The 64892-nt window shown below is 34.5% G+C and overlaps 1 pseudogene; it reads left to right on the plus strand.

The window, feature by feature from the left end:
- The first annotated feature begins 3094 nt into the window (after positions 1-3094).
- LOC149580550 (UDP-glycosyltransferase 85A1-like) lies at positions 3095-4585 on the plus strand (annotated as a pseudogene).
- Positions 4586-64892: the final 60307 nt, after the last annotated feature.

A 64892-nucleotide genomic window follows, 5' to 3' on the forward strand; every position in this document is an offset into this window, starting at 1 on the left:
AAAGGTTTTGGAAAAAGATAATGAGATCTTGAAGTCAAAGTCATCAGTTTGTGATGTTGAATGTGGTATGAGTGAACCATGTGGATTCAATAAAAATGATATAATCAAAGCTTCTTTAGGTAAGGGGGTGGCAAATGAAGGTAAGTGCACATATCTAGGTATGGATGGAAATTTTCAAGAGGATAAAAAATGTTGTTTTAAGAAGTAATATTGGTTTGAGGATAATGAGAAAATGAGTTTTAAAGGAAGTAGATTAGGAAAGCATGGGCAAGGCATGAAGGAGCCCATCTAGCCCATTTGGAGGCCAAAATTTGAAGGCCTTGGATTTGGTAAGAGACATTGATTCAATATAGCAAATATGAAGATTTGAAAGAAATCAATTGAAAGAATGTAAATTGTTCTCATTGTCATAGGGAAGGACATTTAGTTGATAAATATTGGGATCTTCACCCTTGTCATATTTTTGGGATGAAGAGTCATAGTGAAAAGTTACGTTGGAATAGAGATTGCAATGGAAAATCTATGAAAGGTTGTATTCATGTTGATTATGGATAGATTGATGGATCATGTTAGCAGAAGGTCACAAAGATGTTAAAAAGGTTATACAAACCTTAATGTTTGCATGTCAAAAGTGATAATGGTGGATCAAGGTTTTGATGTTTTAGTGAAGTAGTTGATGACTACTTGTTCTAATTGACATATGGAAGTGTCATGAGTCTTCTCTTATTAGAGAAAGAAGGGGAAGATCGAGCCTTGCGATCTCTCATAAAAGTGAGAAATTAATAAATAACTAGTTGATTTCTATTATAAGTGTTATGTGGGTCTATAAGACTCTAGTGGTGAGAAGTTTCATTTGTGAGTTGCATTAATCAAGTTTGACTGCCTAGAGATTGAATTATGAGTTTCAACATCAAGGGGATGTGTTAAGATAAGTGATGCTTGAACTCATTATTCCAGCATAGTTATCACTGTCACATGTATTAAAGATGTTAAAGATTGTTTGTGAACTATTTGTTTAACTGTTGTTGAGATAAAGCATTATGAATGCATGGTAAATTCGTGAAATATAAAATAAGAAAGAACATTATGATTAGAGGTTGCAACCTTTATAAAAGACTCCATAATGTATTGATTTAAAATAGCCTTCCATGTGTAATCATCATGAGAGATGAATAAAAATGTTGCTAATTTGTCTCAAATCTTTTTATCTTGTGTGCTATGTTTTTCTCCTATGTTTTAGAACATACAAATATTTGAAACCCTAATATCCTACATTATAGTTCCAAATGGTGTCTTTTAGTGATTGTATAATATCATTGATTTTATCTAGATATCATTTATATTATTAAATTATTTGTAATCTTTTCGATTGTTCAAAAAATCTTTAGTTTATTTAATTTATTTTTTAATTACTACAATGCAACATTTTATCTTATAAACAATTTAAGCCAATATCAAATATTTGAATGTTGTTGGACGCAGAATGGACTTTTATCTTTTTATATCATTTTATTTTTGTTTACTACTTAATGAAAGGTTGGTATCTATAGCTCTTCCATATTATATTCAATATCTTGCATATAGGATCTAATAGTTATTTAGGTCAATATGTGCAAGGTGTTAGTTTTAGGGATGTCTTAGGCTTTGATTGTTAAAAATTATTTGTTGTTACTTATAATACTTGTCACCTATAAGCTAACACTTTGTCATTAGTTTTGTGGATGACTCAAAACTCTTAGTCTTTTGTATTTTAATTTTGGTTAAAATTTTATAGTTTATAATGATAGAAGCAAACATGTTAATATTTTGTTTCTTTTTCTGTGTTTTATATTTATGGGTAATTTTTGTTACTATTGGATGCATAGTCCTTAGATTATATTAGTTTTAAGTATGGTTTTAATGTGCTCACATATATTCTTTAAGATCAAGACCATTTTCTTTTTTACTCGATCAAAACAACTGCCTAAAATGAGGTATATATTTCAAAAAATTAAATGATGCAAACTAATTAAATTTAAAATATCTAATATATTTTTAATTTTATTTAATATCTTGATCTAGATATAATTTGTAATAAATTATACTATAGTTTGATTGTAAGAATAAGTTAATTAGAACTTAACACTATTTTAATTTTTCTCATATAGATCGTGATATTTTTATTCAAAGACAAACTATGAAATCTTATTTAAATATCTAATGATGGAGAGAGAGATCCTACTATGAAGAATTAGGCTTCCCCATGCCACTTATAGCGAAACCCATAAAAAAAAATATAGTAATTTGTGCATCATGCATGATGAAGTCTAGGACATTATGTGAATCCTTGACAAGTTAACATGTCTATATACCCAGACAACATATTCATTTATTGAAATTTTTAATATCAATATCCACAATTGCATTTTGATAGCAATAGTATACTTTGTATATTAATCCATTTATAAAATATAACATTTAAATTTATCATATTAAATTTGAGAAAGACTATTCTCAAACAAAGGTTTTCATAATGACTATGATTCATTTATCCTAATTATTTAAATTCTATTTTATAAAGAAATATTTGATATAAAATATTTGATTTCCATCAGCTGCATCATCCACGAAAGATACAGCCACATTTTTAATAAATTAAACTAAAATTGATATCCATGTAAAAATTTACAGTCCAACTTAAAAGCTAATATAATGCAGACACGTTATAGACTTTCCACCACATAAATCATCCATAACACGTATTTTTCAAACAAAATCAGTTCATGCTACCATCATATCAATCTATACCATAAATCATTTGATGGAAAGTGAGGGTGTCCCACAAAGTACTAAATTGATAATATGTACTTATTAAATGCAATAAACGCAATGTAATTCACACAATTATGCACCAATACCAAGTCTCCCCGGCGACCAAATATTCTTTGAACATAGATATGCAATCATCTACCCTACCATAGATTTAGTTTATGTTCAGCTGATTGCTCAGTTGAACCCACGCACAGCTTGTCTAGGCTGTTTTTAATTTTTATATATTCCAAAGGGACGGACTTGAAACTGATGCCAAGCACAAGCAATCACAAGGCAAGAGAATATGAATGGTCTTCACGCAGTCATGGTGCCTTTCCCTGCGCGGGGGAGCATCAATCCTATTCTGAATCTCGCCCACCTTCTCTCTTCCAGAGGAGTTTTCATCACTTTTGTCGACATGGAGAACAGCTGGTACAAACCCATGTCAAGAGCAGCTGCAGCTGCCACCTCCACGTTTAGGTTTCTCACAATTCCAGATGCATCTTCCAATCTTCGCGAGTACATACTCGCATTGGAAAATCATGGCCCCGTCTTGGAGCATTACTTACTGCGCAGCTTATCGGATGGAGCTCCTCCCATCACCTGCATTATAACAGAGAATTTCATGCCTTGCACTTATCAAGTGGCCAACAATCTGGGAGTGCCCCGAGTGATCTTCTGGACAATGTGCGCCGCCTCTTCTATTGCTCAGTGCAACGCCAACTTTCTCGTCTCCCGTGGCCACATTCCCATCAAAGGTACATATATATTGCTCTTCAATTTTAGTTTTTGATAACTCCAATATTTTTGCACTGACGTCATGCTTATAATGGCAGTGGAAGATTTGAAGAAGGCGGATAAAGAGATAACTTGTTTGCCTGGTAATCTTCCGCCTCTCTTGCCCAGCGATCTCTTATCCATCTACCGTGCTGCGGACCCATCGGACGTCGTGTACCAGACCATTCTTCGTCAGTCAGAAATTCAAAATGAGGCAGACTATGTTCTTGTCAACACGTTTGATGAGTTGGAGTCCCCCGAGTCTGTAGGCGCACTGTCCTGCAATGGCTGCCCTGCTTTGGCAGTGGGGCCCGTCTTTCTTCCCAATTTCTTGGAAGGGAGAGACGTGAACGGGCTAGCGAGTATGTTTGAGCAGGAAGAGATCTGTCTGAAATGGCTGGACGCCCAAGAGACGGCTTCGGTGATATACGTTTCATTCGGCAGCATCGCCGTGAAATCGAATGCTCAGCTGGAGGAGTTGGCAGTGGGGTTGGAAAAAAGCCAGCAACCTTTTCTGTGGGTGTTACGAACTGATGTTACAGGAGGCAAGCCCGCAAGTCTCCCCGAGGATTTTGTATAGAGGACTAAGGATCAGGGGCTGATTGTGAAATGGGCGCCGCAGGTGAAGGTGTTGGGTCACCCTTCTGTAGGAGGGTTCGTCACACACAGCGGGTGGAACTCGTGCTTGGAGAGCATGAGCATGGGCGTTCCGATGCTCGGATGGCCGTCTTTCGCTGACCAGTTTCTGGACTGCCGGTTCTGCAAAGATGTGTGGAGGATTGGCATCGACTTTGAGGGAGTTGATGTTGATGAAAATCTGCTGGTTGAGAGGGAGGAGATTGAGAAGGGCGTGAGGAAAGTGATGGAAGCGGAGGAGCTGAGAGAAAGAGGAAGGGAATTGAAGCGAGCGGCATATAAAGCGGTTGCCGACGGTGGGTCTTCTTTTCGCAACCTGAACAGGTTTATTCATGATATGACACAACTTTGCGATTCACGAGCTTCCTTTACAAAGCAGTAGCCACGGAAGCATTTCGTCGCTCAGCTATCCCTATTAGTGGCATCTCCTCATCTGATGCAATTTCTTCCCTACTCTACATTGGTCTGCTTAAATCACAATCATTAATGTTTGATTTTTAGACTACTGAAACATTTAGGATTGAGTGGCGTTCTCTATATAAGCTATTATTTCATCTTTGTAATAACAGTTGTAAGCTCGAGTATACCAAATGTTTGGCGTGCAACATTTCCTGAATAAGTACACCATTTAACTAAATATTCAGAGCCCTAAAGTCCTTTAATTTTAGTTTCAAGTAATGAGACAACGGTGGAGCCATGAAAGCATCGCGTCGCTCCTCTATCCCTAGTATTGGCATCTCCGTGTTTCATGCAATATCTTCCGTCACCTGCATTAACACTTGACAATTACTTAATCATTTATAAAAATAAAAGTGATAGCAAATGATTTACGTGCTATATTAAGATATGCTAATTTGTCTTTTAACCATCGTGACTTTGTAAAAAGAGTAAGTGCCCCAAAGCTAACTATTCGAAACCCTAATATTCCTATTTTTTGGTAGTTTCAAATAATGTTTTGTGCGAGTTTGTTTTATGGTTGCTTTTCAATATCACATGTATTATTATATTGTTCATAACCCTATTTGATTATCTAGTCGAACTTCAATTTCTATAGTTTTTCCTTGTTATATTGATTTATTTTATTTTATAATAATTTTTATTTATAATATTAAATGCTCAATATATTCTAATATAGAAGAAACTTTTATCTTAATTTATACTCGATGGAGGACCAATATCTATAACTCCTGCTTATTATATAATAGCACTTCATCCTATTAAAAAAATTCTTACTTAGACTATTAAACCAATTTCTGTCTCAAAAAGAGTCTTACATTGTGTTGAACATAAAATGTGTTTTATATTATATTATATATCATCTTTATTTATTATTAAATTAAAGGAGGTGCAAGAGATACATCAATAAGTCAAGACTTGATAGTATAATGAAGATTTTTAACCAGACATTTATGTTGAAGATGTGCCTTATTATATTTTTTTGAGGTCATATTCAACATGCATTTCAATGCCACGTTTTCTTAGGATGATGTCGAAAAATTGAATAAAGAAAATATCTATGGTTTTGATTTTGATTGCATGTATGGTTGATGCTTGTCTATCAAATGTTGTGACTTTTGTTGGAGCAAGAACAACATTCTCTTAATTCTTCTCTCTTGTGAGCATAGTACAACCAAATTATCTTACAAGACATATGAGCTTACTTTGGATGAAATATAATATAGAATCTTGCACATTTGAATCCATTGTCTAAAATCCAAAAAGAGAAAAATGAATATTAGTTAACTTTATACACAGGAGAATCAAACAAGGTTAAGAGTAACAATTCTAGAGTCCAAATAGATCTAGGTTTCAAGCAATATATTTTTTACATTGTGCAATTAACTATATAACATTATAAATGTATATTAAGCACAAATTTCTATCTAATCTATGTACATATAACTATTGATCTACACAAAATAAGATTATGTTACCATACTATTGATCATCAAAATCCCCATAAGACTACCATACTATAATCTATGTACACATACTATTGAGCACCAAGATCCCCCCAACACCCTTAGTGGACACTTCATTGGGAAATTAAGGTCACTGTATTTAGCTTGTGTCCATGCTTTCATGAATAGTTGGTGGTTTATGCTTCCTACCTGAGGCCATGTGACTCTTGCAAAGTGATCTTGTATCCTGACCTCTCTTTTTTGGTGAATATGTACTTAATATTGTAAATTAATAGAGAAGGTGTATTCAATTTTTTTATAATAATACTAAATTATAATATATTTGAAAATGCATGCATTTAAGAAGTAACAAAAGTGACAAAGTAAAATAGAAGAAGAAAAATTACTACATGAATTCTAACATACTTTGAAAAGTCAAAATAAATTGATTAAAGTACCATCAAGAAATTGGTAATCTTTAAAATTACAAACATGCATTATTTAATATAAGACTAAACATTCTTATTTATTAGTGATTTCAAATGAAAAGTACAAATTTCACCATTACAATAAAATTGAATTTAATGAATACAATCATTACAAATTGCATGTATAAGTTTTTCATAAAGTAAATTTCTATGGTAATTAGTTTCCCTTCAATATGTTTTTTATTAGAGTAAAATTTGTTTTATAGGGACTAGAAACCCAAATTTTAAACACCATGAATAGTCACTCTACCAAAAGATAAACGAAAACATGACAAGAGAAGAATGAGATGTCAAAAGATGGATAAAAATTTGGGTACAAACACCCCTAACTAGAATACAAAACCTAAACTAATTTTTTGTTTTTCGTAATGACTTCAACACTATTATGATCAACCTTCCTAACAACATTGTCTAGAGTGGTAATACCCATACATTTTCTTCATATTCGCGTGGAAGATCCCAACAAGTTTGAATGGGTGTTAGTTTCAATGTACACATCCTTAAAATATAAAATGAAGAGTTGTTGTTAACAAGAGACTAAATTAATCAAAAACTAAAATAATTAATAAGAAAATAATTTGAACTAAGTTAGCAAAAACTAAACTAAAACTACAACTAAATACTTAAATTAATTAATAGAAAACTAACCAAAATACCAAAATTGTATAACAAAAAAAACAAATCTTATAATTGAACCCCATGTTGGTTATGTTTCTCCTTAGAAGAAATTAATTTCTCAATTAATTCAAACTATATCAAAGAGCATGATTTTCTTGTAACTTAAATTCATCAAAAAGAATGATTTCACAATAAATGAATATAAAAATATGACTCTTCCCCTTTGCAAGAAGCAAGATAAGATAGAAAGCCATAGTTGATAGTATATTGAAAAATAATTATCTATAATATTTTATGTATCCATATTACGGAGATTTATATATAATTATGTGTCATTACATATACAAAAATAATTTCTTATATTTAACTGAAAAATAACCAATCGTGTTGAAATTCTAGACCATGGAATTTATAAAAATATCAAACTATAAGTAAATGCCTTCAATTTATGGAGAGGCATCTTGAATTCACTTTGTAAAAACACTTGAAACCTAGTCCATATGCTATAGTTCTCAATATAGAAAATTCCCATATTATTTCCCATGCATTAGACATAAATAGTTATAAAATATATGTCTTTATATGTACTTAATATTGCACCACCCTTAAATAATGCACCAAAGAAATATACAAGGTACCAAAAAGGAACAAAGCTCAATAAATTTTAAAAATGACTTCTTTAGGAAGAGATCAATTGCCACTTGCTAGATCATATCTTTGATTAAAAAAATATGTGCAACATGAAGATTTTAAAGTCTTAGTTTATGAATTTAAATTTTCCTCAATCCAATGTACTATTGATACAGAAGAACAAAAAAATAGAAAAAAATGAGCAAAACCCTGAGAGAATATGATACTTATATTTAGCATGGTTTACCATAAATGTGGTTGTACATGTATATTATTTAATCAAAAGTGACTCTATAATGGTAGAAGAACAACATTATAAAGACAACCCATAACATAGAAAGATGATGAGTAATCAGTTGGAGGAAACAAAGAGGTATTTGTTGGACTTCAACCCAACAAAGGCTACCAAAATTGATTGATATCCTTAGGATTCAAAAAAAGGCAACAACTAAAAAAATTAATAATATAATTTAAAAATATTTATCTATTTTGAAAGCATGATTGCCTTCTCTATTACCTATGCTTGCATAATTAATATTTTATTATTATTTACCAAATCTCCATTGGAAAAGTTGTTTTTTTTTTCCTATATGACAAAATTTATCTTATGTAAAACAAAAAATTCTTACTGATGATGCAATGCTTGCACTAACCAAATCTCATCGTCCTCATTTGAATAGGCAATCAAAAGGATTTTCAACATTATACACCTTGTGACCTAGTAACCAAGAACAACCTCTCAACATAAAACCTTGGAAAATAATAGAAAGAAGGAAAAAAAAATCATCTTTTGAATTTAAATAATAGATCCTTTTTATAAAACATACATAAGCTAGATTTTTTGAAAAGAGTGCATCGACCAAATCATAAGAAAGAGCATCACACAAACTCTCTTTCCATATTCATATGATCACAAACTATTGTTTTTATCTTTTCCTCACTATGTATCTTCGTTAAAAATTTACATGCATGATGAAAATGGGAAAATTTCCTTATAAGTACCACACTTGAAATAGTAAAATTCATGAATTGGGTCAATTTCTTGAGAAGTATTGCACTTCAAATTATGGTGGAATTTCTTTGTTTTGTAAACATGAAGCTAACACTTCACCTAATCATCTCTTTAAATTTTGTCCATTTTCATGTGTATGCTCATTTGTAACTAGAAACTTTTTATTAACAGCTATGCAATTATTCAATTTATATGCTAGTGGGAGTGAAAGTGGAAATTTTAATGCATGGTATTACATTAATTGCTTATAAAATCAATGAAGTGGAAATGTTTTTTGTTAAAGGTTATTGAATTCTATGTTTTAATTATATGTTAATTTTATTTCATTAGATATGCTAATGACTCTCAAGTTTTTACAAAAAAGCTATTTTTTAGAAGCAAAGTTGATGCCACTGTAAGAAACCTCTTAGATTAATGTAAAATATTGTGTTATCTCATGCATAAAGAATATATATTAGACAACAAAATATGAAAAATAAATAATAAGATGAAGAATAGTTATTCTGGTTTGAATTATATTGTGCATTTTTATCCAAAGAGAATAGCGAAGAGGAGATAAATAGAGGAATGCCTAAGTATGTTACAACTTGCAAATCAAAATTGTCTTTTAAAACTTTATTAGCATATCTACCATATATGATATCTTGTAATCCTCTAGTGTTGACTTGTTTTCTTGAAGTAAGCTCCTCTTAATCATTTTCTTTTTCCTTTACTTATGTTAGAGATGTTTGCACAATGTAAATTTAATATTATCCTTTGTATTTTAATAGTCATTCATTGAATTTTTTGAGTTAGCTTTTACTTTATGATAATTGATCATAGAGTTTGATATAAAATATAGAAGAAAGACTTGACATAGGCAAATGCAAAAGAAATTTATTCAAAAATTATGAATCATGAAAACCATACATCTACCATAAATGAAATTTAAAGTGATTGATATTTTTTATTACTTTTAATGCATTAACCTTCCATAATTAAATTTTGTAAGAAGAACATAAATAAAAGATATATGCTAGAATTTGACTCTATAAAAAGATATAACTAATTTTTTATATCCATACATCTACCATAACTTATTCTAGTTTAAGCTAATTAACCTATATATTATCATTTCTTAGTAGTAAAGATATTTATTTGGACATATTGTTGTCACTAAATGATAATATTATAACTATGAATATTCTATGGTAGTGATGATACCTCCATGCTCATTAAATTTAATACTAATATCATAACATTGCTTGTTGGCAACGTGGTGAGCACAAGACATGAAATTTACTATTATAATGCATGTAATGGGAGGAGTTCCTTCTGTTAAGCTGCAGAGCAAATGATGTTCCAAGACAAGGCTAAGGTCTTCCATTGCAAGACTATTTGTATCTAATTGCGTCCATTTTATATGAATTATTATACATTATATCAACTTTTAAATAAACCATATTTACTATTTTATTGAAACACATGAAGTCCTTGAATAATATATGTTATTGATTGGTATGATGGGTATCAATTATTGATTGATAAATATAAAGAATGGTTTAAGTGGTGATGTCCAAAAGTTAACAAGTGCCACGTAATAGCATGTACTTGCCATAAATGTATTGTAATAGAAATAGTTATTCAATATTAGTATTATAATTAATTAATATAGTAGATGAAAGATTTAGAAATAGATAAATAAATAAATCATTCTTTATAATTATGTAGTATAGTATTATAAAAAATATTCTAAAATAAAATAATACAGATTAATGTTAGTTCATTTTTAAAAATGAGAGGACTATTTTGTTAATATTTTTGACCATGCACTATTTATAATAAAATATTAAACAAAATATAATATATAACATGTTATTTAATCAATAGACAAATTGGGATAAAATTAATAAAAGATAAATTTGAAATAGTAATGTTATATATGATTTTGAAATGAGAGAAAGTAAGTATCAACTAATAAAAAGGTAGATAAAATTAATTATCAAAAAATTATAAATAATTTCATGAGAATAACAAATTAGGTGAAAATATAACAAAAAAAAATTAAGCAAAAATATAGCCAAAAATATAGCAATATGGTGGAGACCTCCGCAAAAAGGGGTCTTATAAGACAAAATCAAATGAGCCAATCATGATTGAGAGAAATAATTTTAATAATAAATTATATTAATAAATTGTTATTAAACTGTATGAATATTTGATCAATCAAAAAATAATTCACAATGATTGGTGTACAATTTTTAAACTAATTGAGCAAAAGTGCAAACTAAATACAATAGTACTAGCTTACAACAAGTACAATAATGTTATCTTATTTTAAGATAATTTAATTATATAAATCAGTTTTATAAATGTTTTGTTTTTCAAAATCTTAGTAAAATACCTTTTTTTTATAAATGAAATGCTAAATGTGGTTACCATTATCATGAATGATTCATTTGTTTAATATTAATCATCTAGTTTGTGATTCATTTGTGTATCATTAATTCTCTTAAATACATAAAAATTTAGTAGTTTCTAAATTGATTTTGTCCTGAGCGAGTTTGACATTTCTAATTCTTTAATGTTCAATAAGAATTATATTATTATTTAGTATTTTATGAAACTTCTCTTTTTACTAATGGAGTTGTTATTCTTATATAATTGTGTGCTTTTTATAAAATTAATTCACATCATATCACATTTTAATATACTATATTATTATTTAGTATTTGGTGGAAAGTCAATAATGTTATGATATTTTAAGATAATTTAACTAAATAAATTAGTAGATGTAAAGTTCGATTGAATTTTATTATTATTTTTTATCAAATATTTATTTTAAATATGAAATAGAAAATATCATTATCATTATTATTATCAGTGATTCATTTGTTTAATAACAAACATTTATTATGTGATGAATTTGTTTAATATCAATTATTGTACATATATTAATGATATACATAATTAATAATTAATTTTGCTTAAATATTCCTTGATCTTAGCTAACTAGAGATCTCTAATTCTTTAATTTTTAATTAAAATTTGATTAACAATAAATTACATTATTGTTTAGTACTTTATTAAACACACTTTTTTATTGATGAAATCACTTATTTTTATTTCCATATAATTGTGCACATTTTTTTAATAAAAATTACGTCACATTGTATCACATTTTAATATACCATGTTATTAGTTAGTATTTTACGCACATACTTCTTTTTTATCGTTAATTTAAAAACATAAAAAATTGAGCGATAAGTGTTGGAATTCTTTAGAATAACTGAGAGAAGGGGGGGGGGGATTGTGTGGTGGGGGGGGAGTGAATCAGTTATCTAAGGTCTAGATGTACAATTAATTTTTTTCACAACTTGGTGAACCCATATCCATAAAACATTTTCATCATGCATGTATCCATTAGATTATGCAATTACTTAAACTTGTAGGTTACCATCAAATCAATTTGTAGAAATGTAAACCTAAAACTGAACAAATTCAATAACACATTTGACATAATGATTTAATTTGGAAACCCGATTTGGGAAAAACCACCCGTAACATGCTACCCATTCTCACTCTTCTGAAGTGATGCCCTATGAAAGGCCAACCCTATTAAAGGTTACAATGCACACTGTTAAATGTAACCTGGTCAAAGGATTTCAATCACCCATTTAGGAGTGAGCCTTGTTAGAGGACTTCAGATCATTCATTTGGAATGTCACCTAGTTAAATGATTTACAAATGACTATTAGGTCAACCTTAATCCAAAGGATTTACCCTAGACTAATACAATTATTAGAGAGTAATAGTAAGGCTTGATCTAATAACAACTTACAACACACTTGCAAATTATAGATCTCTGTTTCAATCCTCCATTCTACTTGGCTTTCATACACTTCAGCTCTATAGCTTGTTTACCCTGCAAGAATTCATACCCTTAAGCCTTCTTGCTTTGTTTGCCAATGTAGACTCTTCTCTTTGGTCACTGAATGAAGCAATACCCTAGACTCCTTATCTTCCTTAGGTTCTCACACATGACAACCCTTGCTTCTGACCAACCATCTCTATAAATAGAGAATTAGGATCTTTTGTCATTCATCTTCCATCATCCATTTTAGGGTTAGGTCAGATTAGATAGGATTCAATGAATCTACCCCTCATTTCATTTCATTCCCTTCTAGAAACTTCTCCTTCAATTATCTTTGAATTCACCCTTAAAATAGTTCACCATGAATTCTGTGCCACCAGCTCATTAACCTTATCTTCCACACGGTTCACATAATCTAATAAACTAAACTTGTCAGATTATATTCATTAAATTCTCAGTCTTTCTCATAATGCTAACACTCGACATTAACTAGCTTTTGATGCTTGGCACATACTGCATTTCTCGGTATCCATTGTCAAAACACTCAGCATGAATTAAAGTTTACTGGTGCTCAGCGTTAACTAAACTTTATTCAGCTTACACTATTTCACTCAGCTCACACTATTTCACTCGGCTTACACTGTTGGCCTAGTTTTTCACCCTGTATAATTTTAATACACTCTATAGTTAAAAACCCATTAGTCCCATGTTAAAGTTGTGAGATATGTTAAAACCCTAGGTGAAATTATTAAAATTTCATAAAACCCTTATTATTGTGCCCTAGTTTCCAAAACCATGGAAACTAGTATTTTACAAAAAATTACACGTGAAGCTTTTATCCTAAGGTTTTATTTGTACATTTTCCCATATTTATTTTTAAGTTACTTTTCTGAAATTTAAAAATCCTTTGTTGTAAACCTTTTCCTAATTGTGGTTTTACTTTCATTATTTCCTCAGTACTTTACAAAGTATTTTAACCACTATGGTTTACTTCTACCAACTGTTGATCTTTTGAAGATCAATGATCAACTCATGCCCTCATTGAGAATTTTCTCGACCTTTAGCAAATGCGGGAAAGTGCCTATTTTCCATGTATCACTTCCTGATGCTAAGCTCTTTAATACACTGCAAAAAATTAGAGGTATCAAAATATTCTCAGAGTTGTCAGGGGTTGTCAGAGCACATTGGAATTTTGAGAAATTTCATTGGTCAAGTTGAGTAGTGGGGTCACTTTTTGGTATTATAACATTGCGCCATTAATCTTGGGAAGATCTGTGATAGGTGTATTACTGCTTCATGGAAATGTGCAAACTTTACTAATGTAGTAAAGCACCCTAATGACACATGTACTCAGTGATGTCCTACATCCCTAGTTTGAAAAGGTTTGCAGTATGATCTGTATAGTTGGAAAGTGTCAGACACCCTAGAGAAAATACATAATTCTATTGGTTGACCTTGCTGACTAGGTTGTGAAAAAGGTAAGATGTTTGACATCGTTGATCTTTGAAAGATTAACGAAAGGAACTTCATCAAAACATGAAAATGACTAAACTTTAACTAATGCAGGGAAGCACCTATTTGTTGCATGGGCAAGTAGGGCTAGTCACTCAAAGGGTCGCCTAGTCACGACCACCCTTAAAGATCACACACTAAGCTTTGACTGCTTAGGAGTGATGTGGGGCCTTCTTTTCGCACTGTTGTGGAGCCCTCAGACGTTTCCATTTCTGTTCTCTTCTCTGTAGTAGTTCTGTGACTCCTCACTGACTCTAAACAGTTCGAGTAACAGTCACCGCTACACTTTAATTTGAATTCAATTTTTGAACTCTCCCGCCCAATACTCTACCAATGCATGGGTTCATGTCCAGACTAGTATAAAACAAGACATGGCACGTAGAAAAATATTCACATTGCTCAGTGCTCACAAAGTCAATCCGCTCCTCATAAGTCCATTTTTTTTCCCACAGCGATGCAAATTTTATATAAATTACATTTTTGAAATTAAATACTTGAAAAATAATTTTATTTTCAATTATTTGTATGTAACATGGAAAATCAGAAATAAACTAATCAAGGCCCGTTCCTTGAAACTAAATGCTACTATTGATGAAACCCAAATGAAGAACATGCACACTAAGATACAAGAATGAGACAAGATTTGAAAGGGAATTATTTCTTACGTATTATTCTCTATTTTTTGATTGCTTGCATTACATGCTAAAAAGGTTTCATTCTTTTGGAGAAAATTGTTATAAAAATGGTCTTGCTTCATGAGAAATCACCTAAGTTATAGAAGCAAACATCTTCTTATACATCCCTGGTTTTGTATGTACAACAAAATTTGAAAATTATAAATATAATAATTATTATAAAAATATTTATATCTATTATCATTATTATTTTTACTATATAATTTTGTAATTTATTAAATATTTGTATGTTCTAGACTGCTCTTTCACTATATTGTTCAGTTTTTTTAAATATTCAATATAGATGATATCGAATAGTTTGTTTCTTATCTTATCTTTTCATATAGAATTCAATATATATGTGGCTAATTCATTTTGTTTAGGTATTTCTTTATTAGAGAATATTTAAACTTTTAGAAAAATAATTGTGTCTAATTGAAAACATAAAGTTATTGTGGCCTAATCATGGTGGATAATGAGATGGAAAGAGAAAAAATGGCAATAAAAGCAGTAGTTGGAAAAAATATTATTTTCAAATTGCATGTTTTATGTCAACTAGAAGAATGAAATGTGATAACATTAAATTATTTATGATTTTATTTCTAATATAAAAGTATGTGACAATATTTTTTTTTTACAACTTATAAAGAACATGTGCAACTTGTAATCATATTCTAGATTATTTTCTTAAATAGCTAGGTAGATTATTCTCGTTGAAGAATTATTTTTATGCAAGAAATAAATAGATAATGAGATGTATTAAACAAATCCTTAGACTTGTGTAATGAATGTAATGTTTTATATAGATTGCTACATGTGTTTTACATATTTATATCACATATTTGATAGATGTGTTGTCATTGATGTCATCATATTTCTTTGTTTGTGATAGTATCCATGGTGTTTCTAGTGAAATGTTTTATTTGGTATGACCATTATATTAAGGATTAGATGCAAGAAATAGACAAATTTTTTTAGAGGTATCTATAATCGGCTCATGTCAATTTATTTATGTCAGCATGATAATTTGAGGGAGTTATGGGCTATTGATCAGAGGCCAATATAGGAGGTTTGGGAGGAGATAGTGTTTATATCTTTTCGATCACTATGAATCATGGATGAAATATTTTTTCTATCACTAATCTATTGGCCTATTTGGGATATGAATTTATGACCTTAGGTCAACTATTTCATGATTTGGATGCTGCCAACATATATTTCTTCAGTGATAGAGGTTTACATTAGTATTTTTTGTGAACAATCTAGAGATGGTGGCGACTTATGAGACAAAGTTCTAGTTAGATAAATTGAGACAGGGCTTGAACTGATACAAATAAGAACCATCAAGATCATAAATTAATATCAAGTTGAAAGAACATGTAGGAATAAATTTATGAGAAGTGAATTCAAATGGCTTTTGAATGGAGCCACAATTTAAGGTACGCAAAAAAAGGGAGCAAAGAAACCAAAAAACACCAAGATGTATTGGAAGAAGAAAGAACCAATACAAACCCAAAAATAAGTGCTTGAGGAGAGAAGGAAACAAACAACCTCAAATAAGAAACCAGAAAAGCCATAGAACCAACCATAAAAAGTCTAGGAGGGTAGAAGTACTAGAAAAGATAGAGAAACAAAACCAACAACACCCTCACATGTAGGAGGGGAAGAAACCATATAGTTAAGATGGATAGAAAATAACCACCAAAAAGAACCACCGTAGAATACCAAAAACTCCATCTATGTGAGGTATAGCACAACAGAATAAGGAATTGTAAATACCTCCCCAAAAGCCAAGGAGAAGATCAAACAAAGAAGCTAGAAATAGGCTTGCAAAAAAGAACCAAATCCACTAGCCATGAAAGGTCAAAGTATTAGGAGAAGATAGAGAAAACAATAATACATCAACACAACCATTGAGAAGAATGAGCACCCACTAGCCATTAATGAGAAAGATGGAAATCCAACACACAAAAACACACACAAACATATTGAGCTAGCAAAAAATCCAATGCTAATCAACCCAAAAGGTAAGACTCCTAGTCTTGCCTTCCAACACACCACTATAAGATGAAGAAGAACACCTATGAAAAAAAATACTTGCCACCAGCAATAGGCCATCTAAAAAAGATGAACCATCACCTCAATAGGACTTCTAACTCAACAAAGTTATGAGACAAAGTTGTTTTGGTTATTGCTATGTAATTTCATGGTGCCTATTCATATCTACAAATCATGTTTATATTTTTGTTAAAAAAGAACATTTATTGGTGTAATCACATTTGAGGATTTTCCTGTTGTGTGTTGTTGTTCTCCATGCTTTGGTCAACCTAATGGTGTATCATGTTGCAAACATCAAGATATGATTTACAAAGTCATTTACATTTAGTATTTGCACTTATTTAGTTAGCTTTAGGTTAATTAAATATTGCATGACATTGTATTCTAAAGTTAAAGTAGACATTTAATTTACCCAACATGATATGACTCATCTGTTAGATTTGATTTTATGAGTTAGTCATATTAATCAAATACCCTTCTCATGAATATATGTTATACCAATACTATGTATGTGTATAAAGTTTATAAATTTATATTAAAAAATTCTTTTTTTTTTCATCACATCTTTTGAAAATGATTCAATAAAATTAAATACATATATAGAATTGAAATTTATACCCATCTTATGGTGTTTGGTAAAAATGAGTTCTAAAACACATCTCTTCTCCTAGTATCTATAATATTTTATTTTAAAAAAAGTTCACCTCAAACAAAATTCTTGAAACTTTAACCTAAAACTATCCTATCAAAAAAGATTGACATGGTAGCCTTAAAAATTATATGGGTGAAATGTCATTACTACCATGGCCATTCACATATCTAAAATGGAAGATTTGAGGGATATTTGGTCTTTTCATATGGAGTTATCAAAATTTACCATGTTGAAAAGAATTTGAATAATATTAATTTTAAAGTTTGTAGACCATATTTGAAAGTGATTTAAACACACTAGAGAGAATTGATGGAGAATCTCATAAAATAAACATAGAGATATAGAGAGTTATCACGGTGCCAAGGAAGATGACCATGCAGAAAATAGGAATACCCTTCTTGCCATTCTTACATTTCAAATTTGTGAATTTACCTCTCTTTTTCTTTATTTTCACTTTGATTCTCTAGAGCTATACTATGTTGTCTACAAGATGGAAAAGGGTTTGGACATCCATTAGAGGACAATCAAGTCAAATTTAAGAAATAATTGTCACCAACATGCTATTGTGGTCTATTTTATTATTGTTGACTATAGTGATATAAGATATATAAGAAACCATTTGTGTGATATGAGATTCTTGGTTATAAATTTTTTCATCCTTGAGGATATGTACATTGTGTTCTATGGTTAGCATTTCCCATTCTCAACCATACTTATAATGAAGATAAAACTAATATCATCTTTCCTTTTATCCTCTCTCTAAAACACTATTGAGAGATGTGTTATCCCCCCCCAATACTAGAGATTAGTGTCTATCCTCTACTAACATGTCTTTAATCATGCCCTTCTACTAGTAGGAGCTTTACCAACCCCTAACTTTCTTGTAATTCTAAAATCTATGTTCATATCAAGCTTATTAGTAGTAAACTACTTAAAGAAGCTAAAACCGCTACCCACAAGAATGAGGGTAAATATGAGAGAAAGACAATTAAATAAAACATGAAGTTTTTGCATAAGAATTTGTTTGACACTACTTGCACCAAGTGGAAAGCCCCAAATATAATTTCCTCTACCACTAAAGCTAGAAAACCCATCTTTAAGGGGAAATGTTTCACTTAGCTTGATTGGGGGTTGGGGGGGGGGATAATGAGGGAATATCCAAGGAATGTAGGTCATCTAGAATTAAAATTCAAAAGGGAAAGGATAAGTTAGCTAAGGAGGAACAAGTTCTAGAGGATGACTAGAAGTATGCCTCTAAAGATTGTGAAGAGACCAATGACAACAAGGATGAGGATTACAACATTAAGAAAGAAGTGATGGGAGATTATGAAGAAGAAATGTCCATATAAATAGGTTCAATTTAGAAGATAGTCAAGTGGTTTCTACAAACATGTTTGAATTTAAGACACATATTAAAAGCTGTTATAGTACACTTTTTATTGTTGATGAGGAAAGTGATGTAGTGATTGAGTAATGTTATACTATCGATCGACAAAGTGTTGATGTTCACACCATGGACAGTCATATGTTCGGCATGGATGCAACATTGTCTTATAAAAATCTATTATTTGAGTTTGGAGTTGATCACTCACCTAAGTGGAGTTGGGCTCATCTTTCACCATCTATAAAGATTTAGTTTGATGTTACTGCAGTTGGTAATGTTCCCGTGTCCATGGATTTTGATGTGGCTACACTTATTATGGATAAAGTTAGCATGAGTGCATATGGTTCTCATGTAGGTACATCTCTTCAAGGGAATTTTTATTAGTATTCTAGTGCAGTATATATTATATGGGTAAGGATGAAGATATTTCTTGTGAGGTTTTCTTCTAAAGATATTCTAACTCCTACATCATGAGCATAGGTTTTGAATGCTACACTACAAGTTATGTTGTTGGTCCTGATGATGTTAGTGGTATGAATTTGGTTGAATAATGATAGGGATGTCACATACAACTTCATTCAGGGTCTAGGTGAAGTTTGGAGTTCATTGTGTTGCTGGATTGTGTAAGGGCAATAAATCTCGAGGAGGGAGGACTATAATGTCCCTATTTTTGTGAGCATGACGTGATGTAGTGATTGAGTAATGTTATACTATCGATCGACAAAGTGTTGATGTTCACATCATGGACAGTCATATGTTCGGCATGGATGCAACATTGTCTTATAAAAATCTATTATTTGAGTTTGGAGTTGATCACTCACCTAAGTGGAGTTGGGCTCATCTTTCACCATCTATAAAGATTTAGTTTGATGTTACTGCAGTTGGTAATGTTCCCGTGTCCATGGATTTTGACGTGGCTACACTTATTATGGATAAAGTGTTGGGTGATGCGACGCGCTCCCTTGCCCATAGGTGGTTAATTATGTGGTGTTCCATGTTCACTAATAGTCATGGCTTTTGGTGCAACGGTAAATGGGCCCTACAATTGGTATCAGAGCCTGGTTTTGGCCTGGTCATGGGTTCAAATCTCCCCGGTGCCATCCTGACCCGCGTAAGCACCTGGTATGCGCGTCGAGGGGGAGATTTTTGGGTGATGCGACCCGCTCCCCTGCCCACAGGTGGTTAATTATGTGGTGTTCCATGTTCACTAACAGTCATGGCTTTTGGTGCAACGGTAAATGGGCCCTACATAAAGTTAGCATGAGTGCATATGGTTCTCATGTAGGTACATCTCTTCAAGGGAATTTTTATTAGTATTCTAGTGCAGTATATATTATATGGGTAAGGATGAAGATATTTCTTGTGAGGTTTTCTTCTAAAGATATTCTAACTCCTAAATCATGAGCATAGGTTTTGAATGCTACACTACAAGTTATGTTGTTGGTCCTGATGATGTTAGTGGTATGAAGTTGGTTGAATAATGATAGGGATGTCACATACAACTTCATTCAGGGTCTAGGTGAAGGTTGGAGTTCATTGTGTTGCTGGATTGTGTAAGGGAAATAAATCTCAAGGAGGGAGGACTATAATGTCCCTATTTTTGTGAGCATGAGAATTTTAGGGATTAACCTATTATTGCGATACTATTTTTGGAAATGTAAGATAGGCTAGGTGATTGAGAGGGGGAAGGGATGAATCAGGAACCAATAAAAATTATATTTTTATTCACTAACTAAACATTCACTGATCTAATTACATGCATAAAATATTAAAAGCAATAAAAAATTCATAACACTTGACATAATATTTGTTAACCCAAAAACCTTCCAAATAGAAAGTAAAACTGGGGTAGGGATTATATGCAAAAGCTTTATTACTGCAATATAAAGTTAGCTTGTTAAAGCTTACAATTGGTCACTTCTGGTGATCTTCCCTATTAGGAGTAATAAAGAATATTAGGTCCACCTTGTGGAAGCATTTACCACATACAATAAATTATACACTTTGTTAGGAGATTTGGAAAAGACTATTAAGTCTACCTTGCTAAAGGATTTCACTGATACACCTATTAGGATGAAGCAATTGATGATCTTAGATCTATAACTTGGTTTTCTGAATGAGATTCATTTGAATCAATGATCACCTAACTATGATAGATAAGTCTTTGTGGTTTCCCTTATACTACTTGTAACCTTCTTTAATACACACTCATGCTTCTTGTGCTTTGTCTCATACTCTCATTTTTTGGATATGATACAATGCATTACATATATACCAATCCATTTATTTCTCTCTATATTTAGCTACAATACCTAATTCAAAGAATCTTCATACTCTCATTTTTTGGATATGATACAATGCATTACATATATACCAATCCATTTATTTCTCTCTAGATTTAGCTACAATACCTAATTCAAACAATCTTCACAAATAAGATTCCTTTGAATCAATGATCACCTGACTATGATAGATAAGTCTTTGTGGTTTCCCTTATACTACTTGTAACCTTCTTTAATACACACTCATGCTTCTTGTGCTTTGTCTCATACTCTCATTTTTTGGATATGATACAATGCATTACATATCTACCAACCCATTTATTTCTCTCTAGATTTAGCTACAATACCTAATTCAAACAATCTTCACAAATTTGACTAGCTATTGAAACTTGGGTTCTAAAGACAACTCTCTGATGTTCTAATACTCAAAAAACATTGTCAACACTTGACAAACTTTGGTGCTCAGTTGACATTGAAGCTCAGTCCATACTAATCACTTTGAGTAGGAGGAACTTGGTTAGCACTTGATCTTTTAATGAACATTGAAGAGCTCGGTAGATACTGGATCACTCGGTTGACACTACAAGGCTCGGTCAACAGTACATTCTTCATCACTTATGCTAAAAGACTCGGTAGAATCTGCTATGCTTGGGTGACACTACACTTTTCCATTGTAGTTTGGTAGACATTGCAATGCTCAAAAAACACTGGAATCCATCTTCAATATTTGATAGACACTATGAAGCTTGTCATGAATTGTAATTTGCCTGATTGACTTGAAATCAGCTGAAACACTTGGTTTTCACTACTAATAGTATGATAAGCTTGATAGCAATTGTAGAGCTTGGTAGCCGTGTAACCAATTGATTAAGTGTTAAGTCACTTATAGACAAATGAAATGACCATGAGGTCAACAGTCTCCCCTTTAGCATTAGTGACAAAAAACACTTAACATACAAAAAATTTGAATACTCTAAATACAAGTCAAAACTCCCCCTATTAACAATTTGTGATTTTAACTTGGTTTTGACTGGTGTTTGCTGATGTAGCTCAGTAGCTTCTTATTTTTATTTTTATTTTTCAAAATTTCTTTTGTAAACACATTTACATCTTTGTACATCTTTCATACATATTGTACATGGGTTTCCTTCCTTATTACAACTCCCCCAGACATATATCTATGGAGTATGATAATAAAACTCCCCCTTTTTGACACAAATGGCAAAAACTACAAAAAAATAATAATTTACAAGCTTACACCAAAATGTGAAAGAAAATCATTGTGTACCTTCAAAATTATGGATATTTTCTTGTCCCAACTTTCTTGTAGTACCTTTAAACTAAGCAATGCAATTTGTACTTTAGCTAATAGCTCCATCATATGATTTGCTATAGAAAAGTTGTTCTCATGGATCAATGTTTTTGCATGTGCTATATTTTTCTACATTGCATCCATGTCAAACTATAGAAGTAATGGGGGAAACCAAATTCTTGGAGAATATTAAGAAAAAAGGGTTTCTTCGTCCTTCCATATGCTTTTCCAAAGTCAAGTAGTACAATGGAAAAAAAATTCACATTAGCTTTAGCCTAGTGGATTTCTTCTTGAATAGTAATGATATTCTCTAAAATATATCTTCCTCTAATGAATCTCATTTCGATGACTGAAACAATATTCTTTAGAATGTTATTCATCCTTATGACCAAGAGTTTTTCAATCATCTTATAGGAAATATTCACTAAGGTGATCTAGTCTCCAATTCTTAACTTAAAACTTGTCTCCATTTTTGTCAATTAATGTAATTACTCCTATATTAATCTTTTATCCAAGAGAATCCTTCTTGAATATGTCCTCACAAAATTTAGAAGTCTTAAAAAATTGATCCATTTTTCTTCTATTTGTAGAATCCAATAGGAAGGTTGTATAACTTTATGGATTTCGTATTTTCCATTAAGTCAATATATTCTTTGATTTTTATTAGTTCAATATTTTGAGTTAACAATTTCTCTTCATCCATAGATACTTTCTTAGGGATTAGATTATATCATTGTAGATGTGTTATTTTATTCTCAAACCTATGTTTTGTGGAAAATCAAGCTTTATCGAAATTATTATTGGGTGAGTTGAAAGAGGAACTAGAGATCTTAGTAAATGTTTGTAGGACTTCAAATTTTGTGGATAGTCTTATTAAAGCATTAACTAAAAAAATTCCAAAGAAAAGGTGGATATTTCTAATTTTAAAGGTGAGTTAGATCCAAGTGTTAGAGAACTACTTTGAGGTGGAAGACACGGACGAAGATAATTGAAAAAGAGTAAAAGTTTTCGCCTCCAACTTGAAGTCACATGCAATGCTATGATTAGAAATGTGCAAATTTTGAGAAGACGGGGAAAAGAAATGCTAAAGAAATGTTTAACAAGGTAGATGTCCTTGAAGCCAAATCATTATTTTATGAGTCAAAAGATGAACTACTGAACTTACTAGGTGTTACTAGGGCTTCAAACCCTTTAGATAGGCTTTTTGAAGCATTAACTAAACAAAAAAACAAAAATCTATGTTAAAGATGAGCTCAATCTTGATATATTCCTAAATTAGATCCAAGAGTTTGATAAGTACTTTGAGATCAATGAGATGAACAAAGATTATCCAAATAGAGAAAAAAATTGTCTCCAAGTTGAATTTGCATGCAATATTATGGTGGGAAATGTGCAAATTTTGAGAACATAGAGAAAAGTAGAACTTCGGCTTAAGATGTTAAGATATCTAAGAGCTTAATTCTTATCCTTGCATAATGATTATGTGTTGAATGGGTGAGATCTTTAAAGAATAGATGTGAAGATGATGTGGAAAAATGAAGAAATAAAAGTATAAAAACTTAGGCCTTGGTATTAATGAGTAGGATTTTAAAAATCCTATTCATAATTCTAGCCTCTTGAAGATTATCTTTTTTTATATTCATGTCCTTTCCACTATGACGATTCTCACAATATTATCAATTTTTTTCATTTTTCTTATACCCTTGAGATGTTAAAATTTCTACATAATTTCACTTAGTCTCACTTATTCTTTTCTTACTCATAGATCCTTTCTTATTCCGATACATGAGCATTTTTTGAAATATTATGTGGGAAGCATATTTTATTGTCTCTTCTTGATTTAATCTTGTATTCTCTTATTTCATGATGTTTTATCTCTATAGTTATCTCTATATGTTGCATCTCTTTGCATTTCATGAGTATTTATTTCTTTCTTCTTCATGTTGCTTATGTTTATAAGATGTTTAGATGTTATAATGTCTCTTTCCCTTTATAATGTCTCTTTCCATGTAAAAAATAGATGTCGAGCACGTTTAGGTTTAGAGCCAATCTAAATTTTAGTAGTGCTGAGCATCAGTATCAACAAGTGCCGTGTAACACAGAATTGATCATATCTGGTGTTAAGTGTTTTTCATGCATGTTTTTACTTTTCATGTTATTTTAATATCTCTCATTGATGTAGAGGTGGTGGATGGTAACCTCCTTGATCATATCAGAAAACAATCTACTTCAAAATGTAACAACTTCTTCTTTACAAAATTCCCCTCAAGGCCTCCTTTCTAGGCTACCCAAGTACACCTAGTGCCTTCCAAACATCATATCTTTACACAAGACTTCAACCTTAATTTTAAATTCATAAAAAATCTTCTCATGCCCTACTTACCATTTCCCAAAAACCCATTTGATCAGCACAATCAATCTTCAACCTAAGACTCTCATTCAACCTTTACAGCTAGAAGCCTTTTCACATGGATCAACTTCCTTGAACCCGACCTTAGATCACAACTAGACATTGGTTCCCCTATCACTCTTAGTGTTTTGAGACAACCTTACCTTCTCCCTAATACCCTATTCAACCTCTCTAGAAACTATCCAAGCATACCATACTCCTTTCATCCATTAAACACAACCTTGAAAAAAATTCTCATACCTTCTTGCTGTCTCCTGGATAGACCCGCAAACAGATATGTATAAATTTTGAACCAGACACTATTTTATCAATCTAACCCTTGATATTTGGAATAATTTGGTCCCACACAACATATAACAATATGAGAGAAATCCAACAGTGGGGTTGGGAGATATGACCCCCGCAACAACACCCAATTTTTTGTGACAAAATCTCTCTCTCTGTGACTATCATAGACCCCTTTTCCACACTCAATCCTTCTCTAGACCACTCCAATTGATCAAATGCATCATTATGGATCCATAAAAAAACAATCCATCACCACATATCCCCAATATTAAGGGAAGTCACTCCATGGTGACTGGTTCCAAATCAGAGCATGTTCTCTGTCAGCAAACTTCACTACAACCGTTTGTAGTTCTTCAACCACTTCTTCTCAAATCCCCTACATAAGGTAAGTATGAACCAAGAATATATTACATATTCATCCTTTCCCACCAATCATAGGAATTACAGAGGGTGGGAGAGATTCAACATTCTAAGAACTTCAAAACAATAAAAGGTTGACTGTGTCTAATCAGTCACTGGTTTTGATACACCAATCTAATATTCTTCAACAAAAACTCAATGAAATGATAAGAAGAATGAAAGGGAGTGTGGAATACCACTAATTCCACGTTCTACATCATTCCTACATTAAGATCACATTGCAAACAATTACTACAACTTGCTGTCTCATACTTGTACCATGAATAAAGAGTAAATTGTAGAGAATAGACTTAGTTTTATTGATTAAAACTTCACTACAATACTTTTCTCGGTATCCACCATCTCTCCATACTATCTAATCATGCCTAAATTCCCTCTATAAATCCTTTCAAGGCTAGATACTCTCTACCCAACAGTAATAGTCAGTTAAATGACTGTTATAAGTTGGTTACAATTCAGCCCTTTAGGTACATTTTGACCATTTAATACCCTTAACCACTATGACAAGCCAAATATGCCAACTACAAAATGTTGTTCAAGACCATTTGTTGTTCATCAATCTATATGACTCTCCTTTCATGCTTTTGCCAAGGTGCCCTGCACCATACTCCCAAGGATCAAATCAATCCAAGTCTCTTTGGATTGGGTAATTTTCTTCCTCTTCCTCTAGTCTTTGTCCACCTCTTGTTGAGGATCATCTATGTCAATGTACCCCCTATAACTACAAATAAGTATCATGTGCCAAGCACACACTCTTGCATTCTCCATCTCATAGATGTCTGTAACCTTAGTACTTGCATGGAGAACAATACAGAATTCCTGCAAACGTGTCATAACAATGTTAGAAACAAAACCAATCAAATCTTTAACCAAAACAAATGCTTGGTGCCGCACTCCTTCATCTATTGCTGTCAGCACAAATAGAGGTAAAGAATACAGTTGCTGATGAAGACTTGAAAAGAAGAAGATTTGAAGATGAAGGTATGATATTGATTGGTGATATATTGTGCCTACTGAAAACAGGGCAGAAAATGGGTCAAACTTTTTTCTCAAAGGACCAGGTGAATGAAGTTGATAAAATAACCACCAAGGATAAGGTGGAATGCAAAGGAAAAAGGAAAGATGATGATGATAAATTTCAAAAAATAACAGAGGTTTTCAAGCATGAAGAAGGTAGCATATTGATGACGAATGAAGAGAAGATGCATCAAGGAATGTGTACTCTAAATATGGAGATGAAATATTTCAATCTAATGGATTGTTTTTGTATTCTTATTCTGATTTTGTTGCAAGTACATGGGGCTATGGTGGAAATGCCTAACATGGTGATATTGTTGGAGTTTGGTAAAGGTTACATGCTAGAAAGCATATGCTACTGTTTGTTGTTTCTATTGATTTTGCTTATGGGTACTACACCTAAAAGAAAGAGAAGAAGATCTAGGAAGAAATCCAAGGATGTAGACCTCAATAAGATGTATCAGAACATGAAAAAAAAGTCTAAAAAGGTGGATTCAAACATCGATCAACACATGAAGAAGGATAGGACAATCATGAAGAGTTTCAAGGGAAAAGAGGATACAAGGTGTCTACAAGACAAGTACAAATGCATAGGAAAGAAGCATACATATCCAAAAAATGGAGATACATTTTCTAATGCTTTTTTTTAGGTGCACAGTTCCTCAGGGACTGGAAAAAATTTGAAGTTAGGGAGTATGGTGCAGGAGCACCAGGGCTGAGGACAAAGGCCTGATAGGAATTGGGATTACTGAATAGATTCTAAGAGGAAGCAAAGGATGAACATGACCTTGAAGGGTCATTTGATGTAATAAGACCATATAATGGTCCTTTAATAATGTTTTGATAGTGCTTTGATAATTTTGTATTAAGATCAATTCTGTAAGCCTTAATGGCATTTGGGGGGATAGTATAGGTCTAAATATGAGGATTGAATTCCTAAGAGGATATTTAGAAGGCATTTAAATAATAAATGCAAATATACCATGTATGGGTTGAGTTGACAAGGGTAGTCAGCAACTTGGCAACTTTTATAAATTTACAAATTGTAAACAGACAATTTTAGACTATTGTAGGGAGTTGGGAGTTGGCTATTTGGGTTGTTATCGGTTTGTGGGAGTGTAGAGGATCCATATAATGAGGATCCACGTGAGTGTGAGGGTAGGGAAAGTGGAAGGGAGTTTAAGAGGTTTTTTTGTATTGAAGAGGCAATATAATGCAGTTTTTAATTCAATAAACTTTAATTTTCTGCAAACTTGATAGTTGCTGTTGTGAGGGTATAGTCAGCCCTTTTGTGGTTGAAAATTATTCATTTCAATGTGAATTTGATTAGAAATGGAGTAATACATTTTTGGTTTAAAGAATTATTCATTTCCTGTGTTATTTTCATTGTTTTGTGAAGATTTAAAGGCAAAGAACGTCAATTTGTTTTGACTATCTTAAATAGAGTATCAAGTGCAATCAACATTTTTCTTTGAACACACCATGAATGGATAGGGCCTCTTCACTTACTGTGATTAATGTGACTTTGGGGAGAGCCCATTGCATGTATTATATGTTTCATTGAGTCTTTTATGCAAGGATGACAAGAGGATTGAGAAATGGATCAGTCACTGAAGAGAATGCTGATTGAAGGGATGACTGTCATTGAAAATTTCAGTCCTAGTGCAAGGGACATATCTCTAAATTGAACTGTTGGATTAGACCAAGATTTGGATGTGTTGGAGAGGACCAAGTTAAAGATCAAATATTTTAGTTATAACTGCAAGTTTAAGGAATTCATAAGAAAGTATACAAAAATTGAAATGAAGCACTCAGATTTCCATGTTTAGTCCAATGTTTAGACAAACAAATTTCAGTTCAAAGAGCCATGTACCATGCATCCAATGTACCCTACAACCAAATATTGAAACTTTAGATTTATAAGTTACTACTTCCATTTAGACAAACAAATCACAAAAAACCACACATATTCTCTCTACAAGATATTCAAAATTTTGTCTACATCTTTTTCATGAAACAGGGTTTCCCAAAAAGAAAAAAGCATATATGACAGCTGAATAAAATATTCAACAGAAAGGATTGAAATATTATTAGAGACAGATGCACACACTAGATATTCAACAAAAAAGATTAAATATTATTAAAAACGCTTCCCAAGTATGGGAAAATTGAAATTCAGATAGGTATCCCATGTAGCTCACAACCGAACTATGAAAATAGTATCATGTACCCCACATATCATGTACAGACCTAAATAGTTTTTTTTATGAAAATTGGGCATTTTCAAAAATTGGTTTAAAATCAGAACTGAGATTTGTCAAGACCATCAAAATAAGGATGTTGCATTGCCTTTTTGGCTGAGATTCTCTTGGATGGTTCATAAATTGACATTTTTTGCAAGAAGATACCAATTATTTTTCATTATTTTACTTGCACGTATACAAAGTTGATTTAAATGGAATGAAAATAGGACAAAAATAGGTGATATTGAAATAAAAATGGATGGAAATAAAATATTGTGTTCTTATAATAGTATCTTGGACAATTTCAAACATGTGTGTAACCATATCAAAATCATGTTCATTGATCTACATTTGTTCCTCATCTCATTCATTTTCCCTATCAAGATCATCAAACCAATTTTGACGCTTGCGATTTTGTGGCAATGGTGGAAACATAGGCGTTCTCCTTGAAATACTCGATCTTCTCCTTACATTCATGCACTCAATCAAGTCTCTTTGTCAATGAATAGTGTGACCAAACCCATCTTGTACAACATGAAATGGATTTGCTCTTGGATGGTCTAATCCAAGTTGGGATGAGACATGTCTACTCTCAAGCTTATTTGACAAGTCCTTTAAACTCTTATTAATGAAAGTAAGTGTTGCCAAATTAGACACGTGAGTTGAAATTTCTTGTAACTTGTCCAACTCTTGTGTTATTTGTAGCCTCTTTTCTTTTAGTGCAGTTTCACCTCTATTTCCAGCAGTCTACAAAAATAATGCAAACATATTTTAGAAATTATATAACCAAATAATCAAAATTGGAACAGAAAAGATATGGTTATAAATTCACTTGTATGGGCATAGAAGAATCCTCCAAGGGTTGGCAATTTTCATTATTTACAATCTCTTCAAATGCATTGGTTACCTATATTCACATTGCAACACATTTAAAAAATTTAAAACACGCAGTTTGTAAATAATTGTATATCAATATAATAAAATACTCAATGTTTTTTAAGTGCCAAATAATTAGAGAGATTTTTGGAGCATCCTTCTTCTATAGAACCAATTGTATTGGAAATATTATCAATGTCTACACCCAAGTTGTTAGACAAATGTTGCCTCTGTCTCTCTCTCATCAAGTTAACCTTCATCACATGCTTACACATGTATCCTTGTATCGAAAATTTGCAAGAGCACATAGATAGACTAGGTGAGGAGCTATACACTTCATATCGAAAATTGGGATTGATTTCACTTGTCACCCATGCTATGTGATCATTAATGTCATTGAATATAACATGCTCATCCAGAATTTTCATAGCCTGAACCCAAGATGTACTTTCAATTTTTTCAATATCAAAGTTCCTATAGAAACCATGTTTTTTACTAACTTGCACCCACCAATAATAAACATAAACACGTGTTGAAATTTGATATACCAACCAATCAACACGACGATTTGTAGCACGCTCAATTGTTTTCAAGAATTGTTTCTTTAAGTGTGAATGGTAAGACTCTATGGCACCATTTATCTCTTGTCCTGCATGTTTAAGTGTATGGAAACATCTAGCCCACATACTCAATCTATTAGACCATCATCCCTTAAAATATTCAATGAATGAGGGTTGTGCATCTTTAAAGTCGTCAATAAAATTGTGAATCTCATTCTTTGCTAAATCCTCACCTTTTGAATGATGCATGATAAATCCAAGTCTATCAAACATCTCTTGTCTAATTGCATTATCTTTGACCTTTGCAATCAAGTTCTTTAGCCACACACATCTAACATGCCAAGTCCACAGATATACATCACACTAAAACACTTCTCTACATCATAAATACTTTCACTCAGTGTCAAATTTTATATTATAGGAGGCATTGAAATATTTTAGAAAATTAAAAAGGGATAAATGATTAAAAAAAAATACCTAATAGCTTTGATCTCAGCAGCTGCATCATCCACCATGAATGCATTTAGTTTCCAATTAATATTCTTCAAGTGAGCTCGTTGAAGAAGAATTTGCATCCAATATTTGATATCATGTGCACAAGATCTGGACATAATAATCCATGCCATAGGTACCCCCATATGCTTTGAGTCAAATGCAAGCATTGTATACAATTGAAACTATCATAAGACATCAACATAATGTATCAATACTATACTTTAAGTGTAAATATTTCGAAATTAAATCTACAAAGCAATACACTATATACATTCATCTCATTGGTACCAAATGTAGAATCCATGGCCAATATATTGTTATGGCCATATTGAAGCATCCAATCAAGTTGCTCTAGCAATTGAATCCCTAGCACAAATGAGACCTCTCCATCTCCATCAATAGTGCCACTATACTCTTGATATGCAAACCATTTGTCAAGATTTTCCAAAACCATTGTTGCATTGAAAGAGCATCACTACTATCATACATGTATTTTAATGACTTAATTTTGTGATCAATATTTGCAATATCATCCATCGTAAGAAAATCATCCCTAGAAGATTGACCCTTAAATATTGTCATCTTTTCATGCACCATTTGCTTATGTTTTTTATGCACTACATCTATAGGCATGCCAAGTAATAGCAATGACTCGACCCATTGATGTAATTGTTTACTAATAAATGGTGAAAAGGAGCTTGATCCAAAAAATGCATTGTTCATTTGACCATGACAAGGTATGCCACTCTTGTTCACATGTTGAACTTGATTGTACCATATCAATACATGGTTTGGCCTATGAACCATGATTCGGGTGCTAAAATGATAGGTACAACCACATCGTGTATGTTTGCGACTAGGTCTACTACCTTTCCCTGATTTGGGAGTAGAGGAAGGATCAAATGGTGTTGCATCTTATTTCTTTATAGTCCTCTGGTCCAAATGTACACCAATACCTATGGAAATCATGAAGAATCTTCATATTAATAATATGCATAATTAACAAATGATTATAGACACTCTTTACTTTACAATTGAAAGTATAAATAATCTTAGCTAGAATATTACTCTTACATGTTGTATTCCAGATAGCTATTAATCCTATTTTTTGTATTGGGACTTTGATAGGTCTTCCTTGAATGACTTTTGTAAAAGCATGTTGGATATGAGTCCCTTGAACATTCTCCCTTGATAAAATCTTTCAATCTATCAGTTTCAATCCAAGCTGAAAATAGTTCTGAATCTTTAAATACATATTTTTTCCATGAAAGATCCACATAAGAATATTTTCCACTACATGGGCATTGAACTGCTTCATCCATGATGCAAGACCAATCAACATCCATCTAATATACAACAAAAAAAATTAGAATCCAATAACTCATGGTATGTATGTCAGTTTGTCTTTTGCACCTCCTCTGCAAATTTAAACTATCACAACTCTCATGGCAGCTGATTGAGTTTCATGTTTGCCTTAACAATGGTGGGTGGGTTTTACTTTTGGTTTCTTATTGATTTGGTATTTTGTTATAGCACAAGACAAAGATTCTAGATAGGGTGGATGTTTATATGGGAGAGTGTATTAATTAGCATTGGGGGCATTATATTGGTCTCTGTTTGATTTGTGTGATATGCATTCATGGCGGAATACTAATTTTGAATGTTGATGATAAGAATTTGATCATAGTTCGTATGGATAATCAAATTTGGGTTATATTTGAATTGGGTACTTGCAGGTTAGAAGGATGCTGAGTTTGGAAGAGAATGAAATTGGGCCTCCTTGGTTGAAGCCATTGTTGTAGACAAGTTTCTTCATTCCTTGCAGAATTCATGGAGATTCCAACCGTAGCGAGTGCAACATGTATTGCCTTGATTGTATGTCTGGTGGATTATGCACCTATTGCCTTGAACATCATAGTGATCATCACATTGTTCAGGTATAGCAGTCCCTACAGTGAAAAGAATTAAAGTTTGAGCTTACATGATCTGATTGTTGCTATAGGAACTTATCAACATTGTATGATTGTCTTCTTGAGAGTTGAAACAATATCGATCATGGATTATGTTTGAAATGGTCTCGGCTCTTTTCCAATTATAGCCTATCAATTTCGGTGATTAAGCCAATCTTCAAGGATTCATAGTGCTCCCCAATACCTCTTTTGAGAAACTGATTAATAATGAAAAATCCATCAAGCCTAGTGCATAAAGAATTTTCAAGGATTCATAGAGCACTGCCTATGTCTATTTTGAGAAAATAGTTAAGATTGAAAAACCCTTCAAGCTCAAAGTTTAAGCCAATCTTCAGCTACAAATACTCTCTTCTCACCTTTAAAAGTCACTTGAACTAGAGGCTTGTCATTCTTCCCTGGAACAATGGTGAATGGCCACAATTGTTTGTCAGACCACACAGAGGGATCATTATATCTTCTTCCAATGAGTCTCTTGACATATAGCGGTTCTTGGGTTCCAGCTGCTCTGTGCGAGTCAATGATGTATTAAAGAATAAAATTTTTCTTTTACAGTCATAGTGAGACATAATTTGTATTGTTCCAGTCTCAAATAACAATCTGTGGATTGCACTTCACAGTTTACTAATATTTTCTTGTGTCTATCTTGCAGGCATCCTCTCATGATGGAAGGATCTTGCTCCAAACAAAGGTATAAATTATTATTTCATTGGTTTCTGTTTAGATTTATTGTAAAGGATTTTGTTTAATCGTGGTTTTGTTTATTCACTGATGCAGAGGAAGCACAAGCAGAGTGGATTCACAGAAGGATGTACTCCATAAAGAGACTATCTAAGTATTTTGGCAAAAGATTTTTTTATCATTATTTTAGATCGCACTGTATGATCTATTATCAGAATAAAGAATGTTAAAAGAATCATATATCTCTTCGGTCTTTAACGCAATTGAATTAAAAAACAGAATTCTCAATATTCAATGAATTAAATGTCTTATATAATTGTTCACAAGGAGGTAAGCTCCATGATGATCACTGGTTTTGGTGTGCAGAGTGTCCAAGAGCATGTTCTTCTGCTTCAAATGTATGCAAGTCAATGTAATATCTAGTGCAGAGTGTCCAGATTTGGGTGTGATGATGATTGTCTTCAACAAATATGTTCGCACTCTTGCTGTTGCTCGCAAGCTGTATGTTGCCCTTTTAATTTTTCTTCTTCCTCTGAATGAATTAGGGTCGTACTGCTTTAAATTGGGTGTTCACGGATTGTTTTGGAATCTATTTTTCTGAAATCTTGATATAATATCACAAATGATCTCTTCCATGCCTTGAATTTTGAAGGTAAAGACATAGTAACAGTGAAAGACAATGACTCTAAACTCGGTGAGCCATAATTTTGCAAACTTTTAGTTTTCCATCCCTTGTCTCTCTTTTATTTAAAAATATTCCTTGTTTTGATTTTCAGTTTTATTCGATATGCTTGGTTCATGGTTAAAGGGCTTGACAACTTCTTTAAGAATTTATCACGTCTGATGTCTCCAGACATCTTGTTTTTAGAATTTAGGCTTCTCAACCACAAATTGCTCATCACAAATAAATGTTAATGTTCACAATAACCTTAATTTATTGTCTTCCCCCATCTAATGGTTGCAGAATGAGGAATTGGAATTAGGATTGCAGTGTTGTGTCTAGACTGTAAACGTTGGTTAATCATAATTTTGCAGATTTTTAGTTTTCCATCCCCTCTCTTTTATTTAAAAATATTCCTTATTTTGATTTACGGTGCTATTCGATATTCTTGGTTCAATGTTGTCAGAATTTATGCTTTATCACACCAATTGCATTCATGTGGTAATGTGCACCTTCCCTTCATTCTCTAAATGTTGCTGCTAGCCATTATTTTGAGGATTGTAAGATAAGATAAACGAAAGTTCCAATTTTTACTAGAAAACACATAAATGAGACTGCAATTCATTTGCGATACAAGAATTTTAAATGGAGAATATGATTTAAAATTACATACCTTGAATTGCCCAGAAATAACTTGAACAGTGCCCTTGTGAAACGAATTGAAATCATGGTAAAAGAAATAAGAAATCTAGACATGGAGTGGAGCGCGCGGGACACAGAAGCGATTAAATGGTTTAATGATAGTGGCTGGAAGTAGGTGGATTAAAAATGAAACAGTCATGGCAAGAGTATGTTGGATTTTATGGTTTACTTTCACCATTACTGAGTAACAGCGTTACAAAGGAACTTGGAACATTATGGAGGAGATGGGGGATGGACCTAGGGAGTGGACCCCATAGTACCACACTAAGCGGTCAACGCTTAGTGTGCGATGTTTAAGCTGTGCACCTGGTCACACCAAGTTGGAGCATATACTAACATGGTATATGATAATTGGTAGAATAGTTTGTGTTAGCTAAGGTGGAAAGTGATTGTACTAGTTGGCCCATAACTTTGAAGGCAGAATTATAAAGTTATAAGGAATTTTAGGATCATTGATCTTTAGAAGATGGATGATCTGCACTTTACTGCTTTGTGAAAGTGATCAAAAATTATGAAATGTGGGAATGCACCCTATTGACACATGGAAATTTCCAAAAAGGGTTGGTGCAACCATTTTGATTTCAAATAGAGACGTCTGATTCTGGATGATTGATGGTGGAATTTTAAACTTCACAGCGTGACAAAGAAAGTGACTATTGAAGCACTAACTTTGATCAATGCTATTTCATGTGAGTTTAAGGCTGTAATAAAATTTCCAATTTTCCGTTATTGAGCCATAAGATTGCAGAATTCTTGCAGCAAAAATATTTCTAGAGCTAAAGGAAATATTTTCCAAGATTTTCAACACATTGCTAAGCAATTTCTAGAGAAGAAAAGACAAGGAAAAGTGGGTAATTCATCTCAACTTATGGAAAATATAGAAATTGTAATTCCATCAAGGTAAATTGTAAAAATTCCTCCACAAAAGGATTTTTTAGGAGAGGTTGATTATCTAAAGAGGGTAGTTCATGATGATTTCCTAGAACAAATGTCATAATCAATGAATGAATTAGCTAGGGGAAGAGAGTTGATTCCAAAGAGCCCTAGGTTACTGGTTAGTGAAGGTTTCTATGATAAGGAAAAATGGTTAAGGGATGTAGAAGTGTTTGTTGGAGGATTATCGATTTTTCAAAAATGGTTTGTAGAAAGCAACTTAGACACTCCAGTAACTAATGTGTGGGAATTCAACATAGGAAAATTGGTTGTTCTAGGAGAATATGTTGATGATGATCTATTGGTAGAAATAGCAAAAATTTTTGATCTAATTACTAGGATTGTGAAGAACCATGTGGGTGATAATATGTTTAGGGTTTCACCAAAATTAATCAGAGATGTTTTTAAGTTAAACCCTAACCATGTGGTTCATCAAAAAATAGATATGGAAGAACTCCAAGGTAGATATGATGCACAAAAGATATATCCAAGGGGAGGACCTATTAGAAATGCTTTAGAATAATTGAGCAGGGGGCTGAATCAATTATTCAAGGTCCAAATGTCCTGATAAAACTTTTTCACTAAGTATAATGAGCCCAATTAAACTAATCATTCATCCAAGCTAGAATTTCTACTTAGCAAGTCATTGAAAATCAACATGCAAGAATAACACATGCAGAATCAACACATAGCATAGTGATTTATGTGAAAACCCAATTTGGGAAAAACCACCAACCACCAGTAACATGCTACTCAATTCTTACTCTTTTGAAGTGATGCCCTGTGAAAGGCCTTCCTTGTTAAAGGCTACAACACACTATTAAATATGACCTAGTTAAAAGATTTAACCACCTTGTTAGAAGTGGGCCTGGTTAGAGGACTTTAGAACATTCACTTGGAATGCCACCCTGTTAAAGGATTTACAAATGGCTGCTAAACCAACCTAAATCCATAAGATTTTACCCTAACTGATACAATTATTAGAGAGTAACAAAAAGGGATTTTGATGTGATACAACTCACAACTTAACTTGTATATCTCAAATCTTAGTTTAGCTCTCAAATTTGCCTGGCTTTCAATCTCTACAACTCTGATAGCTTGTCCTCCTTTCAAGCTTCATCTCCTTGAGTCTCCATGCTCAATGTACCAGTGCAATCTCCTCTATGGCCACTTATTGAAGTAGAGTCTCTATGCTCTGTTTCTTCCTCTCGATGTCTTCACCTTGACACCCTTCAACAACTTTAACCTAGCAACTCTTGCCTCTTGACATATGACTCCTTAAATAGAAGTTTGGAATACTTTTCCCACTCTTAATCTTCCCATTTTAATTTCAGATCGAATGGATTAGGTAGGATTCAATGAATCTACCCCATATCCTATTCCTTCTAGAAACATCATGAAAAATCCTCCTAAATTAGCCTAAAAATGATTTACCTAAAATTTTGTGTCTCCAACTCATCATCCTTATCCTCCATCTAGTTTACAAAATTCAAGGTAACAAACTTGTCGGCTTAGATCTAGTCAATCTTTGATTTTTCAAATAATGTAGTAGCTTGGCATTATTGAAATTCTAGTGCTTGACACACACGATGTTACTCGGCATCATGTTTTACTCATGCTCGACACCTATTGTGGATTCAATGGGCAAAGTTTAATGACACTTGGCACCTATTACTTTGCTTGGCACCTAAATTTGCTCGGCTCCTTCTGTTCCACTTGGCACACACTAGATTTTACATTTTCTTGGCACTAACTAAAAATTTGCTCGGCATGAACTAGCTTGCTCGGCACCCATTAATGAACTTAGTCAAGATTTGCAGATAGCTTTGTTACAACTTATCCTTCTAGAGTTTCTATGTGTAGCAAACATCATTTTATCATTGTCTTGACTGATCCTTGTACTTCATTACAAAACCATAACTCAACCTTTCCCTTTGGTGCTTTTGTTACATCTTATTGATTAAATTCTCTTCATCAATCAACTAAGTGATAGTACTTGGATCTTATAGGCAATTCTCATTCTAGCAAATAGCAGGTTTGACATCAGTGACAAAACAATAATTGGAAACATTCTTTATCAACAATCTCCCTCTTTGCAAACAATCTTCCTTCTTCAATAATGATCTTTTCAATTAGTCTTCAACAATCTCCCTCTTTGGCATTGGTGGCAAACCAAACTGATCAACCAAGTTATCAAAATGCTAACTATTATCATTTGTCGCCCCACTAAGATTCAATTTTTAAATGTCCAGCCCATCCAACGGCTAATTCTCAAAGTTAATATTATTTTAATGCCTAAGCCTTATAACATGGTTTCTATGGCCTGCAGGTTCTCCATCGTCAGATCTGAGGAAGATCGATGGCAGGTGATGTCTCGCCATTTTAAGTTACACAGTTAATACGTTAGCGACATGGCACCCGGAGGACACGTGTCCAGTGGGTCTAGCTTGCAGGGTAGACATGTTTCGACGGGTCAAAAAAGTTCCACGATATCGTAGACGTTATGTCACTATCATGTGTTGGCCGAAAAATCTTCATAGTGACATAATGCCCGACAAAAATGTCTTACAGCGAGCGATCAGTTTCATGGGCTGAAAATTTCAATAGACAGCAAGGCACCATGTCGCCATCAGAAAACTCACAAGTTTTTTGATAGCAACATGGAGCCCGGGCGGCCAGAAGGTGTTTCTACGGTGAGTCCCAATGTTCGGCGGGCAAAGTTCGCGGCAACACAAAAGTCACCACGGCGAGAGCTTCAGGCAAGTGGTTGGGTCCCATTTTGTACCTCATCTACCCAGTTGGTGGAGTCCGGTGCCATGGTGGTGAATCATTGGAAGACATGTGCAAATTAGAAGACATGTCATCGTTGGGTGCCATGGTGCTATGGGAAGTTGGCCTCAATTTTCACATAGCGACATAGCGTCTAGGCGCCACGTGTCCCCTTAGTAAGGTCAAAGCAGTACAGACCCTTCAGGTTGGTGCCTTGTCAAACCAAGGTAGTGCTTCGTTAGGGCAATGGGGAACAACCACGTATACTAGGTCTGAATACAAATAGATCATGGGACCGGATCTTCAACGCGGCTAGTGCAGTAAAGGGTTAAGTTCTCCACCGTCATATCTGTAGAGATCAACGGCAGGTGCCATCGCGCTATGGAAAAGCTGCACGAGAATTACGATAGCAAGTTGGCGCCTGGAGGACACGTGTCCTCGTGGGTCCAGGTTTGGAGGCATAGGAAATACAAACAATGATACGTGGCCAGTTTCCATTGATTGATACACTAAGGAGTAGTATCTATCGCTTGCCGTTAGATCAAGGAGAATCGACGGAAGATGTCATGTCGCTATGGTGACGTTGCGTGATCTTTACCATAGTGACATAGTGCCCTTTCACCACGTGGATTAGCAGGGCCAGGTCTCACCAAGGTACGTCTGTCAGGTATTGCCAGATGTCATTCGAGCATGGTGCGGTTGCTGAGGTGGCACAAGGTATGATGGGCCTAGGGTAAGGACAACATAGTGATACGATGAGTTTTCATGATCGTCCAATTTTAAGGCCGATCAATGCTTGGTGCTATCTCGCCATCGAAGCTACACGATGGATACCATGGTGACATAGCATCTTGCTGACCCATGTCTCGCTGGTAGACCAAGGTTGGCAGTTAGCGGCTGGCGGTTAGTGTGATCGTTATAGTTAATGATAATAGTTTGAAGGGTGGCGCAGTTAGTTCAATAAAAGGAGGTCAACCATAGAGGACTTCCCAGGTGGCAAAACAAAAGGAAGCGATTGGCCTATGTGGCCCAGTTGGTTTGTGAAATTAGGTTGACTTTCTGATCCTGCTAATTCATGTACCAAGAAATGAAGGTAATCGATTTGGTTGTGTGATTTGATCTTCATGATCAATCCCGACCTACCCGAAATGAATGTAGAATGGGGAAGAACACTCCACCATCTCAGTCGGTCCATCTACCCAGTCAGAACATCGATGGTGCCATTTTTAGTCCTCTCAGGACACCTGTTGCAACAAAGATCAAATCTTCCTCAGATTTCCATGATTGTCCTCTGTAGGACTTAATGGTAGGCAGCTACAGGGTCACTTCAACAGGAAAAGATCTCAGTTATGCCTGAACTATAAAGGCAGATTTTGTAGTTTTTTGTGAGAGGACTCCTTTTCTGATTTCTCTACTACTGCTTGCAGGTCTGCAGTGTAAAATTCCCCTTGTCTTTGAGCTGTATAACATTCTGTATCATCTCCTTCGGCCATCAATGTATATGTGCATCCATCTTGCCTCTCATTGGTGTATTGTTGAGATCTGTGGCCTGCATACTATATCTATTTTTGACCTATTGGATAATATATAAGTGAAATCCTTTTCCTTGTGTTATTCAGTTTGGTTTCCTGATCTGTATGTGGTTGTTGATTGACATAAGTCTGGGTGTGTATGTCTTTTGAATGTTATCTTGGTTTTGTAGTGCATATATGGGCAAAAATGAGTCTGAACACTCTATTTTGGTGCATCACCTCCTTAGATTAGACTAGGTAGATTTGCTATTGTGCTCTCCTTCTCCCTTTTCCTCTCCAAGAAATAGATAGGTGTGCCCTGATAGTAAGAGCAAGCCGGCCTTCTCCGGAGACTCAACCTCGTAGTTCAAGTCCCATAGCTTGGAGGTTGTTTCCATGTTTCACTAGGTTGTCCTCGCACATAGGCCTTGGACTAGGGTGCAAACCTAAGTGACAACAGTTTTTGGCATGCCTAGTGGGACATTTTTTCAAAATTTAAAGTCTACTGGTGTCAAGAAGAAAGAGTTTTAGAGATTAATGCTGAAGAGGTAGTGCTAGCTTTAGTATCCAAGCCTTCAAGAGGCTGATTCTTCAAAGTACTTGGTGACTCTGAACATCAACAAATCTGGTTCTAGGCCAAAGTTGCAGTGATTCATGCCTAGAGCTGAAACAAGGGCATCTTCTAGAGGTAAATTCCAATATCAAGAGCTTTCTCTTTCAAATCCTAGAAGAAGGAGGACTAGAACTTCATTATCACCAGTTAGGGGTGTAATAACAGTTAATATACCTGTAAGATCTGTCTCTACTCCTCCTGTTGCTCAAACTCAGCCTAGATTGCCATCAACACTCATCAATAGAACACTTGTTTACATGGCATAGCCAAGAGTCCATGCTTTTTCCACCTTTAATGGTGGAAGTCCTCTATTGTTAGCCCAAAGACATGATATACCAGTATCTGCACTCAAAAGTATACGTGATTTTACTGGTGAAACTTCCATCTCCCCTTTAGAGCATATCCAAGAGGTAGCAAATGTTTGTAATATGCATGGTATCACAAAGGATGATGTCACTGTTAGAATTCTAGCCTCATCTTTAAAAGGAAAAGAATTACAGTGGTATAGAGGCTTAGCTCATGGTTCTATAACTGATTGGGATGGACTAGGAGCAAGGTTATGCAAACATTTTGAGGATAGAAGTGACCATCTGTCACTTTTAGAGCAACTGACTACTATAAAAATAGCCCCCCATGAATGTATGACTAATTTTAACTATAGATTTCAAAAGACATGGGATAGAATACCTACTTCGGTGAAACCTACCCCTGGTAATGCCTTCTTGCATTACCTTAGAGCTTTTAATAGTGATATTGCCACTACAATCCAAACTATGAGAGGAGATACCTTGCCTAATGCCTATGAGATAGCCATAAAAACTGAGAACATCCTGATACAAGGAGGAAAGTTGGCTCCAAGGCCCCCTATGCCTTTCTTTCCTGATGTTCCCAACCATCAACCAGCAATGGCCCCTCTTCCTACAACTTCTACATCACAAGCCCTTCCTCCAGTCCCTCAAGCTTCCACATCCTCAAACGGGATAGATGAACTCAAAGAGATGCTCCAAGGTCTAGTGTTGAATACAGATAAAAGAGAGAAGACCCTGGATAAAAAATTGCAAGAGCAGGGGAGGGAGTTGAAGGACCAAGGGAAGAGATTAGAGGATAGTTTTTCTATAATACAAAAAATGAGTAACAAGGTGGTGGCCTTAGAAAGGCAGCAAGCTCAAGGTGGCAAGCCTCCCCAATTGCAATATCAAGGTCCAAATGGTGGTAGGCCTCCTAATCAGTGGAATAGCTCTTTTGATCAGGGTAGGCAAAATAGTCATGCTTCTGCTTGAAGCTCAAATTAGAAAAGAGCTATAGTCCTTCAAAATAACTTGGCCCAAGATCAAGATTTTTGTCCTTCCTGCAACTATTCTTATACCTATTGCATGTGCCAGAAGGTAGAATCTTATTTGGCCCTGACTGACCAAGAACGTGTAGCAAAGCAATCGTATAAGGAGGATCATCCCAAGGAGGCCTCATATATTCAAGGACGTGATGATTGTTCTTTCATGAATCATCAGATTGGGGAGCATTGTAATGTAAACTAGGATTCCGTTGCTCATAACACAAGAAGTAAGAGGAGAGCTATGGAACATGCTGCCCCTCCTTCTCCTAAGCGGGCCTCAACTTCAAGTGCTGCACCTCATGGACATGCAACAAATGAACAAACAAGTACTTCACAGCAACAAAAGCAAGATTCTAGAAAGAAATATGCAAGTGATCCTTATGTTGTCCCATCTCAACCTCTTATAACCAAAATTTCTACCAAAGTTCCTAACACACCATTCAGTGTGGTAGAGCAAATGAAGAAGACCAATGTGAATATCTCCATGTGGGATGCAATTGCTACTATACCAATGCAGAAGAGGATGCTGCAGTAGGAGTTGGAGAAGATTGAACCCAAGGATCAACCATCTACCATGGAGAGTGCCACAAGTCTAGCACAACCAGCAGGGGATGTGGAGACAAATAACAAGGTTAGACCTCCTCCATTCTATGTTTCTCTGATTATAGGGGGCAAATTAGTCCACAATTGCATGATAGATTCAAGGGCTAGTAGCTTAGTAATGCCTAGGTGTGTTGCTGATGCTTTAGGAATGAAATATGAGCCCATCGTTAGGGATGTGTTACAATTAGATGGTAGTACTATCAAAACTGTAGGTATCCTTAGGAATGTGGAGATGGCCCTACATGCATGCCCTGGTTGCACTGTGATTCAAGACATATCTGTTGCTGAAGTCAAACCCTATTTTGCTATTTGTCTTTCAAGAGACTTCACTGCTCAAATTGGTGGATTCATATCTGCTAATTGATCATATATGTCATTTAAGACCAGATATGGAGCCAATGCCTCAATTAGGCCAGAACCTCAAGCCCTTCATCACACTGAATCTTACACCCCCAATCCCATCAACATGAATTGCCCTATTCTAGATATGGATGAAAATGACATGGTAAATGAGTCTGCCACTTCCATAGCAGAGATTCCTGATTTCTTCTTGGATGAGTGGGCTAGTACATATCGATTTGAGCCTATGTCAGAGACTCTTGAGACAGGTCTTAGTACATATTGCATAATAGAGAAAGATGCTCAAGTTCCTAACCTTGTTAGGATTAATGATGATATAAATGGAACATGGAGTATGTACTTTGATGGCTCAAGGAATATAAATGGATCAGGGGCTGGTGTAATGTTGATCTCTCCTAGACAAATAAGATACTACTTCTCCTTTAGGCTCCAATTCAGTTGCACCAATAATGTGGCCGAGTATGAGTCTTTGATTCAAGGCCTCTTACTTGCCCAAAAGAGAGGAATTCAAGCCTTGAGAGTATATGGGGATAGTGAGTTGGTAGTTAACCAAGTGAGAAACCATAAAATCACCAAAAATGGCCTGCTTAAGTCTTACAAACCTAGAGTCTGGGATTTTCTTGAGGGCTTCAATGCATTTAATATTCAGAGCATTCCTAGGAAAGAAGATAGACATGCTGATAGACTTGCAATAGTGGGTGCAGCTTATGATGTACTAGGGAATATTGAGGAGAAGAGGAAGCAACAAATAAGGGTGGTAGTGAGGCCTGTCATCCTTGAAAACAACACTCATTGGTAGGTGTTTGATTCTGATGAGAAAATTGTGAGTTTCTTGCAGAATGAGGGAGAATTCTCAGATAGAAACTAGTCAAGACTGCAAGATCAGTATGGTGATCAGATCATTCATCTCAGTTCTAACAAGTTTCCCAAGGGTCTCATTACCTTGGAGAGTGTCTTTAATCCTGATTATCAAACAAGAGGCAAAGGAATGAATCTAGCTGTAGAAAAGGATGATCATGCCCCAGTTACAATTGCTGATGGAATATCTCTGAATATGGGGAAGGTATGTTCTGAAACTAAGCAAGAAAACTTCATTCATTTATGTCAACAATTTAATGATGTATTTGCTTGGACATATGATGACTTAAAAGGGTTTGACCCTAGTTTGTTTCAACATACCATAGATTTAATTGATAAGGCCAAACCAGTAAGGCAAAAACAAAGGCTAGTGAATCCTAAGATTGAGCCTCTCATGAGGAAAGAACTATCCAAGTTGATAGAGGCTAATATAATATTTTCTATCAAACACTCATCATGGGTAGCTAACCTTGTCCCTGTAAGAAAAAAAAATGGAGAAATCAGATTGTGTGTGGACTTTAGGGATCTTAATCAGGCTTCTCTTAAAGATCACCATCCTCTCCCTTCCATGGAGAAAATTTTTTCCAGAGTCAGTGGGTCAAGGAGATTCTCTTTTCTTGATGGGTTTTCTGGTTATAACCAAGTGTTAGTTAAAGAATCTGACAGACATAAGACAACATTTACTACTAAATGGGGCACCTATGCTTATTGCAAGATGCCATTTGGACTAACAAATGTAGGTGCCACATTTCAAAAGGCAATGGAGATGGCCTTTAAAAAATTAATTGACAAGTTTGTCTTAGTACACCTTGATGATATAACTATATATTCAAAGAATGTAGAAGATCATTTTGATCATCTAAGATAGGTATTTCTAAGATGTAGAGAGTTTGGGGTTTCCCTTAACCCAGCCAAGTGTGTCTTTGCTACAAGCCAAGGAAAATTATTGGGACACATTGTATCTAAGGATGGGTTGACCATTGATCCAGAAAGAACAAAGGAAATACTTGCCCTTCCTCTTCCTAAACACAAGAAGGGGCTGCAAAGTTTCCTTGGTAGAATAAATTTTGTAAGAAGGTTTATTCCTAATCTTGCTACCATGGTGAAACCTCTTACAACTATTCTTAAGAAAGGTATGGTCTTCTCATGGAACAAGGAAGGGAAGAAGAGTTTTGAAGAGATCAAGACAACCATAGCCTCAGCCCCTACTCTCATGAACCCAAATTTTGAAAAATATTTCATCCTCTACACTCTAGGTGGTGAGTCAAGTATCTCTGCTGTCTTGACTCAAACAAATGACAAGGATGAGGAGCAGCCCATAGCCTTTTTTAGTGAAGGGCTCAAGGAATATGAAGATAAGTACAACTTTGTTGAGAAGCAGGCCCTTGCGGTCATCAGAGCCTTGAAGAAATTTAAACACCTCTTATCCCACAATAGGATCCATTTGTTGGTACCCCATGCCAGTGTAAAGGATTTCCTGTTAAGCAAGGATATCAGTGAAAAGAGAGCTAGATGGATCACTAAGGAAATGGAATATGATGTTGATATTCAGATTACCAAGCTAGTAAGAGGGAGGGGATTATGCAAAGAAATGTTATCAAGCCAGGATCCTGATGAAGAGGCTGCTATGGTATTAACAGAGCAACAGGAGGAAGGAAATGTTAATGGTCCAAGGAGCTAGATAAATGACATGAAGAACTTCTTATCAGGGAATGGATACCCTCAGGGATTGGAAAGAGCTAAAATAAGACAATATAGACTACAGTCCATTCCCTATGTTGTAATTGATGGTATCCTGTTCAGGAGGGATTTTAATGGGACCCTGTTGACATGCATTGAAGAGGCTCAGGTTGAGAGGATGATTAAGGAACTTCATGATGGCCCGGATGGTGGCCATTTCTTTGCAAGAACAACTGCCATGAAGATCATGAGGGCTGGTTATTATTGGTCATCTCTGTTCCATGATTGTTATGGATATGTGAGGAAATGTGAGAAATGTGCTTTCTTCTCAGGAAAACAGAGGCTTGTAGCTCTCCCCCTTTGTCCTATCTAGGTGGATCAGCCCTTTACCTAGTGGGGGTTGGATTTTATAGGCCCCATTAATCCTCCATCTAGTGTAGGTCATAAATGGATTTTGGCTGCTACTAATTATTTCACTAGATGGACAGAAGCAGTTTCCTTGAAGGATGCCACAGAACCATCAGTTGTTGAATTCCTTGATGGAATTGTATCTAGATTTGGTGTTCCTTCTACTATCATCTCGGACAATGCTAAGTCTTTTGTTGGAACCCAGATTTGTGCATGGGCAATGAATCACAATATCTGCCTAAGCACATCATCAAATTACTATCCCTAGGGTAATGATTTGGCTGAGTCTTCCAACAAGAATCTGATTAGAATCATGAAGAGGACAATAGAAGACAATCAGAGGGCTTGGCATAAGAAATTAAGAACTGCTCTGTGGGCTGATAGGATAACACCCAAGAGATCTGTTGGGAATTCACCTTTTGTGCTGGTATATGGTAGGGAGGCTAGACTCCCAATTTCATTGGAATTCCCATCCTTGGAGTTGGCTCATCCGCTGGAATTGATTGAAGATAATGCCATGTCAGTAAGAATGGAAGAGCTGATTGAACTAGAAGAGAAAAGAAATAAAGCTATGCAAACCCTAGAGATGCATTAACAGCAGATGAAAAGGAGTTTTGATAAGAAGGCTAGGGTTAGGACCTTCAAAGAAGGAGATTTAGTTCTAAAGTGGGATTCAGACAGAGAAAAATCAGGAAGACATTCCAAGTTTGACCCACTATGGAGTGGCCCCTATTTGATTGCCAGTTGTAAACAAGCTAATGCATTCCAGCTAAGCCGGCCCAATGGAGAGATTTTGACCATTCTAGTCAATGGGATCTATCTAAAGCTTTGTTTTTGAAAATTTGGGAATCCATGTACATAAGTAGTTTAGTTTCTTTTCTGTTGTTTCCTACTTTTCAAGAAGTGCGTGGGCACAAGCATCTCCCAGTGAGGTAGCAAATCTTGAGGTGTCTCAGGTTGCAGAGGAAGTTTTGTTTTTTGTTTCCAATTGCAGTTGCAGAGCTAGGGTTTTCAATGTTTTGATCTCCTCATAGAAGGATTAGGATTTTTTAGTTCTCAGATTCATACTTTTTGACTCCATAGCCCAATGGATACATGAGGCCACTGGTCATACACATAGCAGGCTTGTGTCCCCCGTGAGTCGCCAGAAATGTTATCATTTGTCGCCCTGCCAAGATTCAATTTTTAAATGTCCAGCCTGTCCAACGACTAATTCCCAAATTTAATATTATTTTAATGCCTAAGCCTTATAACATGGTTTCTATGGCCCGCAGGTTCTCCATCGTCAGATCTAAGGAAGATCGATGGCAGGCGTTGTCTTGTCATTGTAAGTTGCATAGTTAATACGTTAGCGACATGGCGCCCGGAGGACACGTGTCCGGTGGGTCTAGCTTGCAGGGAAAACATGTTTTGGTAGGTCGAAAAAGTTCCATGGTACCATAGGCGTTATGTTGCTATCATGTGTTGGCCAAAAAATCTTCATAGCGACATAGCGCCCGACGAAAATGTCTTACGGCGAATGGTCAGTTTCATGGGCCAGAAAGTTCAAAAGGTGGCAAGGCTCCATGTCGCCATCAGAAAACTCATGAGTTTTTTGATAGCGACATGGCATCTAGCCGATTGAAAGGTGTTTCTACGGTGAGTCCCAATGTTTGGCAGGAAAAGTTTGCGGCAACAAAAAAGTCACCACAGCGAGAGCTTCAGGCAAGTGGTTGGGTCCCATTTTGTACCTCATCTGCCCAATTGGTGGAGTCTAGTGCCATGGTGGCGAATCATTGAAAGACACGTGCAAATCAGAAGACATGTAATCATTGGGCGCCATGGTGCTATGGGAAGTTGGCCTCAATTTTCCCATAGCGACATAGCGCCTGGGTGCCACGTGTCCCCTCAGTAAGGTCAAAGCAGTATGGACCCTCCAGGTTGGTGCCTTGTCAGACCAAGGTGGTGCTTTTTTAGGGCAATGGGGAACAACCACGTATGCTAGGTCAGAATACAGATAGATCGTGGGACCGGATCTTCAATGCGGCCAGTGTAGTAAAGGGTTAAGTTCTCCACCATCAGATCTGCAGAGATCAACGGTAGGCGCCATCGCGCTATGGAAAAGCCACACGAGAATTATGATAGCGAGTTGGTACCTAGAGGACATGTGTCCTCGTGGGTCCAGGTTTGGAGGCGTAGGAAATACAAACAGCGATACATGGCCGATTTCCATTGATTGATACACTGAGGAGCAGTATTTATCGCTTGCCGTCAAATCAAGGAGAATCGACGAAAGACGCCATGTCGCTATGGTGAAGTTGCACGATCTTTACCATAGCGACATAGCGCCCTTTCGCCATGTGGATCAGTTGGGCGAGGTCTCACCAAGGTACATTTGTCAAGTATTGCCAGATGTCATTCTGGCATGGTGCAGTTTCTGAGGTGGCACCAGGTATGATGGGCCTAGGGTAAGGACAGCACAGTGATATGACGAGTCTTCATGATCATCCAATTTTAAGGCCGATCAACAGTTGGCCCTATCTCGCCATGGAAGCTACACAACAGATACCATGGCGACATAGCGTCTTGCTGACACGTGTCTCGCTGGCAGACCAAGGTTGGCGGTTAGCAACTGGTGGTTAGTGTGATCGTTACAGTTAATGATAACAGTTTGAAGGGTGGCGCGGTTAGTTCAATAAAAGGAGGTCAACCGTAGAGGACTTCCCAGGTGGCCGAATGAAAAGAAGGGATTGGCCTGCATGGCCTAGTTGGTTTGTGAAATTAGGTTGACTTTCTGATCCTGCTAATTCATGTACCAAGAAATGAAGGTAATCGATTTGGTTGTGCGAACTGATCTTCATGATCAATCTCGACCTACTCGAAATGAATGCAGAATGGGGAAGAACGCTCCACCGTCTCAGTCAGTCCATCTACCTAGTCAGAACATTGATGGCGCCATTTTCAGTCCTCTCAGGACACCTATTGCAACAAAGATCAGATTTTCCTCAGATTTCCATGATTGTCCTCTGCAGGACTTAATGGCAGGTAGCTGCAGGGTTACTTCAGTAAGAAAAGATCTCAGTTATGCTTGAACTATAAAGGAAAATTTTGTAGTTTTTTGTGAGAGGACTCTTTTTCTGATTTCTCTGCTACTGCTTGCAGGTCTGCAGTGTAAAATTCCCCTTTTCTCTGAGCTGTATAACATTTTGTATCATCTCTTTCAGCCATCAATGTATATGTGCATCCATCTTGCCTCTCATTGGTGTATTTTTGGGATCTGTGGCCTGCATACTGTATCCATTTTCGACCTATTGGATAATATATAAATGAAATTCTTTTCCTTGTGTTATCTAGTTTGGTTTCCTGATCTGTATGTGGTTGTTGATTGACATAAGTCTGGGTGTGTATGTCTTTTGAATGTTATCTTGGTTTTGTAGTGCATATATGGGCAGAAATGAGTCTGAACACTCTATTTTTGTGCATCACCTCCTTAGATTAGACTAGGTAAATTTTCTGTCATGCTCTCCTTCTCCCTTTTCCTCTCCAAGAAGTAGATAGGTGCGCCCTGATAGTAAGAGGAAGCTGGCCTTCTCCGGAGACTCAACCTCGCAGTTCAAGTCCCATAGCTTGGAGGTTGTTTCCATGTTTCACTAGGTTGTCCTTGCGCATAGGCCTTGGATGAGGGTGCAAACCTAAGTGACAACACTAACTAGGTTAAAATAGTAAATCAAATGCCAAAAATAATTTTTGTTACCATTGCTAGTTTTCATCAGCTTTCATATCTCCCTCTTAGCTGCTATTTTCTTCTCTTTCCTTTCTGCTATTTCTCCCTCTTGCATTTTATTCCTTTAAATGTGCCATTTATCTCTCTGCATATTATTTCTCCCTCTATATGCATTGATTAGTTTTCTACTATTCTCCCTCTTTGAAAACAATGCTAAAGATACATTATTCCAACATCTTACCAGGCAAGTATAGCATTTGCAGGAACTCCAATTTCTCCCTCTATCACCTTGCTTGTGACTAATTTGGAACTTTAACACTTTTAGTTACTTTAGGAAAAAACCTAAAGTAACTATTCTCTGCATCAATTTGTAACATTTCAACAATAATTTCATTTGATGTAGGGAAGTTTTGTTGTTTCTCAAATAGCCTTTGATAGGGGTATCACCCCTAACTTACCTTTAAGATATCCAAATGCATCTTTAGGTAGTGCTTTTGTGAAGATATCAGTAATTTTTTCCTTTGAACTGACATATTTCATCCTCACTTGCTTGTCTTCCACCAATTCTCTTACATAGTGATACTTAATTACAATGTGCTTTGTTTTGGCATGCATCACATGGTTCTTTGATATGTTGATGGAACTAGTGTTATCACAATAGAGTATCACAGGTTCATCTACCTCTTCTTTCATACCTTTCAATAGGTGTTTGATCTATATAATATTGGTGCAGTTGATAGCAACAACAACATATTCAACTTTTTTTGTGGATTGCAAGGTACAACTTTGCTTTTTGCTAGTCTAAGTGGCTAATCTTTTACCTAAGAAAAGTGCTCCTCCACTGGTGTTTTTTCTGTCATCAATATTACCTCCCCAGTCTACATTGGTGTAGGCTTTCAATTCAATTTTTTCAGACCTCTTATAATATAATCCAAAGTCATCAGTTCCTTTTAGGTACCTCAATATTCTTTTTATTGCCATAAGATGATTTTCTCTTGGGTTTGCAAAAAATCTTGCCACTATTCCAATAACTAATACAATGTCTAGTCTACTATGCACAACATACTACAATTTCCCAATCATTGATCTATACATTCTCTAATTTACTTTAGCTGACTCATCATTCTTGGAGAGCTTATGTCCTATTACCATTGGTGTCCTGACTAGTTTTGAATCTTCTAGGCCAAATGTTTTGAGTATCTCCTTGATATATTTTGATTGGATTAAAAATATGCCATGCTTTAATTGATGTACTTGCAATCCAACAAAAAAATTGATTTCTCCAAACATTGACATCTCAAACTCATGTTTCATCTTTTTAGCAAAATCTTTGCATAGGGCATCTTTTCCTCCAAATATTATATCATCAACAAAGATCTCAGATATCAAAATGTCTTTACCTTTTTCTGCCTTGATACACAGGTTGCTATTGTGATCTATTCTTTCAAATCCTATCTCCACAAGATATTTGTGTAGTCTCTCATACCATGCTCTAGGTGTGTGCTTCAAACCATAGAGTGCTTTATGCAGTTTGAAAACCATATACTTGTTTTTATCATCAAAAAATCCCTCTAGTTGTTCTATGTAGACTTCCTCTTCCAGTATGCCATTCAGAAAAGTAGACTTTACATCCATTTAGTAGACTTTGAAACCTTTGTAGGCAACATATGCAAGTAGTGTTCTCACTCCTTCCATCCTTGCAACAAGGGAAAATGTTTCTCCACAGTTTAGTCCTTCCTCTTGTGCATAACCTTTGCAGACTAGTCTGGCCTTATTTCTTGTGATCTCACCATTCTCATCTAGCTTTTTCCTAAATACCCACTTAGTATCGATCACATTCTTATCAGCTAGTCTAGGAACTAAATTCCAAGTTTTGTTTTTCCTTAATAGCTTTATGACAATTATCATCTTGCAGTGCATCTTTCACTATTTTGGGCTCAATCTTGCTCAGCAAACATGATTCATTTCTTAGTTTGTTCCTTGTCATTGGTCTAGCTTCATTGTCTCCAATAATTTGTTCTATAGGGTGATGTCTTCATACATACTTGGATATCCTTGGTTTTGTCCTTCTTTCCATGTTTGATCGTTTAGCTTCAAAGTCACTATGCACATCTCTTTCTCGTATTTCATCATCTCTCTCATGTGTACAAATTTTAGAATTATAATGTGTATTATCTTCATTCTGCAACTCGACTTTTGAATGAAGCTCGACATTCACTGGCTATGACTTGAATGATACTAAAACTTGTTGTTGATTCCCAACTTGAATGACAACTTCTTTAGTAGGCATTCCTTCATAGAAATATACAAAGGATCTATACTCTTCTAGTTTCTTAGTTTCACCAACCTGAGCTTCTGCATGCTCATCAAAATTTACACTTGCACTCTCCACAATCTTGTTAGTGTTAGTATTCAAACACTTATATGCTTTACTTCTAGTAGAGTATCCAAGGAATATGCCTTCATCACTCTTTGAATCAAACTTATCATTATTAGAATCTTTAAGAATATAGCAATTACAATCAAACACTTTGAAATATTTTACACTGGGTGAGTGACCATACCATCATTCAAAAGGAGTTGCATTTGTACCTTTCTTGACTTGAACTCGATTTAGGGTGTAGGCAACAATACTTACAACTTCTCTCCAATACTTAAGAGCAACATTTTGCTCCATCATTAGGGTAAAAGCATAGATCTGTGTCACCATTTGTGATACAAAAACTTGTTTTGGTCAAATCTCATTTCTCTATCAAAATACAATTTTTTTTAAAAACTAAAAATACCCTTTTATAGATTTCAGATTCAATATCATCATTATATAAATTTTTGAGTGTTTTGATTAGTTATAATATGTTATAATCTAAAAATATTATAAGTCGATATTTCAACATTTCAAAAGATGCTCTCTCAAAAAATGAAAAAAAATAGTAAATCATATCAAAAAAATAAAAAAATAAATTTATCACTAGAGGAGAGAATCCTCTTCATGAATATGTAATTTTTTTTCAAGAGGGTATAGATTTGATAGGGAAGTTTTGACGGGAGGTAAAAACTGTTGGATTCTGACAAGGTTGAAATTGAGTACTTATAACAAAGAAAATATACATCAAAAATAATTATTTCTTTTTTTGTGCACTAGCTATACATGTCATCTATAAAATATTTTCAAATCATAACAAAAAAAGATGATTTGCACATACTTTTTTGATGGGAACTACATCCTATATTTTTTACAGTTAAAAAAGGGACTTCAAAATAAAATAAAATAAATAAATTCTTAGTCAAAAAAATAATAAAAATTATAGGCATAAAATTCATACAATTCTACACATTTCATCAGTTTACATCATCTTCATATTTTAAACACAAATACCATTTTTTTTGTCATTAATGTTGAACTGTTACATTCTGATATCACTTTTCTTTATAAAAGGTGACACAGGTTTGTGCTTTTACCCATTAATGTTCTGGCACAGTCTACCACTGATCTATTCCTTCTCTTTACAATGCCATTCTATGAGAGAGTTCTTGGTACTAATGTTTGTCTATTAATTCTTTTGTCATTGTAAATTGTCTCAAACTCTTTTGATGTGAACTCTCCTCCTCTGCCTGATCTTAGGCACTTCAAACTCTTTCCTATTTCTTTCTCAACCCTAGCCAAATGCCACTTAAACATTTGAAATGCACCAGATTTTTGTTTTAAGAACATGGCAATCATCATCCTAGAGTAGTCATCCACAAAGAAAATTATGTATCTGTCTCCTTGGTAGCTTTGCACTTCTATTGGGGCACATAGATTAGTATGTACTCACATAAATTAGTATGCACTAACTCTAGTACTTCTTTGGAAGTGTAGGTTTTTCTTTTGAAATTTGACTTGGTCATCTTTTCTAGCTGACATAGTTTGCACATTATATTTTTAGGCTTCTTTAGCTTAGGAAAACCTCTAACTTTCTTAATTTTTCTGATGCTAATCAGATTATCAAAGTTGACATGACATAGCCTTTTGTGTCATAGCCACACATAATCAAATCTAACAATAATATAGGTTTCATCTTCCATATCTAGGTAAAACAGATTACTCCTAGTTTGGTCTCCTTTTTCTATCAGATTTCCATCAGTGTCATAGAAATTGGTAGTTTTGTTTTCAAACATTACTTTGCAACCTACATTACTTAATTGTGACACACTTAGCAGATTGTAGTTTAATCCTTCAACATAATATGCATTATCACATGAAATTTTCTCTATAAGTTTAATAGAACCTTTTTCTTTGATTAGACATGGAGCATCATTTCCAAATCTAACACTATTTCCATCATACTGAGTAAAGGTAATAAACTTACTTTTGTCTCTTGTCATGTGATGTGAGCATCCACTATCTATGATCCACTTATCATTTTTGTTCACACAGGTTGCTAGTGTAGTTACCTCATCTTCATCTAACTCATCCTTCATGGCTACATAGACTACCTCATCATTATTTTCATCAGAATCCTCTTCTTCAACAATGTAGCACTTTTTGCCTTTGTCTTTATAATCTCACCTATCATCTTCTCTTCTATTCTTGCTCTTGTTACCTTCTCTGAAGTTCTTTTTCTGAGTGCATCTTATAGTAATATGTTCTATTCCATTGCAATTAAGACATATGATAGGTAGCTTACCTTTAAATTTACCTTTGCCTTTGTGAAATCTTCTAGCTAGCAATGCTTCCAATTGTTCCACATCTTCTTCATTTGTGCTATTGTCACTAGATGCATATTTTGTATTTTTCTTCTTCATCTTTCGTTTCATTTCCTTAGTGCCTTTCATTGATAGTTTGGCCTTGAAAGTAGATTTAAGATTCTCATGTCTATAGTTATCAAAGTTGGACAACTCAAATAGAGTGAGTCTTCTTACTATACCTTCAAGAGTTAGTGTGTTTCTTGGTATACATCTTAATTCTTGTATGGCTGAAACTCTAATAGATTAGATGAGGAGCAAGGTTCTTAAGAATTTTCTATTAATAGTGTCATCCTCTAAATAACCACCCAAACTTCTTATTGCACTTACTACTTCTTTCATTCTAGAGGCATATTGAGCAATAATCTCACCTTCCTCCGTTTTCATGTCATCAAACTTTCCTCTGAGGCTTTCTCTTTTTGCTCTTTGAATATTCTGATCTCCTCCATAAATATTAGTTAATGCTTTCCACATCTTGAATATAGAGTCACATCCCTTGATGTCATCAAATTCAACATAGTTGAAGGTAGAGACAATCTCCAGCATTTCTTGATTATGCTCCTTTTTCTTCATATCTTCTATAGTGGGTATAGCTGGATCAACATGTTATACTTCAATTGAGTTTTGTGCATGGTCACTTATTGATTAGTGAAGTTATCTCTATTGAGCTTGGGAACTTCTCTCTTGGAAATCTTGATCTTCCTGCTTCTAGTACCTTTAAACCAAATCAACAGATGACTTTGATACCAATTTCTAGAAAATGCTTTAGAATAATTGAGAAGAGGGGGGGCGGGGGGGGGGGGTGTGAATTAGTTATTCAAGGTCCAAGTGTCTTGATAAAATTTTTTCACTAAGTATAGTGAGTCCAATTAAACTAATCATGCATCCAAGCTAGGCTTTCTACTTAGCAAGTCACTAAAAATCAACATGCAAGAATAACACATGGAGAATCAACACATAACACAATGATTTACATGGAAACCCAATTTGGGAAAAAATACCAAAAAAATGCTACTCAATTCTCACTCTTCTAAAGTGGTGCCATGTGAAAGGCCTGCCCTATTAAAGGCTACAACACATTGTTAAATGTGACCTGGTTAAAGGATTTAACCACCCTATTAGAAGTGGGCTTGGTTAGAGGACTTTAGAACATTCACTTGGAATGCCATCCTGTTAAAGGATTTACAAATGGTTGTTAAACCAATCTAAGTCCATAGGATTTTACCCTAACTAATACAATTATTAGAGAGTAACAACAAGGGCTTTTGACCTAATACAACTCACAACTTAACTTCTAGATCTCAGATCTTAGTTTAGCTCTCAAATTTTCCTAGCTTTCATTCTCTGCAGCTCTGACAACTTGTCTTCCTTTTAACCTTTGTCTCCGTGAGTCTCCATGCTTGATGTACTAGTGCAATCTCCTATATGGCCACTTATTGAAGAAGAGTCTTTGTGCTTTGTTTATTCCTCTCGATGTCTTCACCTTGACACCCTTCAACAACTTCAACCCAACAACTCTTGCCTCTTGACCTATGACTCCTTAAATAGAAGTCTGGAATACTTTTCCCGCTCTTAATCTTCCCGCTTTTAATTTTATATTGAACGGATTAGGTAAGATTCATTGAATCTACCCCATGTCTTTTTCCTTCTAGAAACATCATGAAAAATCCTCCTAAATTTGCCTAAAAGCAGTTTACCTAAAATTCTATGTCTCGAGCTCATCATCCTTATCCTCCATCTAGTTCACAAAATTCAAGGTAACAAACTTGTTGGCTCAAATCTAGTGAATCTTTGACTTTCCAAATAATGTAGCAGCTCAGCATTATTGAAATTCTAGTGTTTGACACATATTGTGTTACTCGGCACCAACTATGTTTTGGGTGATCCCACAATAATGGGTTCTACTTTTTGACCAATTTTGACACTGAAATCAATATTTTTGCAACAAACGTCACGTTCATGTGACTATATCTCCAAAACTATAAATAATTTCAACATGACATAAACTAGTGATTTTGAGTACTTTGTTCCTTCTTTGTAACCATATTTTTCAATCTAAAAAAAAATTTATTTATGTCAATTTTATTTATCTCCTCCGAAAAGTGGTACATAATAAAATTCAATATTTTTAAAGAGTGACAGTCTATTTGACACACAAATTTTTCTCTAGAAATGATAATGAAGTAATTCTTTCGGCATTAGATTTGTAACATCAATATCCAGAGGATGCATTTGGCTTGATTTATTTTGGTTGAATATTGTATAGTTTATGAAGTTTTGAAGTGACATGAACCGTAATTCAGACATACGTTCCATTTGACACAGATAATTTGAAGTCAATTTATCATAAACCTTTTTTTTTTTTTTTTTGAATAGAAAGGTATCTCAATAAGCTAGTTCCTACATATTTTTCAAAATTTTTTGACCTAATTTACTAATTTTCCTGAGGTTTCAAAGTCGGTTGATGTTCAATCGGTAATGAACCTATAATGAGTTAAACTCATATTTGAAAGTCTTAACAACTAAAATATGTATTACAATTATAGTCATTGGAAAGCTTTCTCTGAGTAACACATTTTGAAATTTTTAATTTTATAGTAGGAGATCATTCTCCTGCAATTATGGGAGTCAAAAGAGCAAAAAAAAAAAAAAAAAAGGGTTAAAATTTTCTTAATTTTACTTGTTTGCGCAAACATAACGTTTGCGCGAACATAACGTTTACGCGAACATAACATTCACGCAAACATATGTTCGCACAAACATGTCCCCTAAATTTTCACAGCCACTGAAAAATTTTAAGGGTATGTTCGGGTGAACATACTTATATTTAACGTGTTCATGTGAACAATCAAAAAACCTGGAAAAGTCCAATTTGTAAAGCTATTTACCATTTGTAAAACTATTTTCCATCCATCGAAAACGTGCTTCATATGTTCGCATGAACATATGTAGCTAATATGTTCATGCGAACATATGAATTTATGCACTCATATGTTCACACGAACATACCCAACGTATATGTTCGCGCGAACCTTACATATACATTCGCATGAATTTGTCAAACTAAATTCAAACATCCTAAGTTGCGATTTGGAAAACTTTTTGAACTTTCTTCATTCCACTAAAGTGGAACCCATTAGTGTGGGTTCACCCAATATAATATTAGAGAATTTATATTAATTAGAACATTATACAATTTTGGAAAATATAATATTTTCATATTAATACACATTATAACATTATTAACTATTATTAAATATTATATTATTTAAAGTTATCAATATGTTCTATTTAAAATAAAAGCTAAAAGGTAAGCTAAAAATTTATTTAAAATAAGAGGGATAAGTTAGGGTATAAGATGGAAAAACTAAAATTTTGAATTCATGCACAACAAATAGGTACTTGATATGTGTCAAGTACTCTTTTACTAATGCTTGACACCTACTGTGGATTCACTCGGCATCAACTAAGTTTTCTGACACTTGACACCTATTACTTTGCTTGGCACCTAAACTTGCTCGACTCCTTCTATTTCACTCAGCACACACTATATTTTACATTTTCTTGGCACTAACTAAAAATCTTCTCGGCATGAACTAGCTTGTTCAACACCCACTAATGAACTTAGTCAAGCTTTGTAGACAACTTTGTTACAACTTCTCCTTCTAGAGTTTCTAAGTGTAGTCAACATCATTTTGTCATTGCCTTAACTAATCCTTGTACTTTATTACAAAACTATAACTCAACTTTTCTCTTTAGTGCTTTTGTTACATCTTATTGATTAAATTATCTTCATCAATCAACTAAGTGATAGTACTTGGATCTTATAAGCAATTCTCATTCCAGCAAATAGAAGGTTTGACATCAGTGACAAAACAATGATTGAAAATATTCTTTATCAACAATCTCCCTCTTTGCAAATAATCTTCCTTCTTCAATAATGATCTTTTCAATTAGTTTTCAATAGGACAATTGTAGAAACATTTTATAAAAATTGGATCATTGCCCTTGGTTACACATGTAAGAATTTTCCTTAGGAAAAAATCACCCAAGACAAAGAAGCTCAATAACTAGCACAAAATAAACCAATAGAGTATGATCAAAATAACAATATAATATTCAATTCATTGTATTGATTGATTTACTACACTAGAGGTGCCTGTATATAAAGGCCTCTTAGATGCATTTAGAATGTCTAGGAGTTAGCAATATGATAAAGCTTACAACTAAGCACATGTCCACTAGGAATGAGTTCTCCTCCATCAATCACATGAGTTAGTGTGATGATGAGAGGATAAGCCTACAAAGGTGTGTCACTTAAAATTATGTTGTAGACACCATGTGCTAAATTGAGAGTGTGAACAACTATGTTGTCAACATGACAAATCATATGAGAACACAAACTCCTAGGTGTCTAACCTAATAAATAATAAAATAAGGCATTTATCCTAAGTAAACTTAAGTAAAGTGTAAATAATAATTATTTACACTAACACCCCCTTGAGTGCAACTTAGGGGAATGCACTTAAGCGCACAAAAGCTATGATGAAATGCATAATGGGTCCAAGCTACTAGGACATGTTAGGTACCCATGTACAAATGCAATGCTGAACATAATGCAATGAAATCTTTTTGGAAATAGAGAAAGAGGGAAAATCTCATGGGAAAAACCTTGCCCCAAAAAGAGAGATAAGTACGATAAAGAAAGATGCATGAATGGATGGAGTAATCAAGACCCCCCCATTATGGCATACATCATACATATATAATAATGAATCCCATGATGAAATCCCCCCTTAATGAAGGATCTCATGATGATACGTGTTTGAAGATAGAAGAAAATCCAATATTGACAAACAACATTTCTCCCTTTAGGAAGAAGATACACTAGATATAGGTGCAAGTATGCTTCCCACTGTTGATAGGAAGATGGAAGAGGAATCCATATGTAATATGCTATGGATGTTGCCTCTGAAGTCTACTTCTATGTTGACAAGTCCTTGATGATTGTAGATGCCATGAACCAATCTGGTGGATGCCCAAAATAAGGTGGAAAACAAGGTAACATGTCCATGTATGAAACATAATCAACCTCCAAAGATGATGAAGCATCCTAATAGGAAGATGGAGGAAGAGAAGCAATGTCACCTCCCCTTGATAATGTAGGCAGACCTATGAAAGAAGTTCCTTGATGACTAAAGAAGCTACACCATGAAATCTGAATGATGATCTTCCATGTGGGAAGAAATGGTGCTATAGGTGTAGTAGAGAATGCTCCCCAACTAATAGGAAGAATCCTTAGAAAATAGGATGTCTGAGGAAACTAGAATACAATATCCATAGACTGAAATGATTCATCATAAGTGAAAGATTCCTTCTCCTTCTACTATAAAGAATCCATAATCATGTTAGAGTAATCAAGTGGTTGAGGGTCAGAGTGTGCCCTCGCAATGAGTGAAGAAGTCTCCTCAACAAAGAGAAGATTGATGTCATTGATGATGTCTCCCACATCTTCAATGTGAGACTACACAAATAGCCTGTAATGTCTAGAAGGAAGTCATCCCACAAAGCTGAAGTAGGAAGAAATTGTAATACCTATTGTGCTAAATCAGGAGTATCTAAGGCTAGAACTGGATCAATAGAAGCAACAAGAGTAGCAGGAGGTGGGATCTCATCTAGAGTTGGAGGTACCATAACTAGAGTGACTGAAGATAGAATATATCCTCTAAAAATGGAGGGATTCAAGGATCTCCATATGCTTCCCAAAGAGCCATCCAAACATCATAAGGAAAAATTTCCATACTAAGAGGAGCAAAAGTTTCCTCACTCATACTCCAATATAGAAAGTGAAGAAATGTAGAAAGATGTCTCCAAGTAGGATTACATGGCAATATCTGTGAGGAGAGATAAGGAAACTCTTCTTGATGTTCTCTTAGATGATCAAGCATCAAAGCACTCCATTTGAGATAGTTCCTCATTGTCAACTTCGATCGTAAACTAGACTGACATATGTGACAAGACTCCATGAGATCAATCAATGAAACCCCCAAAATGCAAAAACAATCAATCAACCCCCTCTAATGTATGATTTAGCACTTTATAGGTAGTGCATTTACAATAGGCTAGTTTGTCAATTTTGACCTTAGTAGACTTTTGATTTTGTGTTTACAACCTCCTTGGATAGTTCAAATCTAGAACTTTACAATGTGGCTCATAAATACAATAATTTTGAAGCAATACAATGCAAAAAAGGACCAATTTCTAAAAATGATATTTTCACCCACACAAGCCTATAATTTTATTGCAGATTTGGAAAGTAGACAAAAAATTATTCACTTTAAAAAAAATGAAACCTGATTATGTGTCTAGATGAGCCCGTACAAGGCCTTTGAGGTTGCAAAAAATTGGGATTTGCAACTTGAAAATAAATTTAGGAATAAAGATCTTAAACATCATGCACCAATGTGTAGATCATGAAATTCTACTCCAAAACAAAAAAAATTACTCACAAAAAGGAGTCCGTATGAGGGAGATATCATTGTTTGAAAATCACCTCTGTAATTATTTTTCCTGAATCGCCACCATCTCACCTCCAAAAATCAATTGACTCTAGATTTCACCTTAGATGTCTAATTTTGATGAAAAAAAAGTTGATTTGGGGTTTTTTGACCTTCTGAATATGATGCCAATATTTGATTGCAGATTTGAAAATCAATTACATAGATTTGAAGAGATCATACCAATTTCGCAAATTAGGCCTTCGAGTCCCAGTTTGCAAAAAAAATTTGCCTCAATTTTGACTATGGTCTAGGGTAAGAAAATTTATAGTCAAAATTCATCAAATTGACACTTTGGATGCAATGGTGAGGTCCGTTTTGGCTCTAAACACTGCCAATAACTGCTAATACTTCAGATCTGAATCAAGGTCTTCAGAGAGGTGAAACAAGAATGATCTTCAATGGCTATGAAATGATGCTTCTATGGCTCTGATACCATGTAAGAATTTACCTTAGGGAAAAATCACCCAAGACCAAGAAGCTCAATAACTAGCACAAAATAGACCAGCAGAGTATGATCAAAATAACAATATAATATTCAATTCATTGTATTGATTGATTTAGTACACTAGAGATGCCTATATATAAAGGCCTCTAAGATGCATCTAGAATGTCTAGGAGTTAGCAATGTGATAAAACTCACAAGTAAGCACATGTCTATGAGGAATGGGTTATCCTCCATTAAGCATAGGAGTTAGTGCGATGATGAGAGAATAAGCCTACAATGGTGTGTCACGTAAAATTATATTGTAGACACCATGTGCTAAATTGAGAGTATGAACAACTGTGTTGTCAACATGACAACTCAGTTGATTATGCAAACTCCAGTGATGTAGACACCATGTGGTGAATTAGAGTTTCTTACTCCTGTGTTGTCAACATGACAACTCATATTAGTATGCAAACTCCTAGGTGTCTAACCTAATAAATAATAAAATAATGCATTATCCTAAGTAAACTTAGGTAAAGTGTAAATAATAATAATTTACACTAACAACACAAAACAAGCCTGAGCTCTTATTGAAAAAATATTTTAACCCTAGGGTACAGGCCTTATATTTTTCTCTTTGTAAGATCTTTGGTGTTGATGAACAAGATCATATTCTAGGCTCCATTGTCTTGATTATTGTTCAGATTTTTCAATATGGAATGAGTTCAATTCTTGATTTTGTTACTTACTTAGTAGAGGAGTTTCATACTAGTTTAATAGGGATTCTAAAGACTAAGGTTGATAATCCCTTCTACTGGTACTCCATGTTGATGTATATATGTTTATATAAAGGAGTTACATTTTTCTCTAAAGAGATGAAATTTGAATTGGAAAGAGATGGAGAGAAAATCCCTATTCAATTATGGAGTGTAGACATGACATGGGAGATAATTGATGCTAGCTTTATCCGATTTGACAAATATTTTGCTTCTAGGCTCAGAATGTTATTAGTAGGGAACAACCCTAGGGTACCACAATCCCTATTAGAGTTGATAAGACATAAAGACCATGCTAAAGGATTGTTGGTAAGCCATAATTGGGAGATATTATTCCATGTGATGTGTCCACTATTTTTAGTTTACAGATTTTTGGGAAAACCACATGTGTTACAATACCAAGTACCTTTAAAAGTAGGGATTGCTAAGTTATTGTGGAAAATTGGATCAATTGAAGAGAGAGATTTACTAGGTAAATCTAAAGGTACATTCTTTCCACAAATTATTGTTGTTCATAATTTTGTTTTTGTTAAAAAGGGATGGAGAAACTTGGGGAAATTCTTAGATAAATATCTGATGGCTCAGTCTCATGCCCATTTTGTAGACTCAGAGGGATTTTATGACCTCCTTAGAGAAAGGAGTAAGGCTAAGGTTTAGATGCAACCTGCATACTTTCTTGAGGACATAATCAGAAATAAGTTCTCATTACAAGAATAAGAGATTAGAAAGGAAAAATGGATAGTTTATAGTAAAGTCTTGGACTTTATAAATTCTTTGGAGCCAAAGTATGATCCCTTAGTAGATAAAAAATATTGGGGCATGAAGATAGATATGTTAATGAATAATTTTGCTAGGATCATGCAAACATTGAATGAGAAGAAAGAAATTATAACACAAGCATACCCAGATAAGGCCATTGAGGTTGAGAGGAGGTTGGCAAGAAGAATGATTGTGACCCCGGGGTAGTATACATTGTAGAAAAGACCTGAGTATATAGTGGCCAAGAATATACAATATATCCCTCCATAAAAAAAGGCCAAGGCCTAAGAGCCCCTTTGACAAACATGCTCCCAAGAAATAGAGATTAGAGCAAGGATCATCTTCTCATGTTGAAGAATACTCACCTACCTAGACCCCACTCAGGATAGATGATGAAGCATCCTTGAGAGAAAAATTGAGACAGATTGGAGGGGAGAGGGATGTTGTGGTTACAATTGTAGAAATTAAAGAAGAAGTGCCTAAAGAACCTCCCATGCCATCATTTGATCTTATTGTTGGAGATTATAGAGTTAAGGAAATAGACCCTGTAATAGCACAGGCTGCCTAAAAATTTATTGATGATGAAATTTTTGTAAAGTGTAGAGCTTTTGTCCAATTTTTATGGAGAAGAAGCATTAATAATTTTGAAAATAAATGAAATCTAATAAAAGAAGAGCAACTTGGTAAAATGAACTTTCAAATTGAAGAAGAAGTTAGAGCTAACTTCATGGAGGAATTTTCACAAATAACCACTAAAGGGGAAAGACAACTATTAAAGGACTAAGAAATTTTAATCTTACCTAAGTGGGATATAGCCAATGCTATGATATTTGATTCCATCAAGAAAGCAGAAGACACTCAGTTTAGAACTGAGGAAGAAGTCCTACAAGCACAAAAATGATTGAAATATAGAAATGATCAGCAAACATTGATGATATGATCCATTGAAAAAGGGACAAAACTAGGATGTCAGAAATTTCAAGTGCTAAGAATATAAGTAGCCTCATGGTGTATAGAGAAAAGGAGGTAGACAGTAAAAAAGTATCCAAAATGACTAGGGAAATGATGGATTTTGGAGTTGTAGTGGCCAAAAAGGATAAGATCAAATTCCTTGAGCTCAATGCCAAGTTTGAAGAAATACTTCAAGCATATGATGAAAAGGAAAATATGATACATTAGCTAGAAATTCAAGTGGCCCAAATGGACAAGCGAATGGGAAAGAGAAAAGTGGGAGAATCTAGCAGGCCTTGAATTACTTATCCTTGCCCCCCAATTGAGCCATTCAAGTCAACTCCCTTATTATAATTACTTGACACTCCACAAAGGCCAAAATTCTATACTGCTAAGGAATTTGAAGAAGAAAAGAATAAACTCTGGGCCTTGCATGTAGAATTAAATGATTTATATGAAGATAAAATCATAAAAATAATCTTATATCTGGTGGACAAGATTAAATGGACAACATTTTATAAACAATAGGTACAAATAATGGACATGTGGACTAAAATAAAGAATGGTGAAGATTCTTTAAAGCTCATCATGAGTAAATGGGGTACCAAGGACAAAGATATTACCCTTTTGTTAATTTCAATCATTAGTCTATCTTGTGAACACATAGAAGAAACCTTTGATGTGGCAAATGATTTATCTGATTTTGATGCAAAAAGAGTTGCAGTACAAAAGAAGATAATGATTTTTTTTTCAAAATATCTTGCTAAGAATTTTGAGCTCTTTCCCATGCACTTAAAAAAATAGATAAACTAAAAGAAAAGGAGGAATGGGGCAAAGAATTAGATGATTTATTATGCCACAAAATAAATCTAGAGTCATTAGTGAAAAAGAGCATGTGCTATGGGAAATGACCACTGAAGAAATTGTTAAAGTGCAGTTATTCTATAACTCCATTAGAGAAGATTTTATCAAAATTATTAGGTTAGGGAGTTTTGTGATAAAGAAGCAAGAAGAGGTTTTGAAT

The sequence above is a fragment of the Cupressus sempervirens genome, chromosome 1, assembly GCF_028749045.1.
Source record: "Cupressus sempervirens isolate cs-2001-9-10 chromosome 1, ASM2874904v1, whole genome shotgun sequence".
NCBI lineage: Eukaryota > Viridiplantae > Streptophyta > Pinopsida > Cupressales > Cupressaceae > Cupressus > Cupressus sempervirens.